At 39.9% G+C, this 60,948-nt stretch overlaps 3 protein-coding genes across 4 annotated transcripts; 1 reads left to right on the top strand and 2 right to left on the bottom strand.

Moving 5' to 3' along the window:
* Positions 1–342: 342 nt before the first annotated feature.
* cry3a (cryptochrome circadian regulator 3a) lies at positions 343–31,390 on the bottom strand. Its single transcript, XM_018682846.2, has 15 exons — positions 31,206–31,390; positions 26,264–26,427; positions 15,819–15,927; positions 15,467–15,609; positions 14,619–14,803; positions 12,889–12,977; positions 12,311–12,451; positions 11,858–12,169; positions 11,111–11,262; positions 7,246–7,448; positions 7,002–7,112; positions 6,740–6,892; positions 6,209–6,289; positions 5,768–5,892; positions 343–4,652 (listed from the first exon to the last, which is right to left on the bottom strand). The coding sequence occupies exons 2-15, from the start codon at positions 26,419–26,421 to the stop codon at positions 4,644–4,646; spliced, it is 1,971 nt and encodes a 656-aa protein (XP_018538362.1). The 5' UTR covers positions 26,422–26,427; positions 31,206–31,390; the 3' UTR covers positions 343–4,643.
* Positions 31,391–37,185: 5,795 nt separating this feature from the next.
* Positions 37,186–40,911, bottom strand: LOC108887422 (ras-related protein Rab-7L1). 2 transcript variants are annotated; one of them, XM_018682845.2, is made up of 5 exons: positions 40,374–40,911; positions 39,020–39,091; positions 38,754–38,935; positions 38,250–38,371; positions 37,186–37,703 (listed from the first exon to the last, which is right to left on the bottom strand). In XM_018682845.2, the coding sequence occupies exons 1-5, from the start codon at positions 40,489–40,491 to the stop codon at positions 37,577–37,579; spliced, it is 621 nt and encodes a 206-aa protein (XP_018538361.1). In that variant the 5' UTR covers positions 40,492–40,911; the 3' UTR covers positions 37,186–37,576. The 2 variants fall into 2 exon arrangements, with proteins under 2 accessions (XP_018538361.1, XP_050927415.1); XM_051071458.1 differs by lacking the exon at positions 39,020–39,091 and having other exon boundaries at positions 38,754–38,847; positions 40,374–40,909.
* A 3,110-nt stretch (positions 40,912–44,021) lies between these two features.
* Positions 44,022–46,464, top strand: tmem81 (transmembrane protein 81). The gene is made up of 6 exons (XM_018682844.2): positions 44,022–44,113; positions 44,276–44,529; positions 44,637–44,782; positions 45,406–45,521; positions 45,883–46,076; positions 46,307–46,464. The coding sequence occupies exons 2-6, from the start codon at positions 44,296–44,298 to the stop codon at positions 46,382–46,384; spliced, it is 768 nt and encodes a 255-aa protein (XP_018538360.1). The 5' UTR covers positions 44,022–44,113; positions 44,276–44,295; the 3' UTR covers positions 46,385–46,464.
* Positions 46,465–60,948: the final 14,484 nt, after the last annotated feature.

The raw sequence follows: 60,948 nt of genomic DNA, 5'->3' as shown, positions 1-60,948 counted from the left end.
TGACAGTTCTGTGTATGAAGATGCCTCTGGTGCTTTCCTAACCACTTTTCCTGAACTCATTTATAAAGGTGACATGGATATTGACAACAAAGACAGTTCATTAAATATTCACAAAGGGCAGCTAGACTGAAAAATCTGAGCTACGCTTTAAGAAGATGGTGTAATCATTTTAGTCAGATTACATCATGTTACGTGTTTATGTTCAAAAACGGATATTAGCTGACATATTGTAATCACTGCTCGCATCACAAATCTGTTTCCTTTGGCATGCACTGTACATGTATTTAGTTTATGGTCAAATAATAGTGTCAGTGCTGATGAAGAAGGTAAAATGAAAAGGTGTCAAGTTATAACAATTTTAATTTCCTGTCATGAACTTGATCAAGCACAAGAAAAGCCTTTCACAACACTGGGAGAGACAGAGAAAGAGCACAATATTACAGAGATGATAGATGGCATGTGTTTTCACCTTCATGTCACAGAAGGGAGAACAAAACAGAAAAAAACAAAGTAAAACAAAAAAAAATAATAATAATAAAGCGAGAATAAAAACTTGGTTCAACTTGTTTTTCCATGGTGATAAAGCTACAAAAAACTAGCAATGTTCAAATCCTCTTGAGAACATACAGAATTATAATACAGAAACACTACAATACTTTTTACCCCCCCCCAAACACCCACCCCACCCTCTATGTTACTCCTGAAGCCGAGGGCAGTACGATCACAGATGAACAAATATCAAGTACTGTACACAGACATGAGTCATCGCGGCTCCACTGAAACCAGAACTTACATCTACACCCCCAGTCTGCAGGATTTTTCAAATTCAGATGGTGTTAATTAATTTCAAGAATATAAACTCTTTAACTACTTGCTAAAAGCCGCCTGCTTTCTAAAAAGGCGCTAAAAGCTGTCTGTTGTGAGTGTGATGGTGGTTTAATCATCACTGGTCAGCCCAAATTTTTAATTTCATCATCTAAGTTTTTGATTTGTCTCTTATAATACCAATAGCAAGAAAGAATGGGAATTCTGCTAATCAGAAATTACAGAACATGATGATTCTCTCATTCCAATTCCAAAGCTTCAGTTGATTTTAGCTGAGAGAAAAAGCTTCTCCTCTGTTTGTCAGCTTGGCCTACAACATATGAGTAAACACAAGAGGTATAGTTTCCAATCGCCAGTTCATTAGTAGAAAATTGTCATTGTCTCAATCATGCAGTTATAAACAGAGCTGGATAGCAGATTGGGGTTTTTAGCAGACTTGAGGAAACTCTCTGTTCTCTCCTGTCTAACCATCGCAAAGGCTGTGTGTGTGTGTGTGTGTGTGTGTGTGTGTGGAGAATGTGTGTGTGCACCAGTGTCAGATTTTGAATAATTTGTGGCAGTAGTGTGTGTATGTGAATGTATTTGTGTGTGTATAACTTTTTTCAGGACTTGTGTGTTTTAAACATGTGAAAGTGTGTGTGTAAAAGGCTTGTGCTGGAACATAATTCATGATAATGTGTATGCATGTACCATAAATTCTCAAATATAAAACACATTTATCATCTGAGACGCAGAATTAATCAACTGGTTCCAGTTGTTGGTTTGGGCACAAGAAATCGAATATTTAGCTTTTGGGCGTATGCCAGAGTAGTATAGTAGGTATACTAGTATAGTATAGTAGGGGTGTAACGGTACACAGACGTCACGGTTCGGAATGAGTTCTATACAATGAATGAACGAATCCATCAGTCGTTAGTGCAACAGTGGGTGATTGGCACATCTGGGTGATACCTCCCCACACATATCCTGCAACTGTTGGGCAACACTGACACACTGTCCTCATTTCAATCCCCCACTTGCTCTCCAATCCGCTTGAGCTAAGTTTAGGATGGCGTACTGCTAACTTGCTAACAACGTGCAGCTTAAGGTTTGTGGGTGGAACTTGCGCTTGTGAAATTTGGTTTATGTTCGTGCGTGCCACTGCATGCCCTGAACTCTAACATCCACACAATGACCGTTTCACATTAACACAGATACTGTTACACCCCTACTGTGTAAGGTGGGAGTATTAACATCACCATTAACATCTGGGTGTAATTTATGGGGGAATCCTACATTCTCTGGTTCAATTCAACTGCATCCTTCTCACCAGGAGTAAAGGTGATAGTGGAGGGTGGATGGAACCTAAATAAGACACCAACTTCATCTTCACAATGCTGTTACACAAATCCTCTCATTGACAACTTTATAGCGGCCATTTTGTGACCCTTCTCATTTGTTTTACTGTCAATCAACGCATCAAATCGTGGTCGTTTTGCGGCAGTTTTTTTAACAGCTATTTTTCAGTTATTACACATCTATATTTAGTCAGAGTTCAGTTTCAAACATATTCAGGTCACAAAATGTCGCAAGTAGCCATACATATATATTGTTAAACTCCTTGTACAGTAGTAGAAATCCTTCATCAGGAGGGTATATTTGTTTCTGAGGAATGTTGGTTTCTGTTTTTCTGACAGAATTAGGCTCATTTTGGATCAGATGCTGTCACCTGTCTTTTACTGTGTTGTCTCAACTTATTGTTGGATATTGTCTTCCTTCCTTTTTTGTTTAGCAACTTTTTTGGTTTTTATAAGAAATGTTAGAAAAAATGTGACACCTTTTGAGATTGGAACCAACTGCCCGAGTTCTCGGTCCTCATGATTTTTGACAGACGTCACCTCTAACCACATCCTCTCCCAAATCAACAGAGATGTGTTTTGGCAGAAAGAGTTTCACAAAAAAAAAGGAAAAAAAGTTAAGTTAAAGTTTAGATTTTCGAACAACAGAATACTTCAGAGATAAGTCATGAAACTTCTGTGGGTATAATCAGTTTTTGTGGGGGAAACAGGGTGGTGAAAATGTGACTGACTTTTGAGGGGTGAAGTGAAACGAAGTTTTGTGGAATATCGTAGAAGGATCGTCTAGGCTCTGATGGTAAACAGCTGTGAGCAGACTGCTAAAACATTCTACAACAAATCACTTAAGATGAAGATAGTATGTGAAAAAAAAAACTAATTCTCAATAACCATACAGAACAGAGCCTGCTCATGTTTGACTGATGTTAATGGGAATCATGACAATTTGAAATCTACGTGCCACGAAAGGCTCGGGATCTAAATGGTTTCACAAAAAAACAGAATAACCTAAACAGAAAAACCTAAGAAGAAACTGCAGCACACTTACTTGACGATTCAAGTGTTCAGCTACATGTCCACCTCTGATGACACAGGCGCCACGAAAGCTACACATGAACTCTTGTAGCCATATTCTAAAGGCAGTTTTAAAACATGTCTCTAACTAATCTACAGTAACACACTGTAAACACGTTTTTTAAAAGACCAACAACTGAAATCGGTTTGTTATCTATCATATATATTTAACTCTGAGATGCACGTACTGTACGTCTTAAATACTGAACCACCGTTTTTAGCTGCCGATACAAATCAATTGAGCACACACGCTAACGAGGCAGTGGTAGATGTTCCCATGAAATCAACTGTGAATAGTCACATTTGTATTGAGAAGGAGGATATCATGCTCACTCACCAATTGGACCTCAAGTGCCTGAACAACTCTGTATTTACATGCAAACTAGAGAAATTTAAGCAGAGAAATTACTCAAATAGTTTCAGCAAAGTCCCTGAAATGACCTGCCAGGCTATTACTGTGAATACACATGTGCTTTTAGTCACTTTGCCTGGTAAAATCAGGATTGATAACACAGTACTAGTAAGTAACATGACAGTTTAAAGATAGCTAAAACCCGTCCTTCATTTTTGGATGTCCAGATTCTTATCTTCTGGGAAAAGCTATTTAAAAAAAACCTCTTAATTAGCCTATGTACAAGCGTTTCATCACGAGAAACATCAACATATAATATCAGTATAAACAGTGTTTTTCCAATGTTAAGTTAAATTTGTGAAAAAACATATTCCATGTTGTGGAGTGACTGTCTGGTCTACTTGTGTGTTGGTGATGGTGTTTTCCTGGTTAACACTATGGGATGAAGCATATTAGAACTTAAACGATATAAAGCTTTAGTAAAAGTAGAAAAGATTCTCTGTAAACCCTGACATAATTAGCTTGGTTTTATATCAGTGTATGAAAGGGCAGACAAGGTGTTTGGTGGAGTATTTGCAGCTTTAAAAAACATTAAATATTCCATTACTTACATTTATAGCTGCGTCAGTGTTCGTACAGTATATACTGGCTGGTGGCAGCAGTTTTAAGACAATAATGCAGTTTTTTCGTTCTTTATTTTTTTTTTTTTTACAAATAATTTGTCGAGCTGTAAGTTTGAGGCGTTTTGTTTATTTGCACATTCCTCTGCAGTCGCCACACCTGTCAGTGCACAATGAGGTCAGAGGTCAATGGACTATGATGTAAATGCCACTGTAGAAATGGTGTCAAGAGTGTCACATTTTCACCTTCATGTTTACACCCCGGGGCATTTCTGACTGTAAAGACAGAGAGCAGTTTAAGATCGTTTGAGGAGGCCGAGGCGGTCGTGTCTGGAGCTGCGTCGGTTTGGAGGACAGGTGGCAACGTTGGGATTTCCTCTCTCTGCTGCCCGGATGGTGACTCAAATGTGGATTCAGCCAGTCTCATCTCCACCTGCTCTAGGTAGTCTGCAGTGAAGACAACAAGAGACATTATTTACAGCAACAGCTTGTTTTCACAGTTTTGCATTGTTTATTTTAAGCAGGTGAAAGTGAACTTAAGAGAAGCATTCAGAGAAGTGTGACTCCTCTTTTCCTGCACTCTTTCGTTCATACTTTCCATTGTTTGCTCCAACCATTGTTTTGCATAGTTAGTGTCCTGGAGTCAAACATCTGTTTTGTATTTTTTATTGTGACAGGCTGACATTTACATAGGTGACTCTCTCTGCTGCCAACACACTGTGGAATGATGAAAAATATTTACTTTGTAGAGGGCACAGAGGGACATTATACTCCCAGCAGTCTCCATTCGTTGTATGACTGGCCTGTCAAAGGTAGCATGAAGGACAAACAATAAACGCCTATTGTCATTCTATCTTTGGCATAGACTTACACACTGCGTGGAGATTTAGAACTTGCTTACTTCACTAATCACATTTATAATTCATTATGAAGTATAAAGGGCAACATACACCAGCGGCATCAAAACACCTGCGTATGAATTGCTCTCTGTATAAGCACTGGACAGTGCTGACGTGTGTCACTGTAGGTTGATGTGTGTCATGGTGTGGTAAAATACGTCCGTGTCCGATTCCTCTACGTAAGCTCTCTGGAAAAACAGCTACTTTATTGTTTTTATTCCACATTCCAGCTTCCTTACGTCTGTCTTTATGGTGCTTCTGCTGTGTGCTACAAAGGAGTGCCCCCTGTAGTGCTATGTATAATTTTATAACGCAATATTGATATATTTTTTTAAGGAATTACTTACATTAAAAAAAAAAAAAGAAACTATATATTTGTGAGCTGTCAGTAAACATTTTTGGTTTTTAGTTTTGGTTTGTTCATAGGATTTGTTGAAAATAATAAAACTATAGCATATTGCCAATCTTCTCCTTCAACTTCAGAGAGACTAAATGTGTACATTTCAGCTAGTGTCATGACTATTTTTAGCAAAATATAAAACCTTTCAGCTCTCAGCTATCAAACAGATGTTCACTGCATAATCATAAATTAATCATGCCTGATATTTGTGATGTCATCTGAACATTAAAAACACTGGGTGCTAAAATGAGAAGCAGGCTGACCTCTGCACTCTGCCGCTGCATCTTATGCATGGAGCAGGATGCCGGGTCTTCCTCGCCCGACCCTTCACGTTCCGACTCCCGCTCCCGCTTTCCTGTGATGCCCCCTCTGGTGTGCAGGAGGAGTCCTGAATGAGCAGGCAAGGAGAAAAACGTTATCACTATCAGCTGTCTTTACGGAAATATTATAAAAATTGCAATATGGTCAAGTACAATATCCAAATTGCAGGAGCTGCAATTTTTTGATTACGTTAAAAAAAAAAAATCCCATTAAAAGGGTTATTCATATCACAATCACAATATCTGTGAAAGTAAGTGAAATATGATTTTTGTCAGTACATTACAGTTAAATGCTCAACACATTTAAGACAGCATATGTCATTTCTATCAAATCCTAGTGGGGCACAGTAAAGTCAGCTCTGTTAGGTCCTGCCTGTTTCCCACCTGGGTGTTGAGGCACAGCAAACTCGTGGTAGAGTCGGCTGCTGGTGATGGTCTGGCTGGCGTCTGGCACTGAGTGGTATCCTGCAACAGACACATGGAACAGACACTTAAAGTTCAGCATCATATATTCATAGTATAATTCAATTTTACTCAACATTTTAATTAGCATGCATATAGGTTATTTAAAGCACTGATTAGTAACTATTGACATCATGTTTGTAGGCTTTTTAAATAGTAATTGAATACCACACTCAATTCATGAGTTAGTAAATAATGTGTACATCCAATAATTACACTATCAATTGATCCTGGTCCCTTTCGTGTTCATTACACCATAAGGTATTTTCCTTTTTCCTGTCAAACATCAGTTACTAACAGTTGGGTATTTATATATGCATATGCTTCTTGTAGCAGTGGAAAGCTGGCACTGCAGCCAGTGGACCTGAAGAAACCAGTGGGTACAACCAGCAAGATAAGCACCAAACACATAGTGAAATGCATGACATGAGATGTTGTCAGGCAGTGACCTACCATGCTGTTGCTGTTGCTGTTGCGACAGCGGCTGCAGTCGTTGTTGCTGCTGTCCAACACTGCTCGGCCCCGTCTGTTCTTCACTGTCAAAGTTGAGAAGGATGCTCCCGCTGCCATTACCAGTAGCAACAGAGCTTCCCGACACTCCAGGCACTGGAAAAAGAATACCAGACATGTAACCGTCTCTTTAATGGTACCAACCGTAATTACAAGAAATCTTGTGACACATCTTCATATCTGTATTTGTACAAAATTGACCTACAATGTGAGTTGTTGTTGTTGTTGTTGGTCCCTGGCTGCTGCTCTCCGGGAGAGTAGGCCATCATTCCTCCGTTCCCGTTCCCATTCGTGGATGGTACTGATGCCAACAGGCCTGATTGACACAAACACATTTGTTTTTACATCTGGAGGGACATGATGAGACTGCACATTAGAAACTATGGATTTTACATTGATGGTACACCACCATGCTGAAATTTAGTCCAATCATTTTACTGATCTCTTACCCAGTCCCCTGTATCGGCTAAGTTGCTGGTAGATCTGCTTCATCCTCTCGATGTTGAGTCGGCTTGCCTCTGCGTGATGCACCATGGGCTTTGGGTAATGGACTCCGATTATGCACTTTGCGGCCGCCTGCACAGATTCCGGTGCGTTCCATGGATCGTAGATGAACTTAGCAGGGAAACCTCGGAGGACAGGTAAGTATCGTCTGGAAGCACAGGGAGACATTAGATACGCCGGCTTGTGTCAACAGGACATGGAAGGTTACGCCTTGACGTGGATTAAATTGGGGGGGGGGATGATGCAGGGAGGCAAAAGGTTATTACTTAAAAACAGGTTAGAAAAAAATATCCTACAGTACTTAATAAAAATTCTTCAAAAAGCAGGAGTAGTAAGTTTAAAATTCAGTACAACTTCATGTTTTGTAATCTCATCTGATAAAACTTCTGAGTTTTGTTCTTACTAAGAAAATTCTCACTCATAATGTTAGATGATACATTTCTCCTTCATTTTTACAGCCCATGTATGTACAGTGACTCATAACAGCATGCTGGTCTTCAGCACTTCATGCTTACAAGTATTATGGAAAATAGTTGCTACAAAATGAAAGCTACAAACAACCACAACACTGCACAGTATGACTACAGTACATGAGAGTATGAGTATAAAGTCACTGCTCAGCAGGTCTGAAACTCTTGTATGAACTTTTGGAGATTGTGGCACTGAAGTGAGTTACCGTCACAGTGCACAGTGAGGACTATGGTTCAAAACGTGGTAGAAAAACGAGGGGCTGTGGACCCGAACAACTTTTACTGTAAGGTGGTGTGATAGCAGCCACACCGCAGACAAAAAGTGTGATCCTCCAAGAGATGAAGCCAATGAAACACTGACTGCAACAAAGCAGAGAATTCAGCTCACAATACCATTCCAACCTGCTGAAGTTTTGTTTTTAGATTTGTTTTTTCCTTGGGCTGTCGTGGATTTGCTCCATGTGACAAAGAGAGGCAACCTACCTACTGCACTTGGTCCAACCTTACCGAGTCCGAGGAGGGGAGACAGACAGGACAGAGGAGGGGGGCGAGTGGAACTGTGGAACTGTGGGAAGTGGCACAGTGCAGCGCTGAGAGGCAGACAGAGAGGGGTGTGGGCGGGGGTGGTGCGGCCTTGTGGACCGGCACACACACACACACGACGGACAGCGCTCCGCTTGCTACGGAGATCGCCCCGTCTCTAGAGAGATCACTGCCGATTGGGTTGATGATGCTAGGAGACGTCTACTGTAACACGCGGTTAGAAAGCAGAGTGTATTGATCCCGACCCACCCGCAGCCCTCCTCCCACCCCACCACCCAACCCTGACCAGAGCAGGTGTATAGTGGAAAAGTTCTGCCATCGAGAGATCTGTCTTTTTCTTTCTTTCACACCACTGAAAAAAAACCAAAAGATATATTTTAAAACAGCTCGTCTTTAAGGCCCCCCCTTTGGCTGCTCTTAGGTCAGGAATCGTGGGCAGCAGCAGCTAAACAAACTCCCCATACCTGAACATTTACTGGTGTAATTCTCCTTACAGCTCAGCTTCCATATCCCTGTGTTCTCAATTCACGTCAGTCTAGAAAAAGGTGCCTGAAGCTAAATGCCTAGTTAAAAAAGAACCAAAAATTAAAACAAAACAAAACTAAAAATTAAAGTTCCTAGTCGATGACAGAAGTCTTCCATTATACCTCACAGCTCCAGGTCCCCACCCTCCCTCCAACCTTCCCTCCCATCTCCCTCCCCCATGATCAGACAGTGGTGGACTGAGAAAAGAGCTCATGCCTGCTCCCCCTGTCCCTCAGACTGTGGTGGTTGTCTTTTAAGTGGTCAGCGGGTCCAAAGCCCCCCTGCTGACTGTCCCCTCCCACAGCCACAGCACCACACTCTGGGCTGGCCCACTAGGGGGCCCCCTCATTTCACCAAAAGGGACCATAACCCTTTTGCCAGGAGGACCCGCGACCTGCCAGTAGCAAGTGGTCCAACAGAGGACAGCAGGTAGTGTTTCAGGAGGAGTGTGTGAGTGTATGTGATGGATCATATGATTATGAGACAGGATATGTATGTTAGAGATGCTGTGTTCAGATAAAATGCTAAATATCTTTATCTTTAATACATAGACTTATCAGGTAATTTTCAGGTAGTGTTGAGTGAACAACTAATGGATGAATGAACTCATAACTTACCCTAGCTATCATGTTGTCCTAAATGATTTCATCTCCAGTCCCTGTGGTAATCCCTAATTTGCAATGTATTTGACTGCTGACTCTATTTGCATTGTGCTTTCTATTTGGCCTGCATCTGGAATATAGTGTTTTCCATGACAGTAATGAAAGATTAGTGCCACATGTGCATGTGAGCATTTGTGTTTTATTATCTATATTGGGTGTGTGTGTGTTTGTCTTTCTCAGTGCCTATGTTAGCCAACCACTGTTCCAAGCCCACCTGAACCAGCAGGGCTGCATTCACATAAGCAGAGCACCACTGAACATTTCACAAAGGGTCGGATGAGGGGCTTTGCCCAGCGCCTGGACAATGGACCGGCTCGCGTGGCACGGCACAGGTAACGAGTACCGGCGCCAACCGTGCATCACTGCGACGGCAGAGCTACAGCTGGTCCAACGCCTCTCCTCACTACCCTCCGGGGAATGCTTCATAGTCCTCTACCTAACGAATGCAGGCAAGGCGTTCGCATTTCCCTACCAAGCGGTCAGAATCCTTTTTGACGAAATGAGACGCTACCGAGTTACAAACCTGCCCAGAGGGTGCTGCTGGGGCGCGAGCAAAGTCCTGTCCCTCAGGGTTGCACAGGTAAGTAAAAACAAACGGCCACCGATGTCTCAACTCAATCCCCGACTTCCATCCAAGGCAGCCCAGGCTGGAAGCCCTGCTGCACCTGGGTGGAGGGGCGTGACAACGGCCAGTCATCTTAAAAGCAATCAGCTACAAACTCCGAAGGGGAGAGGGATAGCTGAACTTTTCCCCCAATCCCCCAAAAAACAGATGAGCCAAAACACAAACACAGAGCCACATCCAGAGAAAGAGAAGAATTGATCTATGCCTTTCCAGTAAAAATCATCTGGTGGCAACAGTTATATTAACTAAAGATACGCACGCGTACACAATCACCAAACAGATATTCACAAACAATTTAAAAAGGCACGCAAAGAAGTACACTGTGAACACTTAAATTATTACAAAAGACATGCCTGATTCCAAAACTAAAGTGCTGAAGTTTTAACAAAAAAAAAGAAAAAAGAAAATGGACCGATGGGCAAAAATAAAAAAAGGAGAGGAGGGAAGGATGTTCATTCTCTTTCATTCACTTACCCAAAGATCTGGAGGTCTCCCTTTATCCCTCTATCTCTCTCGCTCTCTGCCTTTGTCTGGTAAATTAAACTTGTCACTGTGTATGAGCTGTGTGTGTGTGTATGTGCACATATGAGCTTGTGTTATATGTTTGTGGTTATATTATGTGAATGACCTGTGAGAACCAGGACAAGATTAGTTATTGTTTTTTTAACATATAACTAAAATATTTCATTGAGTGTGGGAAATAACCAAGTACGATGATGCTACCATGATTAGTCCTATGAAACATTACTAACATGTAAATCCTGTGACAGAGGATTACTAACTTTAAAACAGCCTGTCTGATAACATGACTCAAAATGACGTGTGTCCTCTACCAGTCTCTAAATCTCTTCTGACAAACTGAGTTTGAATTCATTTTGTATGTGTCACAATGTTTTCTTTCCAGAGAGACAGAAGGAGGAAGGGTGCCATTCAGATGGAGGGTCAGCTGTTGACACCAAGGGGCGATGCCAAGAAAGGTACCCACCTGATGAAGTCCCCGTTGGGGTCGGTGCGCCGGCCGAAGCCCACGGGGCAGTAGCAGTGGAAAAACTGCTGGAAAAATGAACTGCAGGACAGCCACATCCAGCTGCCTGCGTTCACACTCCAGTCTGCATCTAGGAGCAACTCCTCAAAGACCTGCAGCAGCACAAAGACAAGACATCATCCATGTTTGTTTTCAAGTTAATGCAGAGGTTTCTCATAGGCAGGGATTATACTACAAACTGGAGGTGATATCTGTACAACGTTTTGTCTCATTCAGCATTCACAAAATTACACTAACTGGCTTAAATGGGCTGCTAGTGTTCTGAAATCCTGAAATAAGTAAAATCATCTAAAGCAACTACATGGTACTTGACTCAGATTACACCAACCCAAAAAAATGTTTTGAACAAACTTTCAGTCTCAATTTTAAGCAAACATGGATGAGACGTTTTTAACGTGCTTAGGGAAACTTTAATTAGAATATCTACATTTCTGTTATGACTTGGCAAACCTCATCTGCTGAGGAAGATCTCATGATTTGATCAAAAGCTCCAGAACAGTTACTGACTACTAGTGGTGACTGTTCTCTCAAACGTCAATCCCAAATTAAGATACTTAGATATTAAGACTTTCTTACATTTCCCTTTTTTTCATAGTCTTGCCTGATCCACAGTTTTTCTATAATGAGGAAACTACAACAACTTCTAACACTCCACCCCAACCCTTGTGCAAACTCCAGTATCCTCACCTTCATCCCTTCCTCCCAGCTGATCCACAGGTCCCCCCTGGTGAGGAAGCAGGCCACCGCATGCCTGGCCAGGTGATGGATCCAGCCTTCCTGCCTAAGCTGAGTCATGATAGCGTCTATCCAGGGGAAGCCTGTCTTAGCCTCAGCCCACTTGGCGAGTGCTTCTGGATTTTTGTCCCAGGGGATGCGCACACAGATGGGGTTACCCTCCATCTTGTCAAAGCGTGGGTTGTTGGTCGCTGCGGTGTAGAAGAACTCACGCCACAGTAACTGGCCATACAGAGAGAGTGGAGGGGAGCTGTTCTTTTTCACCTGGATGCACATAAACATAACCAGCATAAAACTATCATTAGGTCTCTGGTCCCTGTTTGTTGTAATAATGTTAGCACTGCCAAACGAGTTGATATAAATAAAGCCCCACTCCAAGTGAGCTACACTGAGTTATAAGCTGACCTTGCGGTAGAGGTCAGTGAGCTTGAAGTAGAAAAGACGACAGGAGAGGCAGCCAAAGCGCAGGTAGGGGCTGAGGCCTGTTGGGCTGGCCAGCAGCGAGTTGGCATTCATCCTGGGGCGCTCGAAATTAGCCACCCATGCCTGGAAGAAGAGAAGAGGAGAGGGAGAAAGAGACAGGGGGAGGTGAATAAAAGAGCTACGATTAATAAAATGTTCTTTTTAAGAAACATGACTGAAATATATGTTAATACGAGAATAAATCTGATTAGTTTCTGATTTAAGTCATTTAATATTGACTTTTTTAAAAGTTTGAAATTTAACAATCACTGTCTATTAGTCTGTGAAACTGGCAGTGCTGTTTTTTATTTGTATCAGAAAAAATTCACTTGAAGATTTTAATTATTCCACTATTTTTTTCTTTCAAATGTGCCTTTTCTGATACTTTAACACTTGGGAGGTAAATTGTGAAACTGTTTCAATTAATACAACGATGCTTATGTGTTTCTGTCATTAAATCTAAACTACAACCATTATGAGTATCTTTTCTGAAAAAACTTTCAGCCGCGTGCAGTACTGACTTTTCTCTCCAGGTGGCGCTCTATCCTGGTCAGAGCCTCAGTCTCTCCTCCTGGCCACACAGCTGAAGGCAGGCCCTCGGTGTCAAAGCCTGAAAACACATGAGTCACCCTCCTGATTTACAACAGTGTCATACCTGTGTGCTGGATGACTCAGCAGTCCCTCAGTTGTGTCATACACATTGAATTAAAATCTTACGCAACACAAATTTTCTTCCAAGCAATCAGCGTGTGCTCCAACTTGCTAATCCATCTGTACACCCACTTTGTAACTGTTACACCCACAGCCCAACAGTGGTTCCGCTCCTTTAGTGGAGGAACAGTGAGAAGATGGGATAAAACTTTTTTCACTGCTGCATTACAAAGCTGAACTATGTGAGGTTTTCCACCTTTTGGCACAAATCAGCCTCGTCACATGAGGCTCCATGCTCCTTTAAAGGGGGCCAATTATACTTTTCCTTATTTTCTGTCATATGGATTTTCATATTATATGTGGCCCCTAATGAATGAATGAATGAAGAGCTAAATTTATTAATGTCTGTGGGGTTGCCAGCAGGTGGCTGTGGTGGATAGCAGGTGTGCAAAGTGCATGACTATCACACCAGAGTTCAGAGTTCCTGTCTGTGGTTAGGCTCAAGTAAAAAAAAGTACTTTGGTTAAAGTTAGGGGAAGTTTGTGGTTTTGGTTAAATGCAAATAAATCTGTTAGCCACTCACTGCAAACTTTTTCCTCTGGTCACTACAAGTGGATGTTGTACTGCAGGATCAGATATTTTGGCAGAAAACAAACATGTTGCGAACATTTTACTGATATGTTTAGTGTCTTATCAGATAAAACCGTTTCTGTCCATATCAAGTTCAACAGGGACACTGCGCACAGGTGTGTGCAGCAGACGTAGGCAGCACTGTCAGGTTGTAAATGGACAGTGGCCTTCTGTGAATGGAAAGCAGACAGCTGCACTGACTGAGAGTTAAGAGGGTTAACATGTTACCTGGCTAATTTAGGGAACAAATAACAGCTTGTGTGGAAGAAACCTTTACAGAGCGAAACCAGACATCTGCCTCTGTCTTAGAGGATTAACACCGTGATTATATTATTTGTTGGTGAAGCAGTTGCACAGGTGTAAGCAGCAGATGGCTATTTCTATGAATGAACTGTAACCTTCTGTAAATGGAAACCAGAAGTCAGGATAGAAACTTAAGATGTGGTGAGCTTGTCAGTTGATTAATCCAATAGTCAGGGTTAAGAGGGGATGTACCTTTAAATAGAGAAACTGGATTTACAGTTAAAGGAGAATTAATGAGTGTACAATGTTAATTATGGAAGGGATTTTCATTTAGTTTAAGTCATCAAATAATACATTTTTACTAGTTAAAATGTTGGTCTGATCTTTCAATGACAGTTTCTAATTTTAGTTTACGTTGATGTAGGTGTAGAAACACAACATTTTCTGGCAAATTTAGTCAAAATCAAGTTAAATCTCAAACTTATATTAAATATGAGGACAAGATAATATTATATATTTACAACATCAGATATAATTTCTCATTGCAGAGGGTAGCGGTGCAACACCAGCTCCCAAAGTGTGTTGCATTGTGGGTCATTATGGGTTGCAGCCTAAATTTTGCTAAGCTATTAAAAGAAAATTTCTATGTTCTCTTCCCACAGGGGTTGGTCTGAGGTCAGTATGAACTCGAATTGCTAACAAGCTGAGGTGTGTGTGTGTTTCTCACCTAGCTCCTCCAGGGATGGGACCCCGTACTTGTCTCCATGGTCCTCAGAGATGGGGGTAACGCAGCGACCCATCAAGGTGTCTGACAGTGTCTCCACAGGCATCTCAGGAGGATCCAGTCGACTGATCAGAGTCTGGAAACGCTTGTAGGTGAGAGGAGGCTGCCCGCCATTCAGCTCTATGATCCTGGAGAGGGGCAAAGACATGGATCAGGGATGAGTCACATTTTAACCTAAAAACCAATTCACTGTCTACACATGTTAATGAAAACTACTAAAACTGGTCTCAACGGAAATGTCATCGACTAATCAAATTGGCAGACTTTTTCCTCACCTTTGATTTTGTTATAAAACACTTTGGCTTGTCAGAGCAGGAAAAGCAGAGGTGTACCAGATAATGCAAATTACAACTGTATTCCATTTAAGTTGGCCACTTACTGGGACTGAGCCATTGTAAATTAAATTTGTAACTGCCAAGTCAAAATGTGCACTAAAGATCACTTGAACTGTGTTCCCATGGTCATCTATCAAATATTAGGTGTTCCCTATCTGTTACAAAGGAGTCAGTGGATGGTTTTGTGTTCCTGTCTTGCACTGCATGGACTCAAGATGGCGCTGTTGACTGCAGTGGGAGCCTGACATCTGCTGCCTCTCAGCTCTCATTCATTTAACACTTTGAATTAAATCAAAAATGGGCTTCTGTAAGATTTTTTTAGATATACAGTATAGATGTATATGGTAGAGAAGAGTAATTCTTAAGATGAACCATCATCTGGCTGAACTGTATGTCTTTATAACTGTGTGTGTTGTGTGTGTGTGTGTGTGTGTGTGTGTGTTTTTTTTTCCTCACTTGTCCAGGTCGTAGAGGGTGTGTGATATCTTGACAATGACCTCCACCCCTGCCTCCATGGCCAGCTTCTTGATGGCAGCATCTCTCTCCTTCCCGAAAGGCTCCGAATCGTACTCAAAGGTCAGCCGAGAGATCTTCCACTCCTGAGACAGAGGTGGAGAGAGAGTCGGTTTGTTCATCAAAATTTCCCAGAACCAAAGGACAACATGTTCAGACTGCTTGTTTTTGTCTGATCAGACAAAAAATATCTAAATTCACAAATATATAAAACAGCAAATCTCAATGTTAAAGAAGCTGGATTTTTGTCTTAAATAGCTTTGTTGAAATGAGAGCCATTTCATTGGGTGCTGACCTTAAAGAGCCGTGGGAACACATTGGCTGGTTGGCCCCTGATGACAAAAAGCCGGGAGTTGAGCTTCCGAAGGTTGGCGTCCAGATCCTCCAAACACTGCAGGAGAAACCTGAAGAGAGGAGGCAGGGAAGAGGTAGACAAAGAAGGAAGAAGACAACAAATTTATAATTGATCTACTCTGGAGTCATGAAGCAAACACTGATTTTTCGCCGAGTTTCGCTAAGCGCAGCTGAATGAAACTGCATTTATGAGCTGCAGCTGTGTCTTTAGTGTCTTTTGGGGCTCAAGTGTATGTCCCTGCTTGACATCACACTGTAAAAGCTCTGACAACAATAGAACATCAACTTGTTTTGAATGGTAACTCTGTTGGAATAATGTATGAGTGTTTGTGTATATGGGAAAGAAGGGCGTGTGTGTTTGTGTGTTGGGCTTTATGATGCATACAACCACCTAGTGAGAGCAGATTTCCGTCACTGTCAGACACACATTTGAAGCTTTAATGTGTCAACATACATCAGAACAAAATGCTAAAATAATTAAACTTTCTGTGCGTCTCTCCCTCACTGAAATAATAACAATAGAAAGGAGATGTGTCATCTGATGTGCCGTCTCTCGGAGCTCTTGATCCTTGTAGTATTTGCATTTACATTTGCATTTCTATTAGTGCTATTCCTGAAAGTGCTCTGACCAAATGTGAACTGTCCTCACTGAATCATGTTTGAAAACGAACATGAAACAGTCACAAGGGAAGCATGTCCTTCATATATATATATATATATATATATATATATATATATATATATATATATATATAAAATATATATATATAAAAGGTCATCTGTGACGTACAATTTCGTCTGTTCTCCAAATCATTGCTTTTTTTAAGACTGGTTACTGACGCTGACTAATGACGCAGAAAGCAACCCTTGACTTCTCAATCTGGCCATGCAGTGTGTGTGCGTGTGTGTGTGTGTGTGTTCGAATCTAGGTTTTCCTTTGACTGTCAGACTTTCAATGAGCAAGTCAGAAAACTGATTCTACATGAATACATTTGTAATCTTGATTTAGATCTGATCTCTGACTGAGATCTTTTACATCCAACCTTACCCCCTAAAGGGGACTGTACATTTGCATTTATGCCGTCTTTTGTATCCCAATGCATTCTGCTCTCGTCAAGACCTGGTGCCTACATTACCTAACGTAGCCTTAAGCCTCTATGAATAATATTCAATATTAAAGTGCCCACAAGTTTATTTCACATTTTGGATTCCGCCTTTGAAAAAGACTTTCTGTATCATGAGATAACATCAGTTCTAAAGTTTTATTGTAATTTACCCAAGTTATCTCATTTAATCATTTGAGAACATCATTACTAACAGACATAACCTTATCACTTTATGCTTTAGACTCTCAGGAGATGTTTTTGATAGTGACCAAATTGCTGTTTTCAAAAATGAATTTTTCAAATCTGCCACTGGTCTGGTTACAGTTAGGCAAGTTTTTTTCTTTCCTAAAATTAACCAACAGTGACTAATGGTAGGAGATGGCATTTGAACTGTGAGCTCTGGTGTTAAAGTACATCAGCCTCCTCCTCCCTGTTCAAACTGAGCGAGGTTCAAATCTTCACCTTGCTTTATTGGCATGAATAGAGCTGCGGACATGTTTTTGCTGTCTATGTCTTTTGTTTGTGTTCATGATAATTCAGACTGACTGATCTCTTTTATCTTTAGTTTCTGTCTGCTCATAAGTGCAGTTACACAGCTCTGGAATAAACATGCAATCAAAACATTTTCAACTCGTGCAGGTGTATATTTGCCTAAATCCGCATCTATAACATATTTGCATCTTTGTGCATCCACTCACATCTTTCCGTTGACTTTCCATTAACTCACATTCAATCTAAACACACTTAAAAAGGTTGTCAGGCAATGTAAAAATCATGCTATTTCAAAATTTGCTATTGAGAAAGCACAGTCAATATTTGTAAGACCATATCACATCTCATTTCAGGAAATTGTGAATAAAGGCTGTTTTGGGGATTTGTAGACTTATTTTTGTGGTGGGGACAGGCTCCTGTAGACATGCTGTTAGAAGAATAGTTGCTCCTCTTCTATCATAAAGCAATGTTTAGTTGTTAATAAGGACGGGAAGGAGAAAAGGCGGCATCCTGCCTTGCTACTTAGACAGACCTCTCTGATGGACAGCTGCCTAGTATTACATCTACATTTCCTACCAGCACTGCTAACCTGTGATTGGTGATAGGGTGTGTGATTGAGTGTGTGTTGATTTGATGTGGAAATTTAGATACAGGCCGAATGACTGAGGAGTGTTGACTGTAGACTGTAACAGGGAGAATGCTGCATTAGTGAGTGGGACTACACAGCTCTGGTCAACTGATTGATATGCTTTGTTTTCTTAACATGAAAACTGCTTAACCACTCCGACTCAGAGCCCAACAGAACGAATGAATGACGCTGTTAAAGACCAATATTATAGCTCTGCTTTTCACTGAAAGCAGTTGTCTGCTGTAAAGTTGCAGGCTGGACAGCTTGACAATGAAACTGGCTATAAAACTCCATAAAGCTGATGCATGGTTTTTTGACAGCAGAGGATCAAAGTTGAGATCATTTTGTCCAGCTAATAAACACTGCATGGTATCTCTGTACATTTCCTTCACATGCATCTGCCTGTTACCGGAGGTCAAACTGTTGAGCTCCAGCAGTTTAGACTGTGCTTCAGTTTGTTGTGTCTGACCCACAGTCCTGATCATTAGCAGAATCAGGTGGGATCACAGACTAAGCAGACAGTCGGCAAGCCAAGCAGACACCCAGGCAGCCAGGCGATGTTCTGCTCAGTTCAATTCCCTCCTGTCTGACCCCGTTAGCCTGATCATTAAACCAGAGGAGGGCTCACTCACAGGCAAAGCTCCATTTGTTCCCAATCCGCACACAGACGGGCAGAGCTGGGTAGCAAGGTCGTGCACACTTGAGGCACGTGCCTGCTTATGCATGAGCTAGACAGAGTTATGAAGCCTGTGTGGGAGCTTCTGTATCTGAACTTTGAACTGTTTGTCCATTAAGGGCTTGTCAACAACTTTCAAAGGGAATCTTAAAATTAGCTCTGCAGAAACAGAAGAAACTAATGATGAAATACTTAGTTTTGAGAGAGAACAGAGGGCAACGATGTGGCAGCTTAAAAACATGAGGATTTATTTCCTGTCATAGAACTGAATGCGATAAGGTCTTAGACCTGTGAACAAGAGACTGTATTTTTTAGGACTGTTTATAATTTGAGTCATTTCATGCAGAGGCAGAGTTCAGTTACAGTGCAATGACGCAAATGTGGTTTTGTGTTTACATTGCTGCATGTTCTCACACAGACATGCTTAACACCTGAAGAATGCACAGAGGCAGCATTTTTATTTGAATCCCAGTCAATCCAAGAAGCTTTATGGACACATACAAACATCCTTAAACTGCTATTTGCCATAAAAAGAACAACAATAATGTGTCTCAAGCTAAACTAAACAACTGAGCCACGGCAGTAGTAGGAGAAGGTGGGAAAAAACGAAAAAGTGTTTCATTTTCAAATGTATTATAACAGTTAAATATTTATTTACCTTATTTTACTTTTAATTTTTGCTCACAAGGCTAAGAAATATCAAAAGCAGTATTAAAAAAAGAAACCATGAGTAAATACGAATCCCATTAAAACCTACCTGAGGCACTTTGAGCTGCATGTTTGTATGAAAGGTGCTAAATAAATTAAGTTGAGTCGAGTTGAGAAATCCCTCTAACAATATTTAGGGCATGACCTCAATGTGGTGACTACAATCCTCATTTGAAAAGGAAATGTCAGTGAAGATGTTTTTCTGAAAACGTCATCTAGCACCATGGAAACAGGGTTTGTTAGCAAAATGAGCAGACCGTGCATTTCTTCGCTTTTAGTCACACTGCCGTCAACAGTTGGTCCAGATATGTATCTTAACTACACTGCCCTCTTTCTATCTGGCTGAACAAAAAGCATTAAGGTGATATCAAAGGTGTTCAACAAATCATTCTGGGTGACATGCTATCAGCTCTTACACAGTACGTGTGAGCATGCACGTGAGCATGCACATGAGTCCACACGTGCACTGGATAAGCATGTATACCCACGTGCACTCATGCATATTTTGTGTGCGTGTGTGACCATGCACACAAGCACAGGCCCCCATGTGTGTGTATGTGTATGTGCGTGCACACCTATTATGTGTGTGCGTGTGTTTATGTACAAATCTGTGAGCATTAGTGCGTGCTTCCACATTAGAAAGTCTGAATGCTCCTCTGTGTTTGTGTCTGTGTGTTGCTGGGTTAGCCACTTCCTCCTGATGTTCCTGGCTGGTTGCCTGCCTCTTTGTGTGTGTGTGTGTGTGTGTGTGTGTGTGTGTGTGTGTGTGTGTGTGTGTGTGCACGCCTGTTGGCCTCGTCATATATCAGTCCTTATATAACTGTTCTGGCCTACATCTGTCTGAACAAGCACACACAGCCTCGACTGCACCACAACACAATCCCTTAGCCTAGTAACCTCATTCCTGGCCGTTTGTGTGTGCCAGTACACACACACACACACACACGCACACGCACACACGCGCACATGCACACTTTCCTTCCTCTTTCTTTCGCTCACTCTCTCTCTCACAGTGGGAGTAAAGAGAGAACAATAACTGAACTGGGTGTGAACAAGAAGCCGTAAAACCTTCTAGAAAAAGCTAATATGATTTCTTAATTCTATGTGTGAAAATCCTCTAAAGTAAACTTTGGTGTTACTTTGCTTTTTTATGGAAAGTTTTTGTGACTTAATTCCTATGACCCACCAAACTTTTTTCTTATCAAAAGTGAAGGAAAAAAAAAACTGAAAATGACAACTCTGAATGGGTCCATTTTAATTGTTACATGTACAGTTAAGAGGTGGTGTGTTGGATATCCCATTAGGCTGGCACAAGCTTATATCTTAATACAGTACTGAATTTGTTTATCAAAGCCATTTCCATTCAGCTTTTAGTGCAAGCTTTTTGTTGGATAGTTGAGTGGTAGCATAATTAGTATTCACAAGCAGGGATGGGTCATGATTTTGGAATTTCTGAATGGTCATTAAATCATATTTTATCATATTTTAATGCAACTATTTCTTTTTTTAAAAGATAATATAACAGTTTAAATAAAAAATAGTTTAAATTGTTTTTAATTCAATTTGATCAGATGCTACTGTACAAACAGGAGAAACATGCAAAGCCACTACAGCTGTCAAACAGTTCCGCGTGTCTCCTAAGTCTACCACAACTATACAGAGAGTTACAAGCATGTGGTGGCATTGGTTGAAATGCCCATCCCTATTCACAACCTGAAATTGAGGTGAACAGCATAATATATTAAGTGTTTATTAAATATATATCTGACACATTGAAGTAACAGGTGTGCTCTATTTGCTTTGCAACTCGAGGTCCAAATTTAGAACTAACACAATTATCAGCATAAATAAGTAATATGCATGAGTTTTTAACTGAGAGATGACACTGACTATACAGATTGTTTAATCTGCCTCCTAAAACTAATAAAACTGCAAATGCAGTGGAAACAAACGGGTAAGGCTGAGATATAATGCACACCATGCCTACAATGAATGTCTGAGAATCTGAGGGCAGGTTTTCATTTCAGAGAGAGAAGTGTGCTGGTTGACTTCAAGGCATCCAGTCTGAAATTCCAGACCAGCTGAAAAATTTCAAGTAGAGAAAATGAAATGAATAGAAGATGTGTTTTCTATTCAGTGGAGTTAGTCAGTGACAAACTTTAGTGGCCAGTGTGAATTACGAAACCGTCTGGACTAGAAGCCAACATGAGTCAACTTCACAGCTAACAAGGAAGAATCCAATATGTGTGGTTTATTGCGGTTATGTGAATTTTTCAGTTTGTTATGGTTATGGTTAAAGCTTTAGGCATGTCTTGCTTCTTGTTCTTCTATTTTCTTTTAAATGGGTTATGTCTACAGTATCCACCAATATTATCCCATATCTGCCATATATTTAGAACTAAGAGGAGTTTTTTGTTGAGATTACTGCTTTCATAACCACACATCCTCCACTTTGGCCTCTGTGGAAGTAGAAACTGTGTCAGAACACTTCTATTCTAAATCAAATAATAGAGTATAATTCACACAGAGCTCATTCATACACTGATGAGTATCTTAAAAGCTCCTGTGAGTGCACTCATTCAAACTCAGTCAAACCACTGGAGACAACTAAAACTTGTATTTAGGTCTTTGTGTAACAGTTCTAGAGTTGTACATGGCAGAGTCAAATCTAGTATATAGTATAGCAAGTGTCATGTTGTTTGGGAAACAAGTGTTAGATTAGATGAATACTGGTTTTATTACCACATAAACGACAATAAATCTGCTTAAATTTGACTTTAAAATCCACCAGCAGCTGCCAAACCAGGCAATGAAATCAAGTTTAAAAATACTAAATATTAAATATGTATGTAAGAATACTAAGCAAAAATACAGTGCAGTAGTTTGTGGTGATGAACTGAAATAAAGAGTAAAGTCTGTGAAAGGCTTTTTTGCAGTCAAGTTCATTAACTGACAGTGCAGAGTATCATTACAAGGACAGAAGCTCAAATTCACATAAGTTAAACTCCAAAACAACAAAAAGCTGCTCACACATCATTTAGAGATTAACAGCTGCTGCAGAAAGCATGTTATGGTACTTTCTAAAAGGACAGAACAGTTGATAACCTTAGTCACTGTTGGAGAAAAATCTGATGACGCGTTACCTCCAATCTTGCGTATTTTGGCAGATAATGAATGACGACTTGCTGTTTTTGTTTTAAACAAAAGTACTGTATGGTGTTCATTTATCTTTGCCTGCGTCTCAAGTGTTTTCCAGCATGGATCTGTTGGGTAACAGGCCACGCAGGAAACCCTCCCCACAAGTAGGTCAGGATCACATAACTGCTCACAAGTTTCATGCACTGGCACACTGACCTACATCTCTTGCACTGACTATTCTCACATTTTCCTCTAGATGGAAAAACAATTGATTATCCTCACTTTTATTGGTTTTTGCTCAGGAGTCCAAGTTCTTTACTTAGCATCACTGTGGTGGGGACATGGAGTACTTCTTCCATCTACTGTCTGCTCACTGAGGATCTGAAACAGTGAGCATTTAATCTGAGGTAGAAACCCTCTTATTTATTTGGAAATAAAGAGATTTTGCCAATGTAACATTCTGACATTTTATTTTTTGAGTTGTTAAAGCATAATGTTTTGTTAGCACTGCTGCCCTGAGGGATCCTACTACTATTTCAAGAGATGCTATTTTAATTGTCAACAACACATAAAGGCTATAAAGCAAACAAGTACTTGAAACACAACACATTACATGTGATTTATGACAAACCTGCAAGAATTTGGCATCAAATTCACTTGGGGTTAAAACCCTTCTGAAATGACACGTGTTTGTCTGGTTTGATTGAACTGAAGTTAAACAATGCATCAGTTAGACTCAATCAATAATTTCAAATTTGTTTATATTTACTGGAGAGACTGACGCACACCAGCTGTCGGTGACCTGGAAAAATACAGTGAACTGGTCAAAGAGTTGGGGCTTGGAACATCTTTCTTGGTTTAACTGGCAACACAGTTTTCACAAAAGCAACCAAAAAGTTGCTTGCATATCACAACTTAATAACCAGCAAGGCATATCATCTAAAAACAATAGGCTAAATTGTCTGGGTTAGGATGCTCTGTTTGCGACTTGTGACTTTGAGTGTGAACATATCAGAATTGGCATATTTCAATATGATTGGTCTAAAAATGCTGCAAATACCAGCTTTTTATGTTTGTTTATTTGTTATCCATTAATAAGGTTAGTGAAGCACTTTAATCCCAAACAGACCTACAAGACATTTTAAGTCCTAGTTTAAGTTAAAAATAACAGTGCTAATTGGATTATAATCTGCCATAGACAGACCTGCAGGTGTCAGTACAGCTGGAGAAGTGTTAGTGCCACTGTCTCAGCCTGGACATCTGTTTGGTCAACCTCAACTGCTGTGTGTGTATATATGGGACACATCCAGTAACTTTCTAAATGATTTCAAATGCAGTTTTCTCGCAGTGACTCACATACAAGTATAACATGTCTGTGTGTGTGTTTGTATACACAACATGCACCAAAATTTAGTTTGATCTGACATTGATTTGATTTGTCAGTCTCAGTGCATCATCTTGTAACCTGTGATGCAGCTTTTTAGCTTGTGCAGAAAAATGGGTTGCTTTGCTTTACGTCTGGCAGCAGTGTGCGTATTGGACATCACTGCCTTAGTCCTGATAAAGTGGGCCACATTCAGCAATTTTCTGCCCACTTCCATCAAAAATGTGGAATAAGATGCCTACTTTTCTTCTCAGGGGAGAAGGCAATCAGACTCAGAACCTAACCAACAAAACCTCACACTTTACATTCAACATTCCCTGAAATAAACTGCTTTTTAAAGCTCAGAGCTCTTAATAAATATGAATCATGTTTGTGTCAACAACTAGATTGAAAGTTGTGAGAAGCAGCTTATAAAATATGAGAAACGTTTTATTTTATGGGTCTGTAATTCTCTGATAATTTCCTGGGAAATTGAGGGCAGATGGAGAAAAAGCTGCTCATCCTGTTGGGGACACTGCTGACCCATCGGTTTGGACAGAAAACTTGTGAAGGAAAGCTAAAGATGCTATCAGTGAATACAGTCACATTTTTACATTAAGATACACTGACAAACATAAAGAAGTGCTTTACCAGTGACCTACAAATTATGTTTTGGAATCTGTGAGAGGTGGACCGATGTGCGTCAATGATGTGTGTTTCCTGCCCAGATGCTGCCACCATCGCCACTGCCACCGCCACTGCCGATCAGTTTACAGTTTTATTATCACAATCAGCTGGATATCACTGGGTCACTGACTTCAATATTGACTATTTCTGTGAGGAGACTACAAATAGCACTAAAGAGTGAAAACAGGCCAGCAAGCAATGAACGTTCAAGTGATATTGACTCGTCTCCCCCACAGAGCAGAAATGACGGTTTACAAACTCAACACTCACGTGAACTCACATGCATTTCCTCAGCATGGGGCAGAGCTTTATCAAACATGACAGACAGACTCCCCAGTGGTCATACAGCCCATTTACACACCATTTATCCATGAAGCTAATAACCAACCTGCTAGGACCCCCCCCCCCCTTGGAGTCTGCTTCGTTTAAAGAGGGCAGACTCCTGCTGTAACCTATTCGTCCAGTCACTGAGCCCTAAGTCTACCTGGTGACTGACCTCTATAACAGGGATTATGTCAGCAGAGGCTAAGACAAAAGGGCACCCTGTGGCTGAGAAACAAAGTGGTGAGTCCAGGTCAAAGCTGTAAACCCTTATTTATTTAGTCTCTCTGTTCCACTTAAATTAAGCGGTCTTTTAAAACACCTTTTTGCCACCGAACATACTAACAAAACTAACATACTAAAAAGAAGAAGTCTGAAAAGCATCCAAAAGTTTGCCCGACAATGAGAACAAGTCTCCTGCCACCAAACTGTCTGTTTAAAAATCTAAAAGCTTTACATTCTACAAACAGAGCTTCAAAATCAGACAAATGCTGACATCGTGCTGTGCGTTGAAGCACTGCAGCTCTGTGGTTCTTATTTCCCGTTTCTTTTCTCAGCACATCAGCTCCCTATTGCAGCTTTACTGTGACTGTGATCATTATTGTACCAAAGAAACTAAATATTTGTCTGTTTAGACCAGTGACTCTCAATCTTTCCGGCTGGTGTTCTGTTGAAATGAAGGAATGTTTCCTCCCCTCAACAACTGACAAGTTCAAGCAAAGAGTATTTGATTCTTTGTTTATTTAAATAATAAAAAGTGATCACAAGGATGAAAAATGTACATCATTTTGTGGGGCATAATTATGATTATCTGTTTTCCTATCCTCGTCACAATCCATCTCTTAGTTTAACTGGGTTATCTCCCACCCTCAGGGTGGGAGCAATCAAACTTTGCTCATGTCTAATGATTATGACCAGCTGAATTAAAGAGAGCTTTTCTTCTTGTTTCATTTAAATTACTTAAGAAATCGTTTATAAAAGCAAAGATTAGTAGAAAACAATAACATGATTTTATGTAGCATAAATGTGTTTTTTTTCCTGCCTTCCTATCCCATTAGTCTCCTTTCAAACCCACAGGTAAATCTTGTGAAGCTTTGCGGGGGTCAATGACCCACAGGTTGGGAACCATGAATTTTGCTAAATATAATGAAATGATGCATCACAATACAAATCTACTGAAAGTCTGCATGAAACTTTATAACCAACAGCAAAATGTCCCTGTACAAAACAGGGCAAACAAAAAATAAAAAAAATAAATAAATCCTACCTCCACCTGTTGACCCCGACGTTGGAGGAGCCCGCAAACCATGGATCCAGGAAGTAAACACAGCGCACTGTGCCCGCCCCCCGGACCGCCTCCCGTAATGCTGGGTTGTCATGGAGACGGAGGCCCTTCCGGAACCAGTGGATGGAATTTGGGGCCATCTTATTCTGAAAGAGGAGATTGACAGTTGAGGAAGAAAAGAAGAAGGAGGAGGATCACTGAGTTTGTCAAAGCAATCGGCGGCGTGTTGGAAATGACTGAATGGTGGTGAGATGCTTCTTTTATGGAGATGAACGAGGACATCACCTCCACATGTACAGAGGAGAAAGTGTTGCTGTCAGCTACTTTTCTAGCAGTTCACTCACAGCGAGTACAAAACTGGATGCCTCCCAACAGGAGAGATAGCTGAAGCATCCAAGTTATGTTGTTTGCCAACAGTGTGGGATGTGACAAGAATAGAACAGTCTGAACAGGAACACCATCACTTTTCAGTGCCCAAAGGTTCTTTTTGTGCTTTCTATTGTCAGCAGAGACATTTTTAGGCATTTGGCGCTTGATGAAATAGACCTACAATTTTTAGAAAGTTAAACTAAATGCCATAGCACAAAGAGATGTCATTTCTTAGGTCTGAGGATACTCAAGTATGAAAATGTTTTCGTTTTGGAACAATTAGTTGATCAATTGATTAATCCAGACACATAAAAATTCTGATAATTGATTACTTAGGATTTTGCCAAAACATACGATTAATCATAAGCAAACTACCAAATGCACACTGGTTCCAGCTCCAGCTTTTTTTTGTTGCAGATTTCTATTTCATTGTAAGTTGAATGCTTTTTGGTTTTGGAATGACAGACAGAGAGAGAAATCTGAAGGTGCCACCTTGTGCTCTATTCTAAGACAATTAGTTAATACTTTACAGACTAAATGATAAAGTAGGAAAAACTAAAAGAGTGAATAACAGGAATGAAAACAATCCTTATTTGCAGCCTTATACTTGTTAGATCAAGAGAGGAATGACATGAACACAACTACTCCAAGAGCTGTGGTGACTGAGACGCACATAATGATCTTGGTTGAGATCCAGCTTTAGACCTTTTGGCTGCATGTCACCCACCTCCTATCTCTCTGTCCCAGCCTTTCCTGTCTTTCTACTGCGTTCTATAAAAGGCTGAAATCCATAAATTGATCTCAACAAAGACTAAGTGACAAGACTTTGGCATTACACACAAACACATTCAGGCTGCAATAGGCTAGGAGAGGAACGTTGCAGAGGATGTGGGGTACTTCTCACAAGACTAATACAATATTTTTGTGCCAGTAATGTTTTTTAATAATTAAAATTACGAAGGGCGGCAATTTTCTATAAACTATGTCCCTGTACTCTCTGTGTCACAGCCCGGCTCAACAACTGTGGCAAGAGAGGGAGACGGCACGAGTTGGCAGATTAAAAAACCAGCAATTTATTGTTACAAAAAAAAAGAGAGAATAACCCAACACATAAACAACCAAACTAACAGAAAGAAAACGGCAGCTGCCACCACGGTCGGCCAGGACCAGGAACCATCCTCCAAGCTCCCAGCCCCCTATCGGACTCCAGACTGAGGGTTAATATAGAATGGAGCACACACTGGGCCCAGGTGTGGCTCAATCAGCGGATGACCCTCCACCCTACACCTGTAGCAAGAAAGAAGTGAAAGGAAAACAACAGGGACACCTAGTGTCCAGGTGGAGGAGTCGTCACATCTGTCAAGGCAATTTTGTGTATAAAGCAGGCAGCCAATCTGAAGCCTGTGTGATACATAGCCACTGGATTACTGATTTGATTGGCTCATGGTCAGAGCAAGCATAAACTAGACCACAGCCAAGTAGCTATAAAGCCTAAGCACAGGTGTGACAGGTGACACTTAAGGATGTACCTGCCAAATAAGGTGCAACCTTTACTTCCATTTGGTGCCTAACAGGTGTTAATTATAAACCACTGTATATCCACAGAGAGCCTAGTTTTTATGACTTTGTGACCCTACAAAACTCACGTCTCACTACCATGACCATTCTTTGTGCTTTTACCCCCCTGCAAAAACCATTTAGTGCACTTTCTTGTCTGTGTGGGAATGACATGGCGTAGTCACTCCTGCCAGTGATTTCAGGAGTTGGCTGGTAAACTGAAGAGCTAATGATGGCGGAGGAAAAACAGAATGTCCCTGACAGACAAGCTCTAATTTAAATGGCTAATTAGCTGGGCGGCTATCTGACTTCTGGCTTCCCTACAAGCTAATTCAATAAATCAACTGTATGTCTTGAATGAGTCAGAGTTTAATTTGGTCCCTGTTGGCTAGCATGCTTCATTCAAACTGAGATTTAATAGGACAATATGATATTTACAGAATTGTTAGGAGGCAAATTTCATAGCAATTTCATTTTCTCTTCTCATTCAAATGCAGCAAACAGAGGACTATTTCTAAGATTTAGTGTCACTTGTTTGTAAGCCATATTTGCTGGTAACTGTGCAGTTTCTGGACGTTTTCGAGTGGTTAGAACCTGAATTATCTGCCTTAGGGTTTACTTTAAGTGAGCCCAAATGTGTTGCTGGCAATATTCCACAGCAGCTCAAAACATTAATATAAGGATTTCTCCACCCACTCCAAGGATCAAGTAAGATCAGCATCTTAATACTGTACAACCACCTGTTATCATGACTGAAGCTTAGATCATGTGACGATGACTGACCAAACTTTACTGTTTGTCCGTCATCCAGACTAATCATTTCACTCATGCAGCAAACCGAACCAGGAAAATCATCTATCCTATGCTACAGCTGCTCCCAGAAACAATGTTTCATCATCTCCTTGCAAAAATGTTTCTGACAGCTGACTCAGATTTAAATTGTATTTCATCGAACACTCACTATAATTTAATACGCTCAGGGGTAACAAATGAGTTGGAGGAAGTTATGGTTGGTTATGTTAATAACTAAGTGAGCTACTGCGAGAAACAGTGAATCTGAGCAGCTGAACACTGACAGCTGGGTGCTCTAATATGTGCAAACCAATGTGGGCCACATTTTGGCAAAAACAGTGTTTGGAATATAAAGAGTAAGCATATAGACACTGGACACTTAAGAGTGTTATTTTTCCTTATTTATACTGCATTTACTAAAACTAACGCAAAGACTTCTCATAGTATTAAGGTTAAAAGATCCTCTTATTCCATGCTGTCTGATAATGCACATACACATTTTTATCAAAATCAGGCCCAGCATATTTCAAATCTTTTTGTTCTCTATATAGTTTCAAATAAAGTTTAGGAGGTTTGAATAAAGTTTGACTGCTTGAGTGTGCACTGACTTACCGGCCAGCAAGACAGTGAAACTGAAGAGGTTAATCAATGACAAATTTGTGAATTAATGTTAAATCAACTATATCAGCTGACTCTGAGGAATTAATCTGAAAACTTATTACAGACGTGATTTTTTTTCCACAGTTAAACTGGGTCACACTAGGAATCCACTGTAACTGGATCAATCCAAGCAAATTACAAACAGGCTGTAAATTTACAAAGCTGTTGCCCATTGTCTGCCAATTTATTCTTAACTGACTTCTTAACGTAGCTCAAGAATGAATCATTAACTTACCACTTACAATGTGATTAGCCACTGTTTATTGTAGAGCTACTGCTGCACCTTTTAAAGCACCTGCCTGAACCAAACCATCAGCTACAACAATCCATACAAAGTGGTGACAGACAAAGTCTTGTCCAAGAAGATTCAAAGCACCCTGGGCACCATGAAGGTGGTCATTGCTATATTGACATTTGTTGGTGTTTTCATCACAGCTTTTTAAAAATGATGCATCATCAGCACACAGAAATTATGCCTTAAAGAACTCCATGAATAAAAAGTTTTGCATGAGTTGGATGAAAGTGCTGTTTGTTTATAGGGGTGTTCCCTGAGCTGATAAAGCACCAGTGCATCTGCAACTACATGTTGCATTACTTTTGATGAGGCTGGCTTCCAGGCAGAATCATTTGTCACACATAGACACACTCTTCACATTCTCTGCCACACTGCTGATTGTTGTGGCCAGTTTCTCTGGCACAGTAGCGTGCACCCAACAGCAGATAACCAGATTTTTAGGGGAGTCTCTGTGATGTAAAGAGTGCTGAGAATACTCCTGTCCCATCTGCATTTCAGAGAAACAACTCCAATTACAGTGTCCCTAAAAAAGCCTCCACACTAACAGTATTTTGAGTAACTGAAATTATCTATTGTTGGATGAAGAAGGGGGGAGAGGAGAGTGGAGAGTTGATAAAATGACTTGAATCTTACAAATATCACACTGTAATGAGGAAAACTGAAAAGGTATTGACCATTCACAGTCAGTTGGATCAAAAATAATTCATTTAAAAATATTATATAAATTGCAAATTAAGGAATATTTTGAAAACTCACACCAAGTGACCTTCAAGAAATATTGTTATAAATCACACAGCTCACTGTAAACATAAGCATCCCTGATGAGAAAAAAAGAAATGTAATGTTTGTGACTTTAATATCACTGGTCCACAGTGAGAAAAAAATGTTGCTAAATAAGTGTCAAGTCACAGTGATGGCTCCTATGACTTCTCCAAATGGAAATTAGGTCACACCGTCTATTCTGAATGAGTGCTGATAATTATATGCATCTCATACAAACTTCACCCAGAATTAACACCACATAACGCTTAAATAAGGCGCCGCTCAAACGCATTTTCGAGGCTTCAACACGTTTCGAAAACATTGTAACCGAGCTGAAGTTCAAGTCTCTGGCAAGGAAGCAACATCTCTGTAGACCAAAACGGGGTCACCAGAGCGATGCTTATGTAACTGGTGGCGCTGTTTATAAGAGTATAGCCGGTCTACCCTTAAAACAAAACCATCAATGCTCACAAAAGAGACCCGTCTTACCTTGTGCTGGCTCCCCGGAGGTGATATTTATGTCAAGCCCAAAGAAAGAAGCATTTCTTCCCTCGGTTTTGATGTGCGAGGAAGTGCTGTGTGCCGGGTGGGTGATTGTAACCTCAGCTTGAGAATCCCTCTTGTCTCCCTGTACCTGCTTTCTGCTGCTGGTCTACTTTGTTTCATAAGAGTTTGGCACACTGCGCATGCCCCGCCTTCTGATCGTGACGCGTTCACGGCACAGCGGTTAAAAACTCAACTGGTGGCCCATTTGTTGAAAGCATCCATGCGTCACAACAGTTATTGACGTTATTAGTGTTAAAATAACAGAAAATACAACAACATAAACACGCGGGAATATTTTGTCGGAATTTGGCGCCCACATTTGAACGAAAGCCATTCATTCTGTTTGAATAGTTTTGTTTTATTCGAGGAAATACTACATTTCGTATATTTTCACGCAGATATCCCATTGATATCGGTGATAACAGAATCAGAGAATGTAACGGAAGCTTGGCTGGTTGCATTTTTCTTTTAACCTGAGAGCCTACATAGAGCGAAATGATACGTTACAAAAATGTGATTTGTCTATTGTCCTACAAATTTGAAAGCATCAGTAGCCCCGTCGAACGTGAACTACGACGTGCTTCCAATCCGACGTTTTCATTGGTCGGATTTCTATCACATGTACGATGCCGGGTCACGTTTAAGAGGCATGGAAACGCGGAAGTCCATTCACACGGACGGCAGCAAGTGGTAGCTGTGACGGTGATGAGATGAACAGTCAGAAAAAGATAATTTCATTATTTTTCCCCGAGCAATAGCGCTGTTCCAGGCCTTGCTGTCTTTAAAGAAAGAACTGGCCTTTGCAAATAAATGACTGTATAGATGGTAAATTATTTATGTGTTTAAATATTACAGATTAGACAAACTCCTCTGTAGAGAACGGTAGCAGATAGTGAGCAGAAGCCTGTTTGCTCACAAAACTGGAATTTAATTCTGAGTGTAATTTAGTCACAATGACACAGAAACAGTAAGATTTCCTCATTGTCATTGGAAAAGGCAAAAACCTTTGAAGTAAATAAAAAAAAAAATCACTGGAGTACCCTCAAATTATTTTGATGATTAGATTTTAAAAAAGTGAAATTGCTAAAAGACCACTGCAACTATTGACAAGCATTTTGAATTTATATTAACTCCAACCATATATTTGTTTTCCTTCCCTTCATACTAATAATACTAAATATGCTATAACTTAAATTAAAATGATACTTTTCTAGATAACTTCTTTTTTGTAATTTTATTTATTTTGTGACTATATTCTTCTATGGTGGTTAAGTCTTAAATAACAATATATTTTTTATTCAATTCAGATAGATAGATAGTTAGATAAGTAGATAGATAAATGTTACAGCATTTATTTCTTGTCATAACACCAATTTGAATACCAAATACATTAATTATAATCAGGCCATGTGGCATACATGTGGCAGCTTGATGTTTACTGTGAACAGCGAACATCTTGTATACATTAGTGTACACCTTCTCAATAGAAAAAGAATCAGACAATTTATCACTATAACGTGCTGTGACGAACACAGAAAAGATGTGTACTCTACTAAACTTTATCTAAAAATAATAATAACACTTCATGGCTGCTTACCTCACTCTGGCTTACAGTGTGGGAATGTCTGAGTGTTGGATTCACTGCACATTTGTGACATATTGATGGTGATATAAGTGTAAAAGCCCAAGTTGTGGGGGATGATAACACCACCATCATTTGTTCTTGGCTTCACTCGTTTATTTACTTTCACTTGTTCTTGCCACCTTGCATCCCTCTGTTGGAGGAAAGATTATCATCAGAAAAGTCATAATTTGCACAACAGCTTTTTTCTTTCCTACCTTATTAGTGATCTCATGACCCTTCAGATTTATCTTGCTATCCTTTGGGATGTTATATACTACAGTAATCACTTAGCATTAGCATTGATTTAGTCTAAACTATGGTAGATTGTTGGTTTTTAATGCAGGTCTGTTAAGCTTGATTATAAAGGAAAAACTTTAGGTGTTATCATTTCCTATCAAAAGTATTTAGCTCTCTACTTTGTGGTGAGTGACTGTGAATCTCTATCAGCAGATGGTTGAGGGTCAATTGGTTAACACTGACTGACACAAACAATCCCAAAAATGAGTGTCCGTACATCTGCCATGCTTCTGGCAGCGTCATATGAACGACATGTTGTCAGTCAGCCTGCTCATGAGACGTCAACCCCCTGTATTAATCATCAGGCAATCACAATTCATGCATTTCATTCTTCACCCACTACAAATGTAGCTGTTTTTAACACTTGTGTCTCATTTTGTACATCAGTGGTTTGAACCGTACCGAGAAAATGATCAGTGGAAAATAACAGAAACATGAATAAACATGAATTTTCATGAATAAAATGAAAATGAATATTGCAGAGGAGCAATACGGACAACAGCAGAGTTACGTTGCTGCAGTTTATCACTTTCATTAGGAAGATAAGCTTTAAGTCACGCGACCTTCATCAGAGTACACCCATGGGTGACCCAGATAATGTGTCTTGTTTTCTGTAAGACTTTGTCATCATCCAGCACACTAACAGAAAATACCTAGCATGGTCTGTGATGCAGTCGTCTGCTTGCTTACGTTACTCCAGGGGGGTCAGAGGTGTAGAACAGAAACACCGTTCCTCCTTGAGCAACTCCTTGAAGGTGCTGCTGAGCGTGCTGACGTCTCGTCTCAAGGCCTCATGGAGTTTTGACGTTACCTCTGCAAAAAAAAGCAAATTCTTTCATTGGACTGGGATGGTTAGAACATTTAAGACGTGATTTGTTGTCATTTGTGGCATATGTTATGTCATTTATGTTACTCCACCTGCAGTGGCACTTTTTCAAGTTGTAGTTAAGTCAAAGTAAAGCTAAAAATGTGAACATTACTCATTATTCAAGTGCTATTCAAGTAAAAGCTCTTGTTTCTTGCACTGTGTACCCAAAGTATTTGGGTTAAAAGTCAACTAAGTTTTGCTCAATCTAAAAACAAAGTAATAAGCCTGTTGAACACAACATTTTTTCTGAAGTAAAAGTGAAATTAAAACATTTATTTGTATTTGTATTATTTGTAACCTACCAAACTTCGGCAGAAATAATAAATAACTTAATTGTCCCCTTAGGCCTACAATTGTCTGCCTCTACATCTAAAGATAATCCAATCCGTGTGAATTTTGTTTTAGCCACTTGAAGACCCCTAACCCATGTAAATTAGCCCTTTGAGACCACAGTAAGCACAATGACATTTGTGGGTAGGCTGTGCAAGGCTTATGCAACACTACTGACCCTGTCCATTTTACACTCAGTTTATATTCATCCAGTAATCATTAAATCTGTATGAGTCAGGTGATAGTGAAGAAACAATGTGAACTGAAATGACCACATACATACATTATTATTTCTAATAATCTAAGGTTAGGAACAATTGATCAGTACAGTAGACCAGAGGAAAAGTCATAGTATGTGAGAAGAACAGTGCTCAGTGTAAAAACAAACAAACAAACAAAAAACCAGGAAGAAGTGAACAGTGGTTTAGAAGTACCTCATGTTCCAGTGGACTAGAGCAATGGACACGGTCATGACGCAGGCGAACAGTTTCTTCCATCACTGGCTTTCTTGCTCAGAGGGAAAGACAGCTTTGATACGAAAGAGGGCATTAAGTCAGCCTGCCCACATGAGCTGGTGGGAGGCTGCCTACGCTGCTGCCTTCCAGCGTCACGACTAGTAAGAACTGAGGCTGGGAATAGAGATGTGCTGATGCCAGACTGCATTGTCATCATCCATTCTGTTGACCAGATAAAGAAATTAAGCCCTAAACAGACGTGGGAATGTTGTACAGTAATATTAAAACCCATTCAAAGTTATTTCTTTGTCTATGAATTCATCTTATGATAGATTATGGTCATGCTTTTCATCTTTGCTCCCCTGAGAATGTCTATTTTTTCATTTTTATTTATTCAGGAAAGTTTCCCTGTTGAGGAATGTTTCATACATTAGGGAAATGTGTTTACAAATGCCCCCCAAATGGCACCAACGGGGAACTGATGGAACTTTGGTGGACAGAGGTCTTCTGAGTCAGGCTGTCAAACTGAATCATTTAATAGTGTCATTAATACTTTTTTCTCTTTTCTCACTTGCTTTTTCAATGCTTATCCCAGTTTGTATATTGTTTATAAGTGTTCAGCCAAATAATTTGGTTACTGGGCTTCTCCCAGACCTTTGGGAGGGTTCTCACCCTTTATAGATCTGTATCCACAAGGCCACTCTTTACAGGTTCGACAGTAGCCTACTTTTGCCCAAATTTGGAAGATTGTGTGTTCTCTGTAAACAGTCTTACTTTTGGAGAAAACACAGGTTTAGTCTCTGAAACAACATTAGAAAAATAGAAATTTGACATGTAAGAATTCAGTGTGTGTTGTTTTTTAATTTAGAACCAACACATGGTGAGCAGAGAGAGGGTCACAGAACTGAAAGGCTCCAGACCAGCAGATGGGTCCATAAACAGCTAATGAGTCCTGCTGAAGTGCCCTTGTACCACTGACACACTGAGAGCCTTGAAATGATCTGAATAGAAAAAGAGATGAGTCAGGCACAGGACATTCTAACTGTGCGATAACTACTACATCATGACAAATGGTCACATTGACAAAAAGCCCATCCACCCAGCATCCAGCCATTTTTCTAAGGGTTTTCCAGGATGGTAGTGTGTGTGTGGGTGACTGAGTCACAGCTGAGAGAGTCCTGCCTTCCTCCAACTCACTGATGAAAAATAGAAGTCTGCATATACAGAGACAGGAGAACCCACACGGATAACAACACATACAACACACACAGTTTACTGTGGCTGTTCATGTTCCCCTCGGGATGAATCCTTAAGTTCTTGGTCAGGTCAAAATATCACTTTTAATACAAAATATCTCATAATCCAACAGGCAAGTTGTAATAAATCTTACTTATACTCATGACCCTTCAGATTTCAATGACCCATGAGGTCCCCTGTGTAGCATCACCCTGACATTTCCAGTTTCACTACTGGTAAGTCTCTATCATCTCTGTCCACAAACATGCTGTAAATTGCTTATTTTAACTTAATGAATACCACACTAGACTGTATGTGCACAACTCAATAGGCCTAGTTTACTTGTGAATTTCGAGAAAACTCTAAAAATGAAAAACCGTTCTCTTGAAGCTTTTCCTACTTTGCAACCCTATAACAATGGACTGAACTGATTGCTTTGTATTTTATTCTAATGATTCTGCATCTAATATCAGTAGTGACAGAAATATACATGGTGTTTTACGCTGTTTACTTTGGAGTTTATTATATTCAAACACTCAGAGAAAAGCATGTGTGTGAGCTTTTGATGTCTCCAAGGCACATGCACATCCATGTGCCTATGTTTGACACACACACACAAAAACACACACAAACCCAACAGCACCTACACACCATTTGCCTTACTGGCACACAGAATATGCACACACACACACACACATACACCTCGTTGTTAGCATGGGGACACCATGTGTCTGACTGACTCAGTGTGTTGAAGAGGGTGACTTGGAGGCTGTACTGAGCACACTCCACACCTCGTTCTCACACCAAGAGACCTTCCCTGTAATAACCATACGCACACCTTCCCTCTGCTCCTTCTGTTTCTCCTCATGCCTCTCTATCCTCCTTGTCCTCACTGTCTGCCTCTCTCTGTCACCCAGATGACAACAGACAACTTGTTGAAGCTCACCGTTGTAGTTGCTGTGGCCTGTATCACCTGTCAGGTAAAGACTATGAGTGACAGGTTTAATTTTGCTGGATTTTATGTTTGCGCAGGTTAAGATTCTGTAGGTGATGCTCTCTTTGTTGTCTGAAACTAAAAAATTAAGAAAAATAAGAGACCACTCCTTGGACTCCTTGGATTCACTATCTTTAATCTAATGATTGATTGTCCCAAAAACTGGGGTCACAAAAAGGATAAAGTTTAGATATCCTGATTTTGGCATTGTGACAGTAAAACTCTGGTAATTAACCCCAGAAAAACCATCCTCACTGAGGATTTTTAATTGTACATTGTCTTTTTAATGTGATGCTTGAAAAATGTAGTGTTAGTGTCCATTTAGAAAGTGAACGTTCCTCTTCAGATCCAGATCCTTCATCTGTCCTCTTCTACTGCTGGATACCAACAGCCTCAATAAGAACTGAAGGTTAAGTGCCTTGCTCAGTGGCACCTCAGACAACTCAGGGGTGCAAACTAATGAGCAGGTCCTGGTGTTTGTTTGACTTTGTTGTAGATGACAGCAGTGTTTCAGCAACAGCCCACTCCTCTGCTGCTGCTGCCCTCAGAGTCCAGCTGTGGATTAACACTGTCTTGAGGTCCTGGTTGAAATGAGTCCAGACTTGACCTAGTGGACAGGATCTCCTGAACCAGCCTCCTAAAACACAGCAGATGTAGTGACATTAGTGAATAGAAATTCTGTTACAGACTTTTGTCTCAGTAGCATGAGCGGTGAGATGCACTGAAACTTTCCAAAAAATAAGAGGCGACAATCTCACAATACTTTGCAACAACCTCAATGCCCATAAACAAAGATCAATTACAAAACACTGGAACTCAAACTGGTGTAAGGATTTTGGTGACTGATGCCTCCCTTTGCCGGATTTCCTGGCAAGACCAACTGGGAGATCAGGGCAAGGAGGATCTGGGTAAAAGTACACTGTTCACCCTCTTACTACTGTGATAGAACAAGATGAATGACTCAGTAATGGGTGGATGGTTTGAATTCTGTTAATCATTCACAAATGTCTGTAACTGTGGGATGGAGTCTGTGTTGGTTATTTAGGTAACAGTGCTTTACATTTTGAAAGTACAGGTATGGAATAAACTAAGCCATTGTTTTTGTTATTTATAGCTAGTATCCAAAGTCATCTTTTAGCCAAACTGCAACATCTGTACTGTTTTTGATCTTTTCTGGAGTTACCTCATAGCCTCTCCAACGTTCTTGTTTTCTTTGACTGAAGTCTCCATCCACGTAACGAAGCCGTTGGCCTTACTGAACTTGTTGATGCTGTCTGCTGAAACAACCCGCTGAGCAAGGTCACACTGCAGAGAGACATTTTGTTGTTGAGTGGTTCACGATCTCGAATAACTGATATGATGGATATGTAGCAATTTATTCTGTATTGATCTGTATTTATTGTATGAATGATGCTATAACACTGATGTGATCAATTCCAGTCTGTACACCAAGACACAGCTAAAATCAGGTATGTGCACATAATCTTATCTCACTAATATAAAGAATTAAGGGCCTTTTCCTGTCTTGACAATGTTAATGTGCATAATCTACTTTCACTGAAAAGTTCTCAAAATGCTGAGAAGCAGAGGCTGTAAGCTACAAGTGTTATTAGTAGTGAGCCAGAAGGGCTATAAATATATCTCATGATATATTTTTCATCAGCTAAATGCAGTGACTCACTCTCACCTTGTTGGCCAGCAGGATGCAGGGGATCGGGTCTCCGTTGGGCAGCATGGCCTTGTTGTCCAGGTCCTGTTTCCAATGGCGACAGCTGAGGAAGCTAGAAGAGCTACTGACGTCAAACATGATCACACAGCCTGAAGCACCTTTATAATAGATCCTGCTCATGGATATGAAGCGCTCCTGGCCTGCACAAAGTTCACTGTGTCATTCATCTATCAATTCCTCCATCGCTTCATCCATCCATTCATTCAATGTAAAAGGTTTTGTACCTGCGACATCCCACAGTTGCACTCTGACTTTTTCTTTATCTGACCAGTGCAGCAGCTTCACAGAAAAATCCACTGGAGAAATATGGAAAATATGTGAGCAACAGAGAAAGAGAAGAAGTGGAGTAAAAGAAAAAAGTGAGAAGTGAGACAGAATGTCGAAAGATAAGAAATTAAAATTTCCTGCACAAGTTCCAGACTTTCAAAGAGAAGGGCTTACTCACTCTCCTTGGCAAAACAGTTGATGTTTTCATTCAAACATGTTCATTCATGTTCACATTCAACAATGCTAAAATCAGTGAGATCAGTCAGGCATGTTCTGAACCTGGCCAGTGTAGTTTGTTTTCAGTCAGTCCCACATACACTGTCTTTTTACTGTAAATACCGACTAGAGCACCAAATGTATATTATAGTTGTCTGTGGCTTTAATAGTTGTCAACAATGCATCATTTTCACTTGCCATGCTAGTGGCTTTACTAGAGCAGTGTTGCTAGGGTAAAACTATGTGGATAAGAAATGAAACTCTATATTTTTGACCTGTTTTCACTAAATATTTCCTAAGGAGGAACCAAGGTCTTGGGTAGGAGTAAGCAGGAAGTCAGAAAGTACTGAGAAATGAACAAAATAGTGTTGGTTTTGGTCTTTTCATGGGTTTTGCTGGTGATAGAACATTACAGTACCTTACATTAAGTGACTTATATGTGAGGGACAACACTAAATCTTCAGTGGAGTAGGAAACCTTGAAGTGAAGCTGTTAGGGTGTTAGAGACATTAGGAGAGGAGGTGCTCTCAGAAGAGAAGGGTCCTCAAGAGATTCTTAAAGAGAGAGAGGGACACTCCTGCTCTGATAGTATTTATGATCTTGTTCCACACTGGGAAACCACAAACGAGAACAGTCTGGACAGTGATTGCTTTGTGTGAAAAACGTATCAAATACCACCAGCCTTTCCTGTGACTGTTATCAGATGGTTCCTAAGAAGTATAAATATTCCACATCCTGTATAGCACCACTCTTTATGTAAGTATGTCCCTTGGTAACATGTTGGTTTTGACCAAAACACATTTCCAATAAAGTTTCAATGAACAGGAGGAGTGCAGTAGACACACACTATTATACTGACGAGTAGCTCTCTTCAGGTGAAAACCAGTTTTTCATAAGTGAAAAAAATAACCAGATTCACCTGTTTGACAAAGTATTTTTACACAAAAACCTCTCTTTGATCTGACAGTATGAAAATCCCTACGAGTCAAAGTCCACAACAGTAATGTGATATGTATACAAACACACTACATCAAGATTAGGATCCTGTACAGTCCCATTTTTCTATAGAAACTTGACAAACTAAAGCAGCCGTACCTCCCACTGTCATCTTGTACATCTTGTTGAACTGTCCATTGACGTAGCGATGTACAAAGGAGGATTTCCCAACATTTCCATCTCCGACAATCAGTATTTTCATCAGGTGCTCGGTCATTGCTTTCCTCCGTTTGACCACAACATGTGAGAAGTTTCAGCATGAAAAGGTGCCGGCAGCTCAAAGTTCAAACCTCATGTCAGGAAATGAGATTTATAAGGCAGACAGGCAAAACTATTTCCTGTTACTGAACAAACACTCCACTATAGCCAACCTGGATTTTAGTTTACCGGAGCTGTTCTTTTCTTTTGTTGACCCTGAACATTTCAGTTTCCTTTCAGGCTATACATCTGAACTTTCTGTACTTTCTGTACTAAATAAACTCCACTGCCTTTAACTGCAAAATTATCATTAAAATAACTTAAAAAACGGTGTGCAAATGTAAATGTAAAATACATTTCCCTAACTATTTCTCTAGACTGTCCTACTCTCTGTCTGGCACAGCGCTCTCATTTACAAGTTTTGCTTTCTGGAGGGAAGTTGCCACAGGCTATGAATAGTTCAGTGACATAAACCACACCTTCATGCAACAGGAAACTGATGATGAATCTTGGCAGACTATGGTTAACCTTTGTCTCTTTCTACCATCTCTCTATTGCTCTTCATTGTTTGAAATTAATCAGACACATTTAACTTTGCTTTAACAGAAATTTGCAGTCACTCAAATGATACAGTGTCTATTACATGACTGGAAATTTGCTCCGGAAGGGAAAATCAGGGAAGGAGCTATGGTTTGCTAATTTTCATTTCCATTGCACACAGTGCACAATACCAAGGCAAATTTTACTGAATAATCTAAAAATGCTCTGCTAACAACACCAACTGTCCCTTTGAGCCTCATACTTAGAGCGTTAGAATGAAATGTTCTTTGTTTTTCGTGCAATTCAGTCAAGATTTCAAACATTGCTGCTCAGATTTTGATTATTCTTGGAAGCCTGATGCATCTTACTGATGTGTTTTAGCATTTTCAAACAGGCCCAACAGAAGCACTGCAATTCCACCATTTTACCCATTGTACAAATATTTGCACACTGTAAATCATTTTAAGTTTGTTTAGTTTAGAAATGTATGTTCCCCTGCTGTCTTAAGAATGTGAGTTTACTGAACTCAGGTTAAAGTTATGAATGAAGTTAGATAGATATTTCAGTGTGATATTATGAGTCTGAGAAAATGTAAAACTAACTGAGTGAAGTTAAAGGATAAAAGTTAATAGATGACTTTCCCCCCTAGTGCTGAAAAGAGGAATATAAACACCACAGCTCATTTTAGAAAGGTCACCACCAGGAAATGTGTTATTTGTTTAGATTATCAGTCGGACGATGTATCATTTGTTTGTCTCCTGTTGCTAGTGGTAACGTTAGCAACACACTTACTTACTACTTAACACACTCGGCTAAGGTAAATGAAAGACTGTGGTTAATAAAAAGAAGAACATGAACTGCAGGTCTGTGATGGGATAAAATCTGTATGAAAGTCTAACATGCTACACGCCCATCCACCACCTCACCCTCCCCTCTTTTACATAATGATAAACAACAGCTTGCGCTGGCACTTAATGCTGGCATTGGCCATAAATCGTGAGGCACAGAATTGTCCAATATGGACATAATTCCTACTGGGTTGTCCTGCCACTCCTCCTCCTCCTCTTATGCAACATCCTCCTTTTTTCACCTCCACCTCTCCTCTATCACACCTATTTATCCTCCTCCACCTTCTTTGAACTCCTCCACTTCATGCCCTCTCATCTTCTGTCCTATCCCACCTCCGCATCCTCCTCTGCTTTCTCTTCTTCTTCTTAATTATACATTTTGTTCAGACACACACACACACACACACACACACACACACACACACACACACACACTCAGGCATGTGGTGCTGACCACATTCGGAGTTTCACTGATCTGCCAACTAGGCCACTATTACTGGCTACTGAACATGTTTCAATCCCCCACTGATGCTGACTCATCTTCGTGACTCTCTTTATGGGTATTTTTCCTGTTTGTGTGTTTTCGTGTCTTGGTCCTTTTCCCAGTATCAGTTGCTGTGGGACTCAGGGTTTAAAAATATCTCCTCTTGACAAACCCAACCTATTGTTAATGTGCTAATTAAGCCAGAATCTCTGTTTGGGCTTGGAAAACTAGGCAGGTTTGGATTTTTTCCAGTAGGGGAAGCCATGGACTTTGAAAGTGTGTCCTTCTGTGCACCTGGGGACCAGACTGGAACTAAATAAAGGCTTCATTATTCTTAGTTCCATGATACAGAATTTACAGAACTAGAACTTACACTTCTCCTTTGCACAGTTTGCACGACTGATAAATATAGTAATGTTTCTCATGTGGTGAATTTTTTTCTGCCTTTGAAGAGCCATATTTTAAGTAACATTAAGTACAGTCCTGCCTTTGGTCACAACCAAGCTCAAAGAAGGACAAATAGGTTTACTTTTTACCTCACCCAGTTTGCAATTTGTGAAAAATCTTATGGTCCAACAAACACTAACCATCAGAACAAATCAGAACAAATTAGAATGAAGCCAACCAAAACAAGACCACCAAAAAGGTAGACCCTACAATCCTTATTTAGAATAATCAGTAAGTTAGTCCAGGTGAAATGAATCTCCCCAACAATCACACTTTATAAAAAGTCATTTCACCCCCAAAACCCCATCATCTGTTGCCTTGATTGCTTTGATTTGACTTGAATATTGATTTAACAATGTTCAGTGCTTAATAAAAAGTCAAGATTTGTTCAGTATATTAACAGAAACACCTAAAGCCCAATGATGTAATCAGGTGAACTCTAATTCTGATTGTTTTCACATAGCTTGTTGCAAAATGATTTGACAATCAAATATATTATATAACAGACTGATTTATTTCTAAATTTACAATGACATCAACACAATGAAGGCTACAGTCAGTTTTCTATGTTGTGCTGCCATTTGTGGGTTCTCTCCAGTTCCTGTCTGACACCTGGTGGTCATTTTACAAACTGCAACGTCAGTCACATGCAACAAGTTGGTGTTCACTGGTTTGGTCAACATGAAAAGTCCTGTATCAGGAACAGGAATCAGTTCAGACTCCAAAAATGTAGATTGAGACATGCTGTTGCTGCTTCTCTGTACTAAATTAGAGGTAATTTGAACTGCTAGACCATCTTGTTGCTGGAAGTTCACAGGTTTGGAAAATCTTTTCCAGTTATAGAGCATTTCATTAACTCTCAATATTAATTTCTGTTTTTTCATCTTTATCATTTTATGGCTGTTTATTGACTAAATATGATTACATCTTATTTAAATTGAATAAGTTTATCAATGGAAAAACATGTGTAACAACTACCACAATATCAACAATAAGACAATAAAAGGCAAAACAAACAAACAATGACAACAACATGTTGCCAAAGTCCTTATAATGTCTGCTCTATAGCCATATTTTGCAGCAATTTGTAACTTGAAAAAAGTTCATTTTGACCAAGAATTACAAGAAATTGTAAGAGATTTATAGCATAGTTTTACACAAATGTGACCCTCAGAAGGAGGGAACCTGCAGCCTGGAACTTTGGTTGTCACGACATAGCATTCAACTCAAAATCAATCAGCAGATGCAGCAGATGCAGCAGTCTGGACTCACACTGATTTTCTCTTCCTCAGTTTGCCTTTGATTTTAGCTTCACAAAGAGGGTACGTACACTTTAACTTTCTTAGCAGCTTTGACTGTTTCACAAAGTCTGTCAGTGTATAAAATCATGATTTAACAGAACATATTCTTTATAACAGCTAATGACATTGACTGTGAATTAAGCAGCCAGAAAATACCAATAAAAACTTTCTTCTTTTCTGCAGATTTGCCATCAAACTTCAAAATGCAGCATGTATCTGTAAGGCTTTGCCTACCTCTTCTTCTCTTCCTCCTCCTCCTCCAACCTCTGACCTCAGCTGACCTGGAGGAGGGGGATAAAGTGCCAGTGGAGGTCATTGTTGACAGCTCCCCCTGCAGCACCACCTGTGGGCTGGGGGTTAAAACTCAGACCCTGTGTTTACTAAAAGATGGCAAGACAGCGATGGAGGAGGGCATGAGGAGTAAAGATGGGGCAGAGGTATCACAGAGACATCTTAAAGATCTAAACAAAGTGTTAAAGATGAATATAAGAAGGGAAATAGCTCAGACTTTACTAACAATAATGTGGAAATGGCTGCGTTGAAGGTGTCGGAGGAGTGTCATGTCCGCACGGTGAAGTGTATGGAGTCGTGGCAGTGTGGCCTCAGGACAATGACAGTGATGTCAGGACAGAGAGTGGAGATCGACTGTCTGGGAGAAGTCATGGAGGCGATGGGGAAGTTCTCCTGGAGGTAAGGATGGAGGAGAGGAGAAGAAATAATGGATTCAGGAGTGAGTCATGTTCTTGTGATTGCAAACAATGTGGTATTGACGCCTTTGGTATGCACGAATTTCATCCTGTAACAATTACAGACATTAAAAAGTTAGGGTTAGGGTTAGGGTTAGGGTTAAATGATTTTATTTCTGCAGTGTTTACTGTTTGTTGCTGAATCAACCCACGCTTAATAAATAGTACTTCAACATATTTTAGATTTTCTTTGATTGTTACAGATGAAAATGAAACCCTTAATATTTGAAATCAAGTTTTCAGGGGCTTTAATCAGTTAATCAATTTACAAAGTAATTGTAAAGAAACTGCCACATTGTAAAGTTATTTCCTTTTGGGTCCCTGTGGGTCTAGGACAGAAGCCAACTTTGCCCAGTTGGTAATCCAGTTTTATCTCAACCTCAGTGTGTAAAATGTCCATTCAACATGTGGGATACCTGGGCCAGTTTTTAAATGAATAACCTTTATTTTTGTTGTTGAAGTTGTCAAAAAGTTGACAAGTAAGATGACAAGTAAATCAAACAACCCATGAAGGTGATTCTTGTTAAATCCTCTTAAATGTGAACTTAAATGTAACCTGTGGCTCAGGGTTCTGTGGCGTTTCGCCCGAGGAATCATCAGCTCTGATGATTCTCTGTTTGCTCGCTGGGAAGCTCCTCAGCTGGACAAAGTGATTCTGGACCCTGTCAGAGAGGAGGACGCAGGTAAACACACCTGTGCAGACACTAATTGTTGGAATTGTTGTTAGATTTGGCAACTGAACATCTGAAAAGATAATGATAGAGGAGATGATGTGATTGAGAAAAAGGGTGTGTAAAAGAAAAATTTTGTGTGCAATTGTCCACAAAATGTAACTTTTAAGTCAACTGATACTGCCTTTCCTTTCATTGTTTACCATGAACCTGTGTCAGCTAAGCAGTAAAATTTAATGGTGATATAATCTTGATTTTTATTGTACTATGCTTTTTAACTGTTCTGGTCAAATTCATGGATGCACATTAATACACAGACACAAACACACCTCCTACTAACCAGCAACTAACTAACTAACCATGTAATTTCCAGGGACTTATCGCTGTGATGTGCAGGATGCCAACTTCCGCAGGGTGAAGAGGGTTTACTGGGGAATCCGGGTTTTACCAGCTGGGGTTCTAAATCTAGACTATGAAAGCTCTCTGGCCCAGTGGGAGTCGCCTGGAAACCAGCAGAACAAGACTGTGTCAGACCAGCATGACCACAGGACAGCACTTCTTCACATGGTACAGTATGATTTAGGAATGAATGGGTTTGGGGATGCAATTAATCATTGCTTTGGTTACTGATTAATGTATTGTAAAGTAAGACAATAATCTTGAATTTCTTCTTGTGTTGTAAATAGTTTAAACCATGAAAACCTCAGAATACATTAAAGTTACCAGATATTCTTTTACTGACAATGCCAAAAATAACCATCCTATCAACAGTGTGTTTGTTGTGTCTGAACACACAGGTGCTGATCTCATTGAGCCTCGCAGGTGTCGGGTTTGGACTGATGCTGGGCCTTTACTGGAAAGTAAAGAGGAACTGAACATTAAAAGAGTTTCAAGTGACTTTTAAAAACCTTTTTAAAGCAGCTATGATCAATGGTTTTATTATAACAATGTGTCAAATGACATTGTAAGAACAGCAGTGTGAAAGGTCTTGCTTGTGGTGATGAACTTATAGAGAATTATTACCTGAATCTGAAGCAAGTTCACCTAACTCCATGTTCTAACAGGGATAAAGTTATAAGTTGTCTTGCAAGTGCAATAAAGCTGAGAGAAGAGAAAAGGACCCACACAGAAAGGTGTAATCAAGCCAACTGGGAACACTTAGAGAGATGAATCATGGCTGTATAAGGGAGGTAACCACAAAACAGCTCCAGGAGAAACTGAGTAAAACAAAATAACAACAGGAGGTGATACAGTGCGTCTGTTAGTTACAGGTGTTATCTAACCCTGTGCCAGTAGGTGGCAGTGTTTCTTCATATAAGGGTTTTGAAGTACATATCGGTAAGTCCCTTCATGATGGGACTCAGCTGCCACAGTGGAACCAACCTGATTAAGAGGGAGAAAGAGAGAAACAAGATGATGTTGATGCTCATTACACACCAGAAAACAAAACTAATATAGACAGTTAGACTGCCCTTAGATCCATACTGCGCATATTTACCAGATGCTTTATTGATCAGTTAGAAACCATCAGTTAGAGCATCTTTTTGGCTCTAGATTGATAATCCATCAATAAATGCTTTTGTGTTTCATACCTTCGACTAAAGGATTCACATGTTTTATTTGTCACATGTTCATCAGTATGTCCAGTGAATAATAATAACACATCAAAGTCTAAAGTTGGTGGACAATAAACAGCAGCTAACAAACTGGCAAACCAATGGTTATTTGCATTATGCTTATAAATTCTAATAATAAAACCATTAATTACACTTATGAACTCCCCTGGTGCTAATGTCGCTTTTAGCCAAATCAGAAACATCTATTATTTTTCAATAATAGAAAAAACGGAAGCCTACATTCTACTTATCATCTGCACATGCAAATACCAAAATTTTAGTTATTTTCATAAATGCACGCATTTTTTGTAACAATGCATAATAGAGACCTTTAATTACTTTTAATAGATGTGTATGTAAACGAGAAAATCATATACCTGTAAACTTGCTGGTTAGTCACTTTTAAAACCAAATCAGACAATAAATGCTACATGTTGCTGAGTCTGTGTCTGTGTTAGTCAAAAACTTTCTTGTATGGCCTCTTTGTCTAATGAAGTGTTTGAATCGTGCAGTGCTGCTGATGTCACAAAAATAACAGGTGCTGACATCACCAGAGCAGTGACAGACTCAGATGGGGAGAGAAAGACGATGACGGAGATGGTGAAATGTCTTTGTTTCTGTGTGACGAGTGTGTTTATTTCTGTTATTCAGGGAGGAGCTGAGGCGAATGAGGGACTCCAGGGAAATAACACAAATGAAATTAGGATGATGTGCTTACTGTAATTCATCCATTTCCTCATGGAACGTGTCCCACTAAGCCCAGAGGAACGTCATTTCCCTTTATGTGCTTATTTACATCATCGGTTTTGACAGATGTAACTGTTTTCCCAGGGCTCGTTGCACAAACAATTTAATTACTGCTTCACCGTAACATTGTAAAACACATTATACTCTACAAGGTAATGTTGCCATTGAATAAATATATGAGCAATATCTCCAGAGCGAGGCCCTCCAAAAAAGATTTGGGATAACAGTAAAGAGCTCAGATGTTTATTAAAACCACGCTAAGCCCTGGAGAGAGGAGCTCAGCAAACACTCTTGTTGTTTTCTGCACTGAAAAGGTTCAGTAAATCAAATGTCAGACAGAGCTGTAAGTGACCAGCCAAGATCTCCCAAAATGGGAAAAACATCAGCTGGAGGCCCTGAATGCAGAACTGTGCAAAAGTCAACAGACACACAGCCAAAGATGGATGCATGGCAGAACTTGGCCAATACTCTTTAATTTTTAAAATTCATAAGCGTACCATCAGATTTTAGAAACCCCTCAAATGTAGCAACCCAGTTCCTACCAGTACAAGGCCCTTCAGTGCCAAGAGTTGAACAAAGATAAGAGTCCCCTCTGCCAGCTGATCCTGAGGCTCTGCCCAGACACAAACCAGAGATTTGGGACAGACACCAAAACAATCTGGCTCGACCACATCATCTCAACACAAAAACAAAAGAGTATCAAACACCGGAGTGAAACCAAAAATTACAAAGTAAATTAGAATTCTAATTAAATTATAAATAGAAATTAGTATTCTGTTTAACAAAACACTGACCGAATCTCACTTCCCACTATTTAAGTTTTCACTTCAACTCTAGTATAATTGTTACTGTTCCTCCATATTGATTGACTCACTAGAACTGAACCATGGTTCGGTTTGTTTGCAGTGTAAAAACTCTTTTTAGGTGGTTCAGACTTTTGGACCAATCACAGGAAGTTGACAGGCTGGTGATTTGGTCTGAAGACTAAATCACAAATCCAAAACATAAAAAAACTTTTTTTCTAAAGGATGAGTTAAATTGTTGACATGTTAATGTCAGACACACGTCTGTCTATAAATCAATCAATGTCAAGTATAGGGAGACACGGCACATGTAGATGATGATGACAGGATCCAGGTATGTTCTGGGATGCTCATAAAATTTTATATGAATGTGAAACCAAAACGGATCAGATCAAATATAAGATAAAGATATATAAAGATGAACCTCAGTTTGGACCTTGGAAACACACTCATCTTTTCTCAGTTGTGCTTTATGAAAAGGTCTAAAGAGGAGACTCTTGGTTATGAACCATTTAAGATGACTCCTCGTGGTGAGATATGCCCCCGTGTTACCCCACTCAACCTGCTGTCCCCTTGACCTGACACAGAAAATAAATGCACCTCTATTAGATTTTGCTTCCCACATATTTCTGGAACTTACTACACTTTTCCCTCTTCATTTTATCTGAACACACAGGGACACACTCAGACACACACACACACTGATGGTGACACACAGCTTATCTGCCTCGAGTCTCTCTGTCACTGTTCATCTCTTTGATCCCCATCCCTTTGCCTCTCACAACTATTTGAGATCTCTTCCCAGTAATTCACACTCAGTCCCTCTCACTCAGTTTTAATGTCACTCTGTCATTCACTGTCACTGAGCTGATGTGGACACTCACTAACTCTTTCCCACTGATTCTTCCTCACTGTATCATTACCTCACACTTCCATCTCACTCAGTCTCCATTTTTCACTCACCCTCTCAGTTGGAGTTCTCAGGTTGAATAAAGCATGATGGAACCTGAAAAGGTATTTTTTTCATCCTTTCTTCCTGAATGTATGATATACTTCTCTCTTCCTGCATAAAGATTGTGTCCTTGCTTTCTATTGTTGCCATGGAGAGAAAACTCACAATGCCTCCAGATTCCATTGTCTATATAATGGTACAGCTGATAAAAAGTGGAACTTATGTGCAAAAATATGTCTGTCAAGGAGGGATATTTTTTACAACATGAAGGGAAAAAGAGAGAATAGCGAAGAGTTTTTGCAGCAAATCATAGTGTATAATCATAGCCTGACTGAGTTGCACTGGCACAGACTATTAAAAGCAAAAATCTAATTTTCTCTTTATTGCAAATAGCTATCATAGCATAATAGCAAGTGCAGGGACTGCAGTTTGAATGTGACAATGAAAAGTATTAAATCGATACTGCAGCACAAAGCCGCCAGCATGTTTTGAAAGGCCAAGCCCTGCTGATTTTAATTATTATAGTCCCATTTATGGACATAAAACTGTTCCAAAGTTATGAAGAGAAGAGAGTAGAAAAAAAACTGCAAATTGCACTCATCAGGTCCAGCAGGTTAAATGATCATTTATTCAAGCCCCAGGCATAGACCATTCTGCCTAAGTGTGGTTTTTTGATCTTTTTTCTTTCCTGTGTGGACCCAAATCAAATGTGCAACTGGTGCAACAGATGAAGTTCAGCTCACAGTCTGTATGAGCTTAATACAGTACACATGAAGTTATGGCATGAAAAGATAACAACCACTAAAAGAACATTAAATTAGACAGAAGAAGACAAGATGCTGCTCTCATTAAACAATCTTTCATGGGAAGGTCTTTGGGTGAGCATTAAAATGTTCCAGATGTTTCATAGCTCAAACATTGTTATGGCAAACGCATTAACATGAACCAAACTGTAGATAAGCAAGCACTGCTGCTGAGCCAAGTATGAGCACATATAACAACATATCCTCATTATATTAATAGAAAATGTAATTTTGCAATTATATTTCCATTAAAATATATTTGCTGTTGCAAATTAGCTGTATATAAACTTAATTTCTAGGATATAGGGTTGGTTGAGCAGTACCCTTAGACATGTGAAAAAAATATCAACGCAGACCCTCAGCAAGAGGGCGAGGACGATCTCTCTAAAACTTGATTACACTGAATACAAATCCTCAAAGATATATCTAAAGTAGAACCTAAAAGACCATAAGTATTCACAAAATACCAACATGACCTGAAAATGCTGCTTGACCCTTAAAGAAAAATAAAAATGAAATACATCACATCTTTCTCTGTAAGCTCTTAACCTTTTCCATCGCAGCGCACTCATTATTGCTTGTTTTGCTGCTGTCCTCTTCTCTCCTGTTTCCCTCTGCCAAAGTAGCAGTGACCTTTTTGTGAAACACTCCTGGTCTTTTGTGTGTGAGTGCACCATTTTTTTTGTTACTGTGCTGTTCAAATGTGCCAAACAGAACAGAAAACTCAGACAGGATGTCATTTGATCCAATGCTGAGTGCAAAACATAAAGTGGCATTTGTACAGAGCTGGCATGTATTAGGGGGGGATTTCAATAAACTGTGCAGAGGGGATGAGGAAGAGAATTAACTCAGTAATTACATGGCACCTCTACACTAAACACACCCTAGCCATATAGGAATAATAATGACAGAGCAGTAAAACATTAATAGCAATAAAATAATAGCAGCAGGAGACTCTAAAGCTCCAGCTTTGTGAGCTCTTTATTCAGATCTGTGAGAAGACTGAAAAGATTATTACTTTTTACACATTACAGAATGGTGGCAAAGCAAGCTGCTTTTCCTCATCTTTTAGAAAACTAAACACTGTTTTTTTTTTTTTTTTTTTTTAATTAATTTCTTCTTTTTAATTCAATCACACATTGTTTTTGTTCCTGGACAAACTCTGTTGAATTGTGCATTAATTTCAGCCATTGAGACCACCAGTTGAAAGAAGATGACAGTGAGCCATGTGGGCAGTGTGACTGTGAGACCAGAGACTCATAATAATCTGTCTGACTTCTAAAGTCACTGACGTGCCAGCAAGAGTCTGATGTAAGTTATACTGTCAGAAAGCAATATCCCACCTTGGCCAGATGATGTAGAGTGGACAAGCATACGACACAAGGTGGGGGTATTTAAGGACAGGCTCTGTGTGAGCCCCTCCCAGTGAGACATGCAGCACAGGGCACACACTGCAACAGCTACTCCACAATTAGAGGTAGCTGAAATTTAATTCATTTGTGCCAATATGGAACTTGTGCAAAGATGAATTCTTTACATAAATTAGAGGTTAACTTGTGCGTTAACAAGCTAACAAGCTAACTAGCTTGCTTGGTGGAACCATAGGCAAACCAAACCAGCTCAGGACCCCTAAACCTCTCTCAAAGAGAGCTCACACATGTTTTTGTTATAATTCAGAAATGTCATAATGTCAGAAAAGGTCATAATCAGGTGAAATCTCTGGAAGGGGCCCAGGCAGAAAAAGTAAACACCTCAAACTGTCATCACAAACCTCTACCATCATGGAGTAACTGTCATGGATGTATTGTCATTCAAATTAAAATTGCTTGCCAAGCACACAAGCTGTTTTTCTCCTCCTGAAGCTGCTTGCTCTGTCTTACTGGACCCATTTCATGAACGTAAGATGAGTTTTTCTAGGCTCATAACAGTTTTGGGTGGAGTAGCACCCACCATGTTTCAGGCTCCATGTTCATCCACTGAGGTAATTAACATATTGGATCTGACTGAGCGTTAAAACAAATATGTGTGTGTATGCGTTTGTATGCATGTTATCAAAACAGACAAACCAAGCAGCTAAGTAGCTATTGATGAATATTTGCTTGACTTTGAGGTAAATTAAAAGGAAACACGATAGGAGATTGGTGCTGAAATTGAGGGCATGGCTAGAACACAAAACACACACAAGCATGAGCGATATGATGGATGACCTTTTTCTAAAAGACCTGTTCAGGTGCCCCTGCTCAGTAATTGGAGACACTCACAGAGGGAGTCTCTCTCTCTCTCTCTGTGTCCTGTAGTGATGACAGAGCACATTACATTAATTTCACTTGAGGTTTGACATTTATTCATTGGAGATACTGGTGAGAGCTGACTGCTGGAGTGTGTGTGTGGGTGTGTGTGCAGCATGAAGGCGGCAGACATGAGGATTTCAGACAGGTAACTATCATCTCTGTGCACCCAGTGACCTGCAAGGCGACCCAGGAAGTATTCCAAGTATTTTCTGTTACTTCTTTCTGTCAGAAGCAGGTTTCAATCAGCAGCATGTTGACAATTGTTATGGCTGCTGGACTCTCTTTTATCATCTTTCTACCAAACCACCACGTCTTGTTATTTTTACACAAATATCCTTCTCTTCAACTCATCATTGAACCTCAGAGTTTATATTGTTGATTGTTGTTTAATTTAATGAGCTGTTCTCACCACCAGAAAACACCAAAGAAATTTTGGGAGAAATTGTTTTAAACATAAAATAAGTGATTTCTTTGGCCTCGTGGTGGCAGTAGAAATAAAGTTTGTACAGTTTTGGAGCAATGTTCTAATTCTCTTGGAGTCATGTGTCTGTCCAAGTGTCGAATACACTCACTCAACTCAACTCTTACTCAACTCTTTTTGTCGGTGGTGTGATCTCTGATCTATCTGAATATATCTGACTCTTTCACTTCTAACTGCTCCACTGTGTTCACCAGCGTTCAGTAGTGGACAGAGCCTAGAGCTTGTTGTCTTAAACAAGCTGCCTGCTGTGGCCAAAAATTCTGGGTCCCAGTATAAATGAAAATACCACTTATGGCCACTTTAAGCTGATTTCTGTTGCGGTGGAAAATCTGAAAACAATAAACCTCAATATACTGTGCAGAGTATATCACCATTAACCCTGTGTTTAAAAACAGAGTGAGAGGTACAACATGTTCATGATTACACTTCATGTCATGTAATTACTGTGTTAATGTACACACACTCAGCATGTAATGAGTTTTATTATAAATGAGACTCTGCTTTGTTTCTTTTGTTTGTCATCCTCTTTTGTTCTCTCTCTTATTTAATTCATCCCCTGCCTGTTTTCCTGTTCTTTATCTCTCTATGACTTTACCTCCCTCTCTCATTCTGTCAGTCTCTGCCTTTATCTGGAAAAAGGTAATTAACAAAGAGAGCTGTATAGGGAATATGTCACAAGAATTGTGGTGTAATGGCTTATTTGCATAATTTCTTTCAAGAGCCAGGCTGTTGTCTGTTCTCCTTCACATTATCTCTGACGTGGTGCTCGAGATAGGTAGATCATAACATCCACTTAATCCGTACAGATGTGTTGTCTGACTGAGAAGAACCTATGTTAACTCACTGTTTTAATGCACTCAGACCTCACATGCTTATGGGCTCCTGCAGGGTCTGTATCACGAACACACTTGTAATATATGAATAAACTCAACACAGATCATGAAATTCACGATCAGGCTGAGGCATGAACTCTGTAAAATAAATGATCTGGAACACTGAGGAGCATAATGTCCTAACTCATCTCAGGCGTCACACTCAGTTTTCCCATCAGTGTTTATGATTTTTACAGGTTGGTAAAAATGCATCATTGTGTTTAAATCTAATGTGTGAGAAATCGTGCATCCAGCTGCAGACTGAGGAGTTTTACTAATGAACGTGGAACTGCTCTTTTGACTGATCTAATAACTCTGGATCTTTGATCAGATCTAAGAGGTTAAAGTGAAAAGAGTTAACTGTTTTGTTCTAACTTTTCATTATGGAATAAATGTTGATTGTGCAATGTAATGGCTATAGAATGCTGACACCAGCAGACTGGCCTCGCTTTCAACATGCAATTATGTCTGCCACCCAGTGTGAATTTCTGCGGAGGTGGCACAAAGGAGGTGCACCTGCCAGTGTGCACCCAGAACAGGACAGGTGGTTATTGGTAGCTTTCACTGGGTACTGGAAATGATGGTCGGTTGACCAGCTGGAGTAACTGTGGAAACTCCACCCAGCAAAAGAGCCACATTGTTAAAGGAGGCGAGGAGAGAGAGTAATAGAAACTAGTAAAACGAGAGTGAACCTCAGACTGGCAGTCACTCAGCAGAGAGAGCCATGGCCAGACTGAGACAGAAATTCAGTCCTGGACTTATCCTCTGAGACTTTATGGATTTTATTCTGGTTGCTCAGCCAACCGGCCCACTGGGATTTGTTACAGTAGTCCCTATGGCCTGTCCGACTGTGCAGAGAGCTCTGCGACTTGATGGGAGCAGTGGGACAGGATTTGGGATGTGAGTGATAAAGTCCATGTAGATTGATAAAGGTCCTCATGGTCTAATGACAGTTGTGTGGTTATTTTCTTGGTTTGCTTTTTTGTTCCCAGGGAGACACCACCCTCAATCAAATCACACCCCACAATCTCAACAGAGAGTTTCTTATTTAGTCAAAAATACACTGTATAATGTCATAGATAAATACTATATGATAGAAATGACTGTTTTTAGGTGCTTTTACTTTGGCTTGCACAAAGTTAGAGAGGAAATGGAGCATTATACTGTCAAGTGTAGAAGGCAATTTTCCTCAGTGGAAATTTTCTGACAAATGGGTCCATACATTACATCCCACTGTGTCCATTCAGGTGTCACTGTAAGTGGCCAATTCTAGGTCACAATAGTCACCGCAGTTATAAGTTTCCTGTGTAATTTAGTATACTTATTTATGTCTTTTCACTAACATGATGGCTTAGGCGGAATAATGTATTCTCTAGACAAAAGTAAATATGCTGCTGCTTCTTTCTGTCTCTGCCTCCTTCCTCTTTTTTTCATTCCTCCTACTCCCACCACTGTCCATCACCTCCTGTTATTTTCAGCACAGTGACCTGTCCATTAGGAACCTCTCTCCCATCTTAAGTGCTGGCCTTTTTCTTGTGTCTCTGGGTAAAATCAAATGCACTGCAGTCTTCACCCACCAGAGCTCAATGCATGTTATCTAGTTTTAGCTTTCAAAGATGGAAAAAAGAGGGCAAAGTATACTAACCATTACCCAAACTGTCATTTTTAAAAACATGTTTTAATAATACGATTGCCACAGCAGGCACAATTTCCATGACTTCCCACATGTGCCTCCTTTTTTTGCCACTTTCCTGTTTTTTGCTTTCATTTTTACCATCTGCCAGCTGTCACAGCGAGTGTTTGACAGGCAGCATCGTGCAGGAGGAGAAGCTCTAAACGCAAATGAGAGAGAATTTCTCAAAAAATAAAACAGGAACTTTGGACTGACATTTTTAAGACATTTAAGACCCCTGGATGATGCAGGCAGCCGCTGTGTTTTCTGAGCTCTGTTTCTTTGTCCGCATGATTTTTCTTCTTGACGTTTTCTGGCTGTGAAATCAATCTGCACACTCTATCTCACCTGGACATGTTACAGAGTCTCTGAGTCTCTCCCACAAATATCTATCTTCCTATGATACAAACACAACAATGCCGTTTTTATCTTTTCACAGCCACAAATGCATCATTAAACATATTAATTGATCATTTATTTGTCCTTATTTACCATACATCAGTGTTTTTGCTTCGTGTCTTTCATTTGCTGTCATCTTACTTTTTCTCAAGAGCTGTGTTACTCATTAATCGTCCACTCTGACTTGCACAAACTGAGCTGCGTCCCCTGGGAACTTCTTTGCAGCACACTTTGCGTTTTTTGCGGTTGAAAGAAAATTATTAACTAACTCAGCAGTATAAAAGCTGACTTTCTTCACAACAATTTCTTCAGTGCTGCTAGTAATAAAGGAGTAAAACTAGAGTTAGAAAGGGCTCATCAGGCTCTCTGTGGTCTCTGAACTTATTTATCACTTGCTCTTTCAAGCCTCCGTGGTCTATTATGAGGCTAGAAGTGGCTCAGTGGAGTGGAAACTTTTAACTATGGTGAGCAATTCTTCAGCCTGCAAAGCTGAAAGGAAAGGTGTTTGCCTTTGAGCCAGAAATGTCAAACTGCCTCAATGGAGCATCTTGAATTGGTTCAACTCTGTCAAGAGATTTCTCCTTTGTTATGGTTTCTGGTGCCACAGTGCTATTGCTAAAAATGAGAGAGAGAGAAAAAAAAATCCAAGAATTTATCCTCTGAGGACCATGAACGTCTGAATAAAATGTCATGGCAATCCATCTGATAGTTGTTGAGATATTTCAGTCTGGACCACCTGAGAGCTACAGTGCTAAAAATCCAGCTTTGTTTCACCCTATATCCAGCCCATTCTCTTCAATAACATGACTTTACACTTTCAAAACATGTGCAGTGCGTACACCAACCCCACCCATGTCCAGGGGATGCATTTCAGATGATGTGTGACTATCTCTTCATTTTATGAGTTAGGAAGAGGTGTGCATTGGGTGGATGGCTAGAGACTTTGTCGGTGAAAAGAAAAGTTGCTCAAGCAGCAGGAGAGTACTGTTCAAGACCAGTAATCAGACGTTTTGACTGTCCTGTTTTAGTGTCATTAAACTGCATTTTCCATTTTAAATGAAACCAATCTTTAACAAACACTATCTCAGTTGGTTTTTGTGCTTAATCCTAATCTTTTTCACCAAAGTCACATTATCTGAATGCAGATTAATGAGACTGGGTTGCTCCATTGCCCTCCATTCCACCTCTATCTGTTTGTCTGCCTCTCAAAGTTAAAGAGTTAGACTTTCAAAGACCCTCTCTCTTTCCAGAACCCTCCTGATACTCTCTCTCTCTCTGTGTGTGTGTGTGTGTGTGTATAAAGTATTTGATCAAGGTGATCAGTGAAAACACGTCTAACACTCCAGCATTTGAATATCAAGGGCTGCGATTGTGAGTTTTTGTGTGTTTTCGAGCGTGTACTTGTGCCTGTAAATGTTGGAAATGTTACACATTAACTTTATGTTTGCATGTGTATGTCACATCAAATTTTTGCTTTGATTCTTTCGATCTTAAGTCCTGAACAGATGCAGATGTACATGTGCAGTTTTTCTTACATCACAAAACTGAACTTTGGACTGGTCATGTTGTTGCCCTGATGGTCCTTGCAGTAAAAGCAATCTTAGTAGTTATGTGGAGTGCAGAATCATATCATACAACTGGCTGGCATCACAAGATTTGGGGTTATGCATTAAAAATAAGTATTTTCAGTTTGGGATGTGGGAGTGTAATCATATGCTACCTAGATCACCCAGAAATCATGCAGCCATGCAGTACCAAAACACAGCCAAGGTGACTTACAATAGGATCTCCTGCTGGGACTAAAGCCTTGATATTTACATATTTATATACACAGAGGTTTCAGTAGTGGTGGTATTGTACTAACCTTGCTTTTATCTTTAGTTTCTGATACTTTGCATCTCGACTACAAAAACCTCTGTGCTTGTCTGTTTTGTCTTAGACTGTTGCTCAGTTGTAGCACATTTTTTAAGGAGAACTGGACATCTACTGCAGCTCGATAGCTGTAATAATGAAGTGGAAAATATTGTACTAACAAGGACCAAACCATGTAAAGAGAGATGGAGACAATCCTTTGACTTTAACATGACATTTAATGATTAAATATTTTTCATGGCATTTACATGAAAAACAACTTTTTATCGACTACAGAATTTCTCAAATGCATGTTTTAGGCCTTTTGATTTTCAGACACTTCATCTCTTTAGAGCAGATGTTCCACTCTTTCTGAGGCTGATTTGGTCACATGCTGTAAGTTTGATACATTATTCATATTCCTTGCTCAACAGGACATCCTTAAAGTCATTAAAACTTTTCACAGCATGATCCAACTGAACTTCTAATAGTTATGTGGCTCTTTGAAGAGCCAGTGTTCGCTATCACATGCATTCTTTAAGCATTAAGGAAAGATGTGACAAACTGACATCAGCTTTTCAGCTCTGATATAGTTAACACTATTCTTTTACACTTAAAAATGTCTAAAGTAACTTCCACAAATAATATTCAAGTAATTTAACACAGTAAACATCTAATATTTCTTCTACTCCATAAATTTGATTTTGACACATGATACAATCTGAAATGCCTGTTACAGATTTTACATTCAGTTAGATATGCAATTTATTTCTGTATCTGTACCTTTCATTACAAGTGAGATGGAGACCTGAGGAGATGTTCTTTCAGTGGAAAATAGTCAAGAGCCTCTCATCTTCATCAACCTCAGGCCTCAAACATCTCCTCCCTCAATCTGCTGTTTGAAGTCTGCTATGTGATGTGTTTCAGCTAGAGCCCCAGGGTCCTTTGATGCCGCGTCCCACCGGGATGAGTTTGGGTCGGGTGCGTGACTTTTCAGTGCAGTGCATGTCACCTCCCCTCCCCCCTCTTGTCTGTCTGTCTTATCTGTCACTTTTCTCTTAGAGAAATGATATGACTTCAGTATAAGAATAGAAGAGGAGAAAAAAATGGCACCTATTCAGTCTGAAAAAAATACAGAATTAGGAAAAATAAAACTTGAGTTCAGCTACTTCTTCTTCTCACTAGAAACAGACAAAAAATAATGACCATAATTAAGGCAGCATCGCCAAGGAGTCCTCACCCCCCACATCCAACTCAGATGACTTTGTCTCATGATATTTGGTACAAATTTGCTACTAGTGAAACTACTAGAATATTGTGTGACCCAGGTAGAGTAGAGTTTACTTTGTGGCAGTATTTATTATATCGGTGGGTCAGTATTTCTGGGATTCAGGGTGATTCTTTCAGATCAGAGGTCAGTTTCCCAGAGGAACAATAATCTTGATGGCATCCAGCATGATACTGCTTTGGTAGCTGCATGATATTGAAATGAAGGTTAGCACTTGGGAGTGATTCTGCCTAGTCACAGGTTAGTTTGTGAGTATGTGGTATCTGGGCAATTTGATAAAGACAGACCAATATTTCTGATGTGCAGAGCAATATTTGTAGCACACAGGGTGATTCTGCCTGGTTGGCAGTGTGATTTCACAGAGACAGGGCAATATGTCTGGGATGACCAGTCTAATCACAGGGTCACAACAGTATTTGTTACATTTAGGGTGATTTGATAGAGGGTGATATTTCTGCCATGCTGGCCAATTCTCACTAAATGGCAGATAGATTTGATAGAGACAGGACTGTCATGGCTTAAGAGGAATCAATGGCACAACTCAGAGACAAAACTGTTCTGGCTTGATAGGCAGAAGCAGGCCAGGGCAAACAGTGGGCAGAGTCAGGGTGAGGTCTGTGGTTGGTAAAAAAGTGAGCTGGTTAACTGGGCAAAGAGTAAAATTAACATGAGAACTCCACAGACAAGTGGTCAGAAACAGGCAGGCAAAAAAGGCTGGACAGCTGTGGTGTAGAAACAAACAATAATCCAGGGACTATGTGGAAATGGGTCAGTATAAATACTGTGTGCTGATTAGGGAATTGAGAACAGGTGATTGAGGTGGGTGGTTAAGAGTCAGGTAGCTGAGAGGCGGGAAAAGCCAGGGTTACTGCAGGGCAAGAGGGCGTGGCAGGGCCTGAAATGACAGATGGGTGTGTGTGTGTGTGTGATATGTTTTCCCACTTGCTTAGCTCCATCCACAACTCGTCTCATAAAATAATAAAACACAGTTCTGATGTTAATTAAAAAGTATTCAGAATCTCTTGTCTTATGGTGTCAGACCTCGTCAGTAAAACAATATAATATATTGGTTTAATCAGACACACATTCTGAGGATATTAGGGGAGCCACGAAGGAATACTGGATGGACAGAGGAGAAAAACAAGGTCTACACTATAGGTCCATTGATTTCTGGATTATTTATTTCTTCTTAAATGGCATGTACTTGGGAGAAATTGATTGCTTATATAAGGCATTTCACACCCATTTAATACAGATGTGTTCAGCTGAAAGCAGAGACTCCGGAGTCTCTGCAACCTGCTATTGAACACAAAATGATTTGCCATTGTGCATTGAGCTCTACAGCTCTCTGAAAACCTCTTATCACCAAGTTTATGTAATTTTAGTTTTTCAGATCAGTGAAGAAGGAAATAAGGAGGGAAAGTAATAAAGAAAAGAAGAAAAGAAACATGATCAGACTGAAGGAAGAAAGTCGAATGAAGGTTAAAGCAAAATTATGTAATCATTTTACCTTAAAATATCAGCTTCAAAATCATTTTGATGGTGCACTGTCTTGTCACTGTTCCCTCTATGACCCTCTATGAAACACTACTTTTCACTACTACTCTTAATAATGAAAGATTAGTTCAGTTAATGGTTGTTGGTTCACAAACAAACACTGGCCT

Source organism: Lates calcarifer, linkage group LG6, assembly GCF_001640805.2.
Source record: "Lates calcarifer isolate ASB-BC8 linkage group LG6, TLL_Latcal_v3, whole genome shotgun sequence".
Taxonomy (NCBI): Eukaryota; Metazoa; Chordata; class Actinopteri; family Centropomidae; genus Lates; species Lates calcarifer.
The sequence above is the reverse complement of the archived record's forward strand: the minus strand, read 5'-3'. Positions and strand labels throughout refer to the sequence as shown.

What these genes read in the sequence shown, in the direction of transcription:
- cry3a (XM_018682846.2), bottom strand. Translation starts at nt 26,421, where the DNA reads ATGGCCCCAAATTCCATCCACTGGTTCCGGAAGGGCCTCCGTCTCCAT. An exon ending in TGTTCCCACGGCTCTTTAAG is followed by an intron (nt 15,610 to 15,818) that starts GTCAGCACCCAA and finishes CCTCTGTCTCAG; the next exon opens with GAGTGGAAGATCTCTCGGCT. An exon ending in TAGCCGATACAGGGGACTGG is followed by an intron (nt 7,113 to 7,245) that starts GTAAGAGATCAG and finishes TGTGTCAATCAG; the next exon opens with GCCTGTTGGCATCAGTACCA.
- LOC108887422 (XM_018682845.2), bottom strand. Translation starts at nt 40,491, where the DNA reads ATGACCGAGCACCTGATGAAAATACTGATTGTCGGAGATGGAAATGTT. An exon ending in GCATCCTGCTGGCCAACAAG is followed by an intron (nt 38,372 to 38,753) that starts GTGAGAGTGAGT and finishes GTCTCTCTGCAG; the next exon opens with TGTGACCTTGCTCAGCGGGT. An exon ending in AACGTTGGAGAGGCTATGAG is followed by an intron (nt 37,704 to 38,249) that starts GTAACTCCAGAA and finishes GCTGTGTTTTAG; the next exon opens with GAGGCTGGTTCAGGAGATCC.
- tmem81 (XM_018682844.2), top strand. Translation starts at nt 44,296, where the DNA reads ATGCAGCATGTATCTGTAAGGCTTTGCCTACCTCTTCTTCTCTTCCTC. An exon ending in GGAGTAAAGATGGGGCAGAG is followed by an intron (nt 44,530 to 44,636) that starts GTATCACAGAGA and finishes GCTGCGTTGAAG; the next exon opens with GTGTCGGAGGAGTGTCATGT. An exon ending in ATGGGGAAGTTCTCCTGGAG is followed by an intron (nt 44,783 to 45,405) that starts GTAAGGATGGAG and finishes CCTGTGGCTCAG; the next exon opens with GGTTCTGTGGCGTTTCGCCC.